General features: G+C 39.5%; 1 protein-coding gene across 2 annotated transcripts; it reads right to left on the bottom strand.

Annotated features, from left to right (window-relative positions):
* Positions 1-22,590: 22,590 nt before the first annotated feature.
* LOC127568484 (diencephalon/mesencephalon homeobox protein 1-like) lies at positions 22,591-69,100 on the bottom strand. Of its 2 annotated transcripts, XM_052012287.1 has the most exons (5): positions 68,840-69,100; positions 38,230-38,395; positions 30,918-31,096; positions 29,710-30,064; positions 22,591-26,019 (listed from the first exon to the last, which is right to left on the bottom strand). In XM_052012287.1, the coding sequence occupies exons 2-5, from the start codon at positions 38,381-38,383 to the stop codon at positions 25,613-25,615; spliced, it is 1,095 nt and encodes a 364-aa protein (XP_051868247.1). In that variant the 5' UTR covers positions 38,384-38,395; positions 68,840-69,100; the 3' UTR covers positions 22,591-25,612. The 2 variants fall into 2 exon arrangements, with proteins under 2 accessions (XP_051868247.1, XP_051868249.1); XM_052012289.1 differs by lacking the exon at positions 68,840-69,100 and having other exon boundaries at positions 25,613-26,019; positions 30,918-31,113; positions 38,232-38,383.
* Between the last annotated feature and the right edge of the window lie 2,989 nt (positions 69,101-72,089).

The raw sequence follows: 72,089 nt of genomic DNA, 5'->3' as shown, positions 1-72,089 counted from the left end.
ATTAGTGCTGCTTCCATACAGCTCTGAGAACCCGATTCAATCCCGATCCCAGTTGCTCTCAATGTTATTTGCTTTATCTCCCTGTGATCATGTGGGTTTCCTTTGGATATGTTGGTTCTCTTACACCTTCCTAAAATGTGCTGTTAGGTTAATTAGCCACTGTAAATTATCCCATAGTATAGGTAAATGGCAAAAGCAATCAAAGGGGAAGAGAGTTGATGGGCATGTGAGAGAGATTAAGTTGCAGGTCTGCAGAGAAATAAGAAAGGCACAATGGGACTTTCGGGATTGCTCTGCTAGGATCTGGCATAAACCTAATCGTCCACATGTTGCAGCAAGAATATATGGTCTGCCATATTATGATCATACTAAACCTAACCCTAATCTTAATGCCATTAACTACGGGATTATTAATTAATCCTTTTTCGTTGTACACTACAAGATCTAAAAGAACATGTTCCCTTGTTGGTTGATCAACATATCGATCATGAAATATTCTCTTATACTATACTTCTGCATTAATACTGCCAATTTGTTCTGCCCACTCTAAGCATAGGTTAAATTCCCTCATGATTATTGCATTTCCCTTGTTACATGTGAATCTAATTTCCTGATTTATACCATGCCATACTTTGGACAGCACAGTTGCACAGCGAGTAGAGCTGCTGGCTCACAGCTCCAGTGACCTGGGTTCAATCCTGACTTTTGGTGCTGTCTGTGTGCATGCCCTCACCATGATCAGGTGCTCCAGTTTCTTCCCACGTCCCAAAGATCTGTGGATTAGTAAGTTAATTAGCCACTGTGACTTGTCTCTAGTGTGCAGGTAAGTGGTAGAATCTGGAGGGTGGTGTTGGGAAAATAAAATGGGATTAGTGTAGCATTAATGTAAATGAGTGCTTGATGGTCAGCACAGTCTTGGTGGGCTGAAGGGCCTGTTTCTGTGCTGTATGTTTCAATACTACCTATAGTCTTTGGAGATCAAAAGACAATTCCTACCAATGTTTTCTCCCCTTTGCTGCTTCTTGGTTCTACCAAATAGATTCTATTCATGATTTTTTGAGTCTTGATCCTTACCCATTATTTATTATGAGGGTTAACTTTACCACTTTACCCCTTTTCTATTTTACCTTTCTCTTATAAAAGTTAAGTATCCTGGAAATTTAATTTGCCATGTTGGTCACCTCGCAACATGTCTCTGTAAAATGAATAAGTGAACACATTTTAAAAATATGTACTTAATTGGCATTGGTATTGGTTTATTATTGTCACTTGTACCGAGGTACAGTGAAAATCTTGTCTTGCATACTGATCGTACAGGTCAATTCATTACACAGTACAGTTAGTTATGTTGGGTTAGTACAGAGTGCATTGATGTAGTATGGGTAAAAACAATAACAGTACAGAGTAAAGTGTCACAGCTACAGAGAAAGTGCAGTGCAATTTGTGTCATTGACTCATCTATTTTGTCACAAATGGTATATGTATTCAGAACATAAAACTTTAGTTTTGTCATTTCACCACCTTTCCATGCTCTGAATCTACTGGAGGCATACTCTTCCCAACAGAATCTGGTAATCATTACCCATTTCATTATCTTGAACTATTGCCTTATCCTTTTGTTTTTAACTCTTTAAATTTGCCCTCATGACAACTCTCCTCATACCTCCCAACTATTTGGTTTAAAATCTTATCTACGTATATATTTATTTGATTTGCTAGTGAAGCCCATTCCAATGAAACTGCTCTTTCCTGGTGTCCCATGAAATGAAACACATACCTCCTACACAAATTCTGGAGCCATGCTTATTTCCCTGCTCTTATTGACCCTGTGCCAATTTATATATGACTCAGATATTAAACTAAATGTTATTACTTTTGTGCTTCAGCTTTTTAATTTGGACCTTACTTCCATAGTAGCACCAGCTTCTTTGTCCTAACAATATCATTGTTTTCCATATGGACCACAACAACTGGGTTCTTTGCCCTCCCTTCTTTGATCTCCTCTCCAGCTCTGAGGAGACGTCCTTGATCTTGACACCATCTGGCAAACAGCTTTTGGAACTCATACTCACAGCTGCAGTGAATAGTATCTATCCCCACCCACCTACATTGTATCCAGTCATTTCCACAAATCTATTCACTCGTTTGAATGGTCCCCAGTAGCACAGTGGTATGGTCAGTTTGTTTATCCTCCCTGCAATCTCTGAAAGAATTGCTTGCCTGGGAGAAAAAGTCCTCAGGCTGAAGCTCCTCCAGTGCTTGCTTCTGAATCCTCTTCTTTGCTCACTTTATTCATACTCACCTGTCCCTCTTAACTGATCAGTTCTGTAGTATTTAATCTGAAGGATGGGACTGCCTTCCGGAACAAAGTGACCAGGTAACTCTTGCCCCCCTGAAGCTTTGCAATGCCTGAGTTTGGGCTCCAGCTCACCAACTCTAAGCCAAAGTTCCTCAAGCTATAGACATTGCAGATACGGTCTCTATGGATTGCTTTGGTTTTCTTCAGCTCCCACATACTACAGCTGTAGCATCTTGTCTGCCAGGCCTGCCTTACTTGAATTAATTTAATATATTTGTTTATTTTTTTGGAATATAAAGTTGCACTGCTGCCAATCCTGGACTGGCTATCTGACAGTTGTGGAAAACGTCAGGGGCCAGTGCACCCAAGGTCAGTGGGCTGGGCTTCATGAGAAAATTAAATAAAATAGCAAAATAACAAGCACCTTCTTACTTTACTAATTTACTATATTTTGTGTGAATTACTTATGATGTTGCTGTGTTACAAAGCCTCACCTTTCAACATTTTCAACTTGGGTTGATGTGCTTTGAATGCTGGGGCCAATTTTTAGTCCCAGTCCATAACTGACTTCAGCCTTACTGTAGTTAAATTCCTTACTCATAACATTCTATAAACACTGCACTCACTCAGCACTGCATGCTGCCTTAGCAGAGCCCACAGACTTGTATCCTCAGATCTCACATCGTCTGCAGCACCTGACCTGTGTTAAACAGTTCTAGTTACTCATCTAATTACCTGGCAGGCTACTTGTTTACCACTTAATACTACTTGTCTACAACTGCAGCTGAAAACTGCAAACTGTAAGAAAACCTGTTAATTGAAATAAGATAAAACAATCTTTAAAATGAAATCTCCCCTTTACTCCCCAAAGTCAATATTCCTTAGACAGTGAACCAAACGCAAAGTGTTTTATTTTCAGGTTGGTAAGTCTAGTGCTGTTGTGCTTTGGTCCAAGCCACTGGATTGTTTTTCAACACGTATTGCACGTATTCTCTCTTTCTTCACTTCAACAAGAAAAGAGAATACAATTTTTAATAGTGCTGTAATCGCTGCCTTAGGGTGTCATGCTTTACTTAATAGCTCAGTGATTCATCACTGGTGCTTACTGGTTTGTCCACTGGTTTAGTTTCATCTCATCTGCCAGATCATTTGATCCCTGTCTCACTGAAGACATGATGATTACTCTTTTCTATCTAGTCTTCTTTCGGTTCTTCATGACCTGCATTTAGCGGTCCAGTAATTACAGGCTAGCTGCTGGTTGTCAGAAAGATACTACCCAGCTAATTTGTCCAGTCTACGCCTCATTATGCTGACACTGACAGCAGGTGATTTGTGTTCTGTAAACCTGCAGGCTGTACCTGATACTTCTTGCAGGCAGAAAGAAGATAAAGAAACAAAAAAAATGCTGTCTCTGGAGGTCCAGTGACTGTAAATAGAAATCACATGGAGCCTTGGGTAAGTTGGCAGAAAGACAATTCCCTTGGCACATATGATAGATAGTAGAAGGGATTGGGTGGCATGGGAAGCTGGAGCCAAGATTAGATCTTATTCTTTTAATTGAGAAAATGAATGATAGTCAAGGTCCATGGGATAAGGGCCCAATAAGATTTAAAAGAACTGTGGAGAAGATGAGGGCAATGTTTAGGTGATGGTCATATTAAAAATCTGAAGACTTCTGGAGGAGGGAGAAGCTGTGGAAGGTAAGGAGGGTCATAGGAAAGAATGAGTTGGAGCAAAAAAACTGTGTAGTAAAACTTGATCGCAGCAAAGTGAACCTTCATATAGCTGGAGGAAGATCACACAGGAAATATTCATGAAAACAAAATTTGCCTTTTGTTTATTCAGGTATATTAGTCAAAATTTTTGCTCTCTCTCTCCTGATGTGCCATTCTAAGGCCAAAAATGCCCAATTATTTGCTCTAGAGTATGGTTGATATGTATGATATGACTTATATGGAGGAGTTGGGTAGGCTAGCATTTTATTCCTTGGAGCATAGGAGACTGAGGGGGTGACCTTATAAAGGTGTATAAAATCATGAGGGTAATAGATAGGGTGAATGCACACAGTCTTTGCCCCAGGGTTAGGGCATCAAAAACTAGAGGGTGCAGGTTTAAAGTGAGAGGGGAAAGATTTAAAAGAGATTGAGGGGCAACTTCTTCATGCAGAGGGTAGTGCGCCAATGGATGGAGCTGCCAGAGGAAGTGGTTGAGGCAGGTACAAAAACAACATTTAAAAGACTTTTGGACAGGTGCATGGATAGGAAAGGTTTAGAGGGCAAAATGCAGGCAACTGGGACTAGCTGAGAAGGGCATCTAGTCAGCAAGGACGAGTTGGGCCTGCTTCCATGCTGTATGACTCTATGACTCTGTGATTGAAACGTAAGACCTTTTCTATTCTGAAGATGAAATTATATTAAAGATGATCAGATGGAGAAGCTTTATTAGCATCATTCCCACCAAGTATTTCAAAGTATTCTAAAGGTTTTCAGTTTCGAGACAATAACAAACTGTCAAGCTATTCCACAGTGTTGCTATAGGGTTCAGTCTAGGGGTACAGCTTCATAGGATTTAAAGTTAGAAGGGCCCAGCTGTAGGTAAGAGTGGGTTGACTGTGTGACCAAGCAGTCAGCTTGGGCAGTGAGCTGCTCAGAAGTAATCTCAGCATGATAGAGATCAGTCTTTAATTTCTTCATCTAAAGTAGGTACACTTGTACTGGAAATGCAATAGGGAGCTAACAGTCTATGTAGCTCTCCAGTATACCAGGTACCACTGTCAGTTATTGAACCATAAGGGGAGATGATATGTAAAAGAATAATGACAGATTATTGTAATTATTACAAGTTCAAATATTATAAAGGGTTTTAAACGATTCATGTGAAAAATAATGGGAAGCCTGAAAGGCAGTTGTACATTCGGCCTAATTGAAGGGTTAACAATTTGTTTCTTGGTATAATAGATACTGAGGAAGTGGTGCAGTGATGCAATAGGGCTGATGTGATTGGTTTTCCACAACTGCACCCACCTTACTTTGTCACCAATGTGCCTCCTGTGCCATGAGGAATGATTGAAATCATCTGAACACTGGCATATCAGGAGGGTGTCAGGAACGATCACCAACTCAGCATTTCTGGATCATTGATGATGGGGATTTTCAATTGAATCTCCTCCTACCGGTTGGATAATATCCCACCACAATTTATGACTGGACAAGACAGGGTGTCATGGTCTGTTGGACACGGGATTGCCTACTTCCATCAAGAGTTTGCTGGTTGAAATGCATGTAATCCTGTGCTATAGAGTCATAGATATAGAGTTACTCAGCACAGAAACAGGCTCTTCGGCCCACCATGGCTTTATTGTGTGGTCGTGATGGTGGAGTGAAGGGTACACCAGGCCCATTACTGCTTTGCAGTGGTACACAACGTTGTAACCCATGATAACCCACACCGGAAGCGTCGGAAGCGTGGCGACACTTGCGGGCTGCCCCCCCAGAGCACTCTACGCAAAAGATGCATTTCACTGTGTGTTTTGATGTACATTGACTAATAAAGATATCCTATTATCTTATCTTACCTCACTAATGTCCAATCCTGCACACTCACTTAGTTGAGGTCGTTTTATTTCGAGGAGATAAAATCAACCTCCTTCAGCCACCTCGCTCTCTGGAACTTGATGCAGAAGCAAATCAGGAAAGTTCCCAGATATGCTTATAGAATTGGTAATGATAAGCAGAGTGGAGCTTCAATGGAGACTCTCACTTTCATATTAATTTCTGCAGCTCCTTCTTTATGCTAGTTCTGTTTAATTTTTATTAACTTATCAAATCAGTGCTGCATATTTGATTGCTATCTTTTTTGTGTACACAATCCAAATCTAACAATGACAACATGCACTTGGAATGACGTGGATAGATAAATTCAAATAGTTTCACAGAAAATTCATGGACCAGTTTTAAACCTAATTGGTACACACTGTATAAGCCACCCTTGTCAGAAAACTAAAGTAAAGTCTTTTTGAGAGGTTTAAGCGTGTTAGAAACTCGCTCATAATAGACTGTGAATACCAAAATTAATGTGGTGCTTATGTTCCAGTGACTTCCAATCTAATGGATACTCATTGACTTCATTATCCATCCTTAATACAGTTTTGTCCATCCTCTAACTGGATGGTTGAATCTTTTGTTTTTCTGAACTTAATGCAGAACTATTTAATGGAACTTGCTGCAGTTGTCATGTCCCTTACCAGAGCCATGTGTGAGTACTTAAGGATGCTGCCAGTTGAACAGTTTGTTAATAGTTCAGAGCTGATACCTGAGGCTTTAGATATTACCTTGAGGAGAGTTAATAACTTAAGTTTTCAGAGAGAGCTTAGACATTAAGAGGAATCTGAAATAAGTTGTGGAATGATCATGGGGCTGTGAAAAAAGCGGATCAGTACAGCTTTCAGGTGGTAGCTAAAACATAGTTATTTTCATCCTCCTAATCCTGACCTTTGCAAATCTCATTCAGACTTGTGGGAGAGGGAAAAAGGAAATTAGCTTCAAGTCATCTGTGGCCGAGGTGCATTGCTCTCCTTGGGCAAACACCTGGACGGTGCCAGCCTCTGTGGAATCAATTTCTGAGCCATGTCTGATTAGCGCTGGGTTGAGAGGCTCATGCATTTTAGAAACTCGCTGCCTCCTAATAGGCTCTGTGCATACCACAGCTAATGTGATGCTTCTTTTCCTATGGCTTCCAATCCACCGGATGTTCACTTGCCTTATTGTTCACCCTTAATGCAATTTAGTCCCGTCTCTGAAGCACTTCTGCCTGAGAAATGATTTAAAACTCAAGCAGGGGAAATTGGAGTATTTAATGTGGCTTTGGAGCTTTTAGCTTGTGGATAAGGATTACATTCTTTCTTGTGGCTCAATTTTTTAAAAAAAGCACAGAGTGTGGGGGTTGGGGCTGATGGTGAAGAGCAGTAGCTATAGTTCTGTGTTAATTTTTCCTGGTCAAGCTGGGGAGAATTGGCAAGTTATAAGAATATCTTCTTGTGAATTGTGACCTGAATTTCCAGTAAAATAACTACCCAAATTAGTGATTCAATCAATTTAACATTCTTTGTATGTGAGTGTAGAAAATGCCCAGTTAGAAAAAGGGCTCAGTCACTATTTAAGCAGATCATTTATTTTTTTGTTACTTTTATGAAAACAACAGCTTGCATTTATGGAAAATGTTTCTAAGGCATTTCACAGCAGTGGGATTAAAAAAAAACTGATCGAAGCCAAAGAAAGGGGACGTAAGTATAAATGAATAAAATTTTGGTTAAAGAGGTAGGTTTCAAGTAGTGTCTTAAAGGAGATTAAAATTAAAATTAAAAGAGAATTAGGAAGGGAATTTTTGGTTCAGAATGGTCACTAGCAGCAGGTGAAGGGCTGGGAGATGCACATGAGGCTTTTTAACACACTCATGGGGAGAAGTTTATGGGACTGAATGTCAGAAGCAAAGTTTGAAGTGCATACATTGTGTGTTGTAAAACTTGAGGATATTATAGAAGTAAGTGGGGCTGAGGAAATGGAGAAATTCGAACATGAGAATGACGATTTTTAACTCAAGGCATTGCTGGACCAAGGATCACTATGAGTCATCAAGCAACGGAGTGATAAGTAGATGATACAGTGCAAGTGAGAGCACTGTGAGGTGTTGTGAGCAACATTTGGGAAAGCAGCTTGTTATTTTTTGACAATTTATACAGGGAATAAAAGGGATAGACATGAATCACCATGGAGGCTGAAAAGCAATCAATGAGGAAGCTTACATTATCGTGACAGTCAAAGGTTTTGCTTTACACAAGATGATCATGGAAGGAGTTGTTCAGTGATAGTTCAGTTGGTGAGAAGAAAACACCCTCCTGCAAATATTGGCTGTTCACTTGATATGTTACCACCCTGTCCATCCCTATGGGCTGGCTCTCCTGCCCTGCTTTCCACAGCAGCGAGCTGGGACCCATCACCATGTCTGCCCACTGACCCAAGGCTAGTACCGTGCCCTGCCCAGCACCCCAGCCGAGCCCCCTGCTGAAGGAAGGCCCTTCAGTGATGGCACATTGGGTGAGGATGGGAGTGGTGGGGGTTGGTTCTCAGGGCAGTCGAGGGAATGTATGGAGAAGATTGGGGGGGACATGGGGCAAGGGAGGGAGAGGGTGAAGGCCAGGGGAAGAGAGGGGTTGGGGTGTGTTGGGCAAGAAAGGGTACAGGGGCTAAGCAGCAAGGTGTAAGAGAGAGAGGGAAGAGTCAGAGCAAGGCTGGCTGGGGTGGAAGCAAAGCAGGAAGTATCCCTGTACTTCACTCATTTGCCCACTCCATATCCCATTGCAGGATCACAGCATCCTTATTACAACATGCCCTTCCACCTATTTTTGTGTCATTGGCAAATTTGGAAACCTTACATACTGTTTCTTCCTGCATGTTGCTAGTGTAAGTGGTGAACAATCGCAGGTCGAGAAGCGATCCCTGTGGTACTCCACTAGCACGGTAGTGTAGCAGTTAGCATAACGCTATTATAGCACCAGTGACCCGGGTCCATTTCCAGCTCTGTCTGTAAGGAGTTTGTACGTTCTCCCCATGTCTCCTCTGGGTGCTCCAGTTTCCTCCCACATCCCAAAGACATACAGGTTAGGAGCTGTGGACATGCTATGTTGGCGTCGGAAGCGTGGTGACACTTGCGGGCTGCCCCCAGAACACTCTGTGCAAAAGATGTGTTTCACTGTGTGTTTCGATGTACATGTGACTATAAAGATAGCTTATCTTATCTTACCTCCTTCCAATCTGAAAAAGACTATTTATTCCAACTCTCTGTTTTCTATGAGACAGCCAGTTTTCAATCCAATATGTTAACATGTTAATGCCCAGACTGGAGACTGGTCTTCGGTCGCCTTTGAACCCTTGTCTCTGGAGCAAGATCTCACTTTGTCAAATACCTACAGTAGCTGGTGTGGACTGAGCAATAAATGTTTAAAGACATCATGCACTGGCAACCTTGATAGGAGGTTCAGAACCTGGAATGACAGGATACACATAGATAGTTACAACAGTCAGAGACCTGAACGCCACTGCGCTACTAGAGATGAGGACCTCCAATGCTTTAACACTGATATTGCCACCTTGGGTGAAACACAATGAATAGGAGAAGTCCAACTTAAAGAACGAGACGCTGGGTGCATCTTCTGGAAGTGCAAACCAGAACAGGAAAGCCATCTTTATTGGTTAAACTTTGCCATCATGAATGAGCTAGTCTCCTAGCAAGTGGGCTAAGGGAATACCACATGGCTCTCTGATACACTCTCATGTAGAGTCAATGTACTATGGTCATCAATGCATATGACTCATCCATGGAAGATACAGATATGGCCAGGTTGTGTACTTATTCCAACCTTGAGAAAACTCTGGCCCGGATTCCGCGTGGAGACAGACTGATCTGCTGAGGTGACTCTACTCTTTTCAATCCTCCTCCTGACAAAATGCTTGGAGCACAGTCTTGTCATATCCAACACCCTGATTCGTCAGAGAGACAAGGACAAGACATAGCAAAGTCCTTAATCCAGGCATTGGCAACTGCCATTGTCCAAGTGAGATGTCTACATCACCCAGAATATGAGAGATACTGCTGACTTCTTAACTCACCACAGCTTAACCTTCTCCATTATCCCTATTATCCATGCCCCAAAACAACATGGCAACAAAACCATTGCCACAAAATAGTCAATGGTGAAGATCTGAAGAGCCTGCAAGAAGAGCTCACAGACAACCTGACAAAGTCCAATGAACAGGAGCTACAGAGTATCCACACCATCCAAACTGCCCAGAAGAACAATATAATTAGCACCTGTGAAGAGACTCTTGGCCTTTCTGCCAGAAAGCCATCAGGACTGCTTTGATGAGAATAACCAGGAGATCCAGGAACTAATTAATTGCAGGTCCTTGGATTGGAACCTCCATCACCCTTTAGGGAAAAGAAGCAGCTCTAAAGACATCTAAAGGTCAAGGTCTAATGCAAAAACTCTGACCAAAGGAACAGATGGTGGATGGAGGAGTGCAGGATATGAAGCAACTCATTGATAACATTGAACTTTCAGCACAATTGAGAATTTCAACAGTCAAGAATGGAAGTGAACATCAAGGACGTGGGGGGTAGGGGAGGGGCATCAGCACCAGTTGGAAGGAACACTTTGAAGAACTCTTCAGTTATGATGCAGTCCTAAACACCAAATCAAGTTATCCAATCATTTCTAAATCCTTAGGAAGAGGAACTTCAGTCACAAATTCACAACCTTATCTCCCATGTCTTGGGACAAGAGGACTTGCCAGGGACCTCAGACACCCATAATCATGACCAATCAAGAAAAGAGACAAATTCGAGTGTGATAACTGCAGAAAAGGTCTCCCTGCCATCTGCTATGGAGAACGTCATCACCAGGATCATCCTCTATTGCAGATACAAAAAACTGCCAATGCTGGAACCTGAAGCAAACCACAAGTTGCTGGAGAAACTCGGCACAGTGGATCGACGTCCAGATGAAGGGTCTTGGCCCAAAATGTCAATAGTCTATTTCCCTCCACCGATGCTGGCTGGCCTGCTGAGGTCCTCCAGCAACTTTTGGTTTGCTTCGTCCTCCATTGCCTCCTCTATTGGCTGAAAAGCTGCTTCCTGAATTACAGTGTAGATTCAATCCGCCTAGAGGCATAATACATACGGTGTTCACCACAGGCCATGACCTTTTCTGACCTCACAAAAGCCTTTGACACTATCAATTGAGAGGAACTGTGGAGCATCCTTCTTGATTTAATTGCCCATCAATATTTCTGTGCATCATATATCTGCTGCATGATGGCATACAAGCTGTGATCTTAATCAATGAGTCCACAACAAACCCAATCTCTGACAGGGTCTGCAGATCTTACATTGGTTTCATCTGTCACCTCAGAACCAGCAGAAATGAGAAACTGCCTGAGAGAAGTGTGTGTGTATGTGTGTGAACGTGTGTGTTTATGTCTGTATGAGTGTGTGTGTGTGTGTGTGTGTGTGTGTTTTGTTTTTCTGTCAAGTCATGTGCATGAAGGAAATTTCCGGCTGAATATTGCAGCAGTGTTAATATCTTCTACATACTTGTCAATACCCATACTAGAGTAAAAACAGCACTTCTTGCTTGTGACGTGAAATGGATATCTGTGCCACTTAAATGGTAGCATTTCAATCTTTCCGAATTATTTCTGAAAAAATTACATTTGGTTAGACAAACTTGGATTTGAGATGATCATTTTATATCACAGTAAAGTGAATATATAAAATAGCAATCATCATCATATTTAATTCAAACACCATACCTTATCCTAGCACAGTAACACAAAATAAAGAAGATCACATTTCCCCATTTACTGTAAATGGATGATCTTTTTTGGATTTAATCTTCTCACAGCCTTTGCTGTCCAGGAGGTCAGTAGCTAACGATGCCTATGCATTTATCGTCCACTGACTGGTTCAGCCTCTCAACACCTCATTAATTCTATTACTATTTCTACCTACTTTTGTTCAAAGAAGTTTAGTTCTAGGCATTTGCATGAAAATGAAGCAATAAGCAATAAATATACAGACCACCAGAAGTCTGCTGATTGAGCTATAGCTTTACTAATGTTACAGAATAAATTGCGTATATTTTGTGAGATACTAAGTGTGGGACACATTCTGATAACTTATTACAATTTGATTTTCAGAGTAATGTGCACTGAACATGCTCAGAGTGTGTTCTTACACACTGCACATCTCCCATCCCACCAAATAAGAAAATCAAAACTAAGGTTGTTAAACTTCAATCCATTCAACCATCTCAGTTACTGTGACCTTATATTAGCATAAACCTGTACTTGTTCGGGACAGATGGTTGAAACTGTCCAATATCAGTGGCAAAAAAACATTGGGCCCATGGCAAAAGTATCTGCAATGGAGCCACACAGCTCTTCTGACTGCTTATCCATTCACTGAGTTAACCAGTACCATTGTTGGCACCAGTGGAAGGATCAATGACTTTGGTGAATGGATATAAGAAGAAGAAGCACGCTAATTATGTTTATGTCATTCTTCAGTCTACACTTTTGATGATGGCATTTCCAAAAGCCTGTCAATAACTTCCTTAAGAGAACTATCACAATAATGTGTTAGTGTGCTAATTACTAATATCAGACTGCATGGTTCCTGCTCCAGTGACAAAGGAAGATGTAAGAATCCCCTCTCATGTTGCTCTGTTATGTGCTCCTAAAGCACTGTTTAAAATTTCAAAATCCTTCTGCAGAGACTTGCTCTTTCTTCACTAAGTGTCTTCCCATCAAGACAATGCTATAGTTAAGGTCAGGGTTTCACATGGTGAGAGGATTTGCTGTGAGTACAGGCTCATACCTCACCATTGTTTTGACACTATTGTGTTGCACAATAATGGCACCTAAGATAAGGTGATGAAATCATTCACTGAAAGAGGTAAAATCTGGTCATCTGTTATGTACTCTAATGCAAAATAATCATCATTGAGCAATGCTATATGGCTGAACAATAGGGGGCCTTTACTCTAGTAGGACATTGGAGAATATGGTCAATAGACTGTAATGTAAAACAATCACCAGTGCACACTCCAATAACAGTCAAACAGTAGGGGTGCTTCACTCCAGTAAGATGGTCTAAAATATTATCTATATAAAAGAGTTATATGATCCTTTTGTGATGTAACTCAGACAAATGAATAGATAATAATTCCAACAAAGACTTCAGTTTGACAGTTAGAGTTTTGTTTTTGTAAGACATGAATCAGTTTTAATAATTGTGACAATATCAACAATGAAGGTATTTTTGTGAGACTAGTTGTGTGGACTCACACCCACTGGGAACTAAATTGACACTGCCTCACCTCATTTCACTATGGATCTTTAACAGATATGGACAGAAAATATTTTCATCCAAAATGTCTGGGCCATATTTGAAATAAAGAATGAGGAGGAAAGAGGTAATGCCCTAACATTCTGTGTTACTTATTTTCTCATCTATAATTGAGGGTTTTACGTTCTCTGCCTTGGGACGGATTCAAGGTCCTATTCCAGTCAAAAAAATGACAGATTCCCGTATTAGTTTGCCAGACCCCTGTCCCTAACTGATCTGTTTGGAAATTGAGCACCCAGAGGTGGATGCAGTGAAATTCCTGAGGTGGAAATTTATTTTTTCACATTCGGCTTTCTGTATGTTGTTGTGCTCCTGAATTAAATGGGAACCTGGCATTTTCTAACGTGCTCTCCATTCTTCATCCTTTGTCTTGAAGAGGGAAGAAACGTCTTTGAAATGAGAACTAGAGAAGAGGAGTTTTGGTGCCATGGTGGTGACATATTTCCTTATGCAGATATAAATATATAAACACTTTCATTTTAAAATTAAATATTTAGGAAAAAGCAAAAGGTTCTGACACAGTTATTGGAGAGTTTGGGTTTGTTTTCCTTGAAGTAGAGGAAGCTGGGGGGGGGTATACAAAATTATGAGGGGCATAGATAAGGTAAATAGTAAGGCACTTTTCCCCATAATAGAGGTGGCAAAAGTTATAAGTTTAAGATAAGGGGGAAGAGGTTTAGAGGAGATGTGAGGAAGAACTTCTGCACCCAGAGGGTGGTTGGAATCTGGAACGCACTGTCTGGGTGGATGGTGGAAGCAGGTTGTCTCACAACATGTAATAAGTATCTAGACAAGCATTTGAACTGACAAGGCATAGAAGGCTATGGACCAAGTGCTGCTAATGGGACAAGTGTAGATAGGTCCTTGATAATCAGCATGGATATGGTGGGCTGACGGGCTATGCTAAATGACTCCATGACTCGACAACAACTTGAAGAAGAACAATGGAGTTTGTCTGGTGTTGCAGACAATATTTATCCCTCAGCCAATATCAATAAAGTGCATTGGCTCAGAGTATGTTGGCAAGGGCCTGCTGCTTGTAAGCACCACACACCTTCAACCTACAACTGAACCTACCTGCCAGAGATGTGGAGGACCTATCTTGCAGCTTAAACCATCCAGCGATGAGGCCTTGAATAGGTGACAATGAAGAAGCCCCACCCCCTGAAATTCCACTAGCTTCTTGACAAATGGTTGGCAAAATGGTTCTGAATGTTGATTTTGAATAATAATGAAATCAACATTTATTTGAAATGCAGTAAAACAAAGGCAACTAAAAGCATTAAAATTAAAGTTATTTAAAATAATTATCGAAACAATTTTGGACAGATGAAAAATAGGTACCAGATTTGTGCTTGAATTGCACTATAAAATGAGACCTACTTGTGTCTCAAAGCGGTGTAATATGCATCTTTGTATGTGTACGTCCGAAGACCCTAGAAGATTTCAGTCACCACCCTCCTGTCAAAAGCAGATGCCTGGAACATTAACCCATTGCTCTCCAAGATGAGGGGCTGCCAACAAGAACTTCCTTTTCTGAGAGAAGGATACTCACCTAAAATAATATTTATCTCTCCACAGATGCTGCCGTAACTGTTCAGTGGTCCCTAAATGTTTTGCTTTTAGAAATATGTTGCCCCATTTTAATAGCTGGACAGCCAGAATATTGGACATCCTGATTAAGATTGTAGTGGGCTGTCTTGATGTTCTTCATCCTCCAACAACATGTATGACCTTTCTCCTAATAACATAAACTTATCTATAGAAGACTATAAATAAAGATCTGGAGTGGAGTATTGAATGACATGCTGATACCTATCTCCATGGGTCACTTATCTGTAATTACACTTCCAATTACAAATCTGTGTGGACCCTACCATAATTATCATATTTTCTGAGGAAAATTGTCTGAGGTAGATAATGGGCAGGATGTTGTTGGATCCAGCCCATGGCCCAAAGTCACCCATGTTTCGTATGATCTTGTTGGCTTTCCACACCCCCAAGTGTGGCAGGGTGGTCTCAGCAGCAACTTGGCCTCAGTCAGTGTAGTGCAAAGGCCTTGTCCCCAGACCACCATTACAGCTAAACTCTGACTGAAAACAAAGTTATGTCAGAGCTTTGCCTTCTGTCAAAATCTAAGTGAATTCAGAGACAATTCAAAGCTGTTAAAATTGAAGTAATTGTTTAAAAATATAATTTTTAAAAGGTCTTGAAAAAAATAAGTAAATTAAAAACGCACAAAACACAGATTTAATGCAATTAAGCTCACTGTAATCTTTTAATCTGGGCCCTATGGGGTTTCTGATCCTATACCAGCTCTGACCAGGCATAAGATTGCAGATGCAATCCCCATTGTAACGTTGTAGAATGGTGGAGCACAGGGACAAATCTGGCACCATATGCCATTTGGTTAGATTCTGATTTCAGTGCTTGGAGTCATGTGTGCGAAGTTTAAGACTGAAGCTTAAGCAGCTGAAATCCAGCAGTTTTGATTGGAACTGCTGACTCTAGCCAACATGATTTGCTATTTAGTACTCAAAACATTCTCAAAAATAGAGGATTCCACTGCTCTTAGGTCTTGCCTGTGGGGATTAACATTGCAATATAGTTAACTGACCCCACTCTAGTGTTTTTATATTGATGTATGGCTGGCTGAACCTCGGTAATGCAGATTGTAATTGTTTAGATAAATAAGTATGAAGTCAATGTTATGCTAATAACTAGCATTATATACCACACAATTGTTACCCTATTGCTGACACTGTGATAGTGAGCTGGAAAAATTTTGGAAAACTAACAATTTAAGTAGATTTTACTACTTTGCATATTTTCTTTACAATAGTCTAGATTGCACTTTTCTGACACAGCTTCTGATGATAGGAGTACATTGGAAAATGTGCGTCAGGAATGAGAATTTTGGGTTTGAATGCCATTATGCGCAATGTCAATGGCAGGAGTTTTCCAAAATCTTCTATTATGATGTGTAGAATTGGTTTGTAAAAATTATAGTTTTTCATTCTCTTTTAGAATTTCCCATTCAAGTCCCTATTTTTCAAGTGTTTTGAAAGAACTTCTACATATTTCACACAATGTTATAGAAGTGTTGAATTAATTTCCTTTTAAAATCCAGGTTGTTTTAAGGATAGAACCATTCCATTTTAATTACCATATTACAGTAAGTGCTATATCCATAAATACAGACATTAACCTGCATTGTTATTGCCATTCTCATTCCCACTCAGCAAGAGAAAATTAAAAATGTGAGTGCTTAATGAATTTACTTGTCAAAAATGTTTCAAGAATTACATGGAAAGCATCCTTGTGTAAGCTGACTACAGTTCATGAAGATTAGCAAATGGTGAGGACGCAATGGGGTATCATGATCATCACCATGAGTAAGCAGCTTAGCAAACTTAATGTATGTTATGTTTGAAGGGCCAAATGGCCTACTTTTGCTCCTATTTCTTATGTTCTTATGTTCATAATGCTCTCAAGTATTGCAAGAATGAACTCTTCGCCAAATTGGATGGGCAGATCAGAAACTTCAGGGAACAATTAGAAGAAAAAATATGCAAGAAATCCATATTTCACTAGAACAAAACCTAATTTAATTCTACCAGGAGCAAGCGGCAATGTATGGTTTTGGAACACAATGCCTCTTCCTGTTCCAGTAAGTGGGCTAGGTGATCATCTTATTCACATTCTAAAAGTAGGCGGGGGGAAAATCTCACAAGATCTAACTTTTAATTATTGGAACTGAAAGATATTCTAGTGCTTGTGCCACGGAAAGCAGCCACTGAAGAGCTGCTTGATCTGGTTGGTCTTGAATGTGGAAGACAAAACCTGAAGAAGGTGGCTTTTCCAAGGTCTGTTAAGAGACTTTCACCTCCTGTATGATTCCCAGTGCAATTTAACTGAGAAATTAATGTAAGAATTATACCTATGTTTTAACCAATCACTGATTATGGATAGCAGTACCTATCTGGAAGTTTTTTTGTAATATACTTGTTTATGCACGTGGACATTATTGGAAATGCCAGCATTTATTGTACAACTCCAGTTACCCCCTGAACTAAGACAGCTAAGAATAAACAATATTGGTGGGTCTGGAAATGGGTAGGGTAGTTAGATTTCCTTCCCCAAAGATTATCAATGAACTTTTAAGACAGTCCAGTGATTTCACAATTAACATTACTGAGACTAGTTTTTATTTACTTCTTGATTTTCTTTATTTTAATTTACCTTAATTTAAATTCCCTTGCTCCCATGAGAGGATTTAAACTTGTGTCTCTGGATTAATGGTTTATGGCTGCTAGTCCAGTACTTAACCACAATGCTACTGAACAGAAATAATAGCCTGAAACTATCAAATATTTAGGCTCCTTTAAACAGAACAAAACAGATATGCCAAAGTCCATTGCATTGATGAATAATGCACCATATCACGCCACATTATCAGGGCTTTAGTTATCTGGAGAGATGGATAGGCTAGGTCTGTTTGTTCTGGGATGAAGGAGGCTCAGAGCTGACATGATAGAGGTATGTAAAATTATGAGACATAGATAAGGTAGATAACCAGATTTTTACCCATGGCAGGGCTGTCTAAAACTAGAGGGCATAGTTTTAAGGTAAAAGGGAGGAGGATTAAAGGGGATCTGAGGGATAAAATTTTCAAATAAAGAGCAGTCGGTATCTGGAATGATCTGCCAGAGGAGGTGGTGGAGGCAGGAACAATAACAACACAAGAGGTATTTGGACAGGTACTTTAATGAGCAGGGCAGAGGGATATGGAAGTAATGCAAGCAAGTAGGATTGGTAATAGATAGGCATAATGGTGAGCATAGAAATGGTGGGCCAAAGGGCCTGTTTCTATGCCGTACAACTCTATGACTCATACCTAAAGGCATAACTGTGTATGGGTGCCATGGGAAAGCCACAAAGCATATAAAAATAACTTGCCCATTTCCCACTGTTACCTATATTACTGGATAGGCACAGGCAATGCCGCACTAATGGAATTAGTTACTAAAATTACAAGAAAAGAAAGTAGACTGTTCAATAATTGGAAACTGTAACCAATAATTGCAACACACAAACCTGTTACACAGGGCCAGTTCATCAGAACCATTATTCCTTTCAATTTGAGAAGTTTCCTTCAAGTTAAGTGCATGGCAGGAAGATTTTTCTAAATCCCACATTCATATAGATTGTGGTGACAATAACCAATATAGAAGAAAGTGCATTCTCTGTTTTAGGCGAACAATTTAATTATTAGTGGGAATTATGGGCAGCAATTCTGTAGATTTTTCAATTGACAGAAACTGCAGAGTGGTCTACTTAACTCCTTCATTCACACACTTTTTAAATAATATTTTCTAAACCAAAATCTAAGATCAGGAATATGGCCTGGAAGCTCAACATCTGGAAATGAGATGCAGGTTGGAACATATAGCTCTCGTGATCCTCAAATACAGAAACTTGCACTATGATTTCATTGCAAGTGAACATTCTGTACACAAGTAAGGTCACCCTCTGGTCAGCAGTTCTGAAAGGAAAAAAGGAAGACTGAGAGACACCATAAGGTACAGACACCTTGCTTTATATACATCCAGAATTATGTGGCTATTCAGATAAATACAGTTCCCCCATTAAAAATCATCAAAATAAACATTTATAGTGCCTACGGTAAAACATGTCCACAAAATTTCTCAACATTTGAGTATTTTTACATTCGGTGTGTGTTTTTTATATAACAAGCAAATGCACAAATGGTCTTGTAGACCTTACTATGGTGACTGAGGCTTTCACAGACATCACCTCTGGAAACATGAGCCTATGAATAAACATCTGCCAATGAACTGCTGGAGTTCAGCCCTTGACTGCCTTATTTATACATTACATACACAAAAACAAAATTGTCCTTTTTTAAAAAATATTTTTAAGTGACCTTCACAAAGTGCAGGTTATCTAATTAGCTGCAAAAGCTCTTTATAATGAAACATTTTACAAGGCCACGTAGCACAATACAATTAATGGAATTCACTCACTTTTATTTTTTATTTAAATAATTGCTTTGCACTTTCCCTTTTTGTAAGAGGCAAGCTTCTCAGTGGCAATACATACTACAGTTCATTTACTAACTTAGTTATTTACAAAAATCAAACAATCCACAATTAGTGTTTTGAAAAGTACCCAGAGTCATTGGCATTTTTGAATTTCAGCATGATAGCCCAATTGAGACTTATTAATGTTATTATCAATGTTATTTTTTCATTCTTCCTTCTGATGCATTGGCAAGAAAGGATATTGGGGAAGTTTCTTCTTTCTAAGCATTAATACTGAACTATTTAGTAGGTTTAATTTGAACTGTTGTTCTAGAGTCTCTAATTCAGTGCACCATTACAGCTCCTCATTAAAAAAGATGTCTCTATTGCTTGCTAGATTCAGTTCTCATTTTGCAACAAAACAAATTAATTTTAACATCAATAGATTGGTTGTGAAGTGCTTTGGAGCATTCAAAAAATGTGAGAGGTGCGGTGTTATGCAAGCTTTTTTTTAAGAGACAAGTTATAACCAAATATGCCCTTATGTTGTCTGCAGATCAAAAGAAGTTAAGTTTCTTTTTCTGGATTAAATTTAAAAGTTCAGGAAGTAAATAGATAGTGTCCTAACCTTATATTACCCGATATTTTATTAAATGGTAGACACTTTGATATATTTAGTTTTGCTGGTACAGGTATTGGTGTGTCTAGGAGTTGGATTAGTATTAAAGTCATGTAATTCCAGAGAGATGTTGTCAAAGTCTAATTGATATTTAGCAGAGTATGAAATAGTCAAACACATTGCATGCAAAACTGCTCCATTTCTGCATAAACAAGCATCTACACTGAAATTAACAGAGAAGCAGAAATTGCTTAATTTAGTTGAAAATAGTGACATTTTAAATTTAATGATTACCCTGGACCTATATGTTTTTTTAAACACTGAACTGATAATGCCTTTATCATTTCCCCAAAACCACATATTGCCTTGAAGAGTTCAATGTTAATTGGTAATTTTAATTGTTTAGCCACCACTCATTGAATCAGTGATCAATTTTCATGTCTCCATGATGACAGTGTTTTGAAGTGAGAAAGAATTTCTACCATCATATTAATCTTTTTGGATTAAACTCTTTGGCTGTTATTATTATCTATCTCCTTTCTTACACAGATAAATCAGAACATGTTCAAAATTGTCATTATTCAATTGCAGCTGTGTGAACAATTTTATTTAACAAGCTCCCAGGATGCAAGTTGGCCTGCCTCTTATTGTGTGCCAAATGGAAAATTGTTGACATTGGAATCTTATTAAACATATCCTCCTGACTTGAACAAATCTCTTGTGTTTATTTTCCAAAGATTTAAAGGTATGATAATGGTGTTGGGTATATAAATATATGTTGTTTTATTATATATACAGTAGTGGGGAATATATTTTTTTTATCTCTGTGCTTGTCATCATTTCTCATGCAAATCCACCTTGTTACCTAAATTATTTGAATATATAAATTGTACACTGCTAAATGAGTATCAAGCCCTTAAAAAACCTTTAAGGTGGATTGATAGTGTACTCTCCCTCAAAAGCAAGAAAGGGGACTTATTTAAGAAGATTTACTACTTATGTAGGCTAGATCATTTTAATGTAATAAAACATTCTACTGCTAAGGACTCTGAGTTCTTTGAATTATATGTTTTCAAACATTCTACAGAACTGTGGCAATTACCGAGGAGCAAAAAAAAATACAAGAAAACTGTTCTCACCATCTGGGTAAGGCAACACTGACTTAACACACTGCTCATCAACACAACAGACATTATTTACATTTCAGAGACAAAAATGGCTATCCTTTTTGATATTCTATCATGGGTCAAGCTCACACCTTACTAACCTTCTGTAAAATGTAAATAAAAATGATTTAGTCTGTACAGCAATTATCTTACAAAGAATTTTTCACTAATTGATTCACATTTCTATCACTGTAGCAATTGATTACATACAGGTGTGGTTATCAACACACTCTTCCTCCAAATAGATTGACTTAGGCACCAAACCCCAGAGAATAAGGAGGAAGAGGATACATTTGAAGACTCTGTGCTGTCTCTCACTGACTGTTTTGTGTAGAATGGAGCTCAGTGAAAGATTTGGACCAACCACAGTCAGAAAAACACTAACCTCATCAACACAACCACATTCAGGATATGCTTATGTGTAATTATAACTTAGTGCTGACATTACCATGAGTATAGGTTATTTATTCTTGCTTACTTTCTATCTAGGTTGTTTAGATAAAAGATGAGTTTGGATTTTGAGCTGTAGTGAACTACTTTCATAGTGAAATCATCCCAGTGTTTAAAACAGCAGTACTGGGAAGCTGAATATATGTGGAGTAAAGTCAGTGATGTTGATGCTGGGATTGAATTCCTTGGAGTAGAAGTTTGTTTTGGGTCACAGAGCTAAATGGATGATATTGGATCAACTACCTCTCTCAATCTCATACAATCTCAATTTCAGTGTGGTGAATGGAATTGAATATTCAGCTTTGAGCACAAGGTTTTGGCTAGTCCGATAACTGCCTGTTTTGTGATACCTTCCAAAACAAATCTCTACCCTTATATTTTACTCTGAATTCAATGTTATTATTGGGCACTTCTAGAACAGGTACAACATGGATTAAATACAGTCTAAAATTCCCTCCCTACTGCCCTCTCTATTGTGGCTTATCCACATTAGTACTCTTACACTATTCATTCTTACCAGGTTCGTGTTATCAGTGTTTATGATTAATGAAAACTCAGAACCAAAAAAAACATTTTGAGCTGGGTTCCAATTCTGATGTTAGAGCTGAAAGGGCAATGTTTAACTTCATTAATTTCACCCAGTCCTCCAGTCCTTGTGGAGGAAACAGTTTTAGAAGCTCATGGTTGTCAGTGAGAAACTCAACAAGATGTTAGTGCCATATCTCCCCTAGTTTTCACTAATGTAATATCTAGATTTTACCTTTTGCCTGGAGATAATTTTGCTAGTTGATTTAGTAAATGCTCTGCAACACAATGATTTTGAAGTATGCTAGGTACTTCCAATAACAGATAATTGGCTGCAGTAGTGAATTGATAGATAATATATTCAAGTATAATTAAGTTCATTTTACTTGGTTTAATACCTCCACTAAAAGAGCAGACAGGCTTCATTCAAAGGTGATAAGTATTTGTCTGCCAATTAGCAACTCTAGTTTTTAGGCAAATATGAACAAAGTGATTTTGATATAAACAAGAACAAAACAGCCAGATAATGGTATATGTAGATTTTAATTAATAAAAACTGCAAATGGAAACTGAAAATCAAAAGTAAAATTGCTGATGCTGATAGTGTTGCATTTTGACATCACTGTGCACGGAGCCTTGCTGTTGTAAATATGGAGCTGAACCTTAGGCTTCTCTCATGTACAGGATTATGGATCGTCATCATATTGTCATGACAGGGAAAGAGGCACGACAGTAAAGAAGTGAGTTGTTATAAACTACAGAGTGGGCATTTTGAGTAATACCAGCACTTTCGGCCAGAGAATGACATAATGGGCAAAGGGAAGCTGCAGAAGATGATAAAACCAATTAAAGATATCTTTATGGGGCAGAATAATTAGAAAATTTTTGTTGGTATAACCTGCAAATTTGGTGATGCCACTAAAACTTTTCTGTGATATATAAGTAACTGTGAGAACCTTGATTTTGATACATTGATTTTAAGCATAATGTTACGACAAGAACTATTTTTACCAGTGACTTTGCATGTATTACCTAATTTGTTTTGCTCCTGGTGAAAATCAAAGGATCTTCAATTTATAGTTATTGATACCGAGCTTATGTGAAAACATTCTATCATTTCATATTGAAATTGCAATTACAGATCCATTAACAGTTATCTGAAAGCATAAACAATACTTCTGATCAAAGTGACTTACCAGGAGAGAAAATAAATCATTTGTTATTAACAGCCATATCCACCTCAATCCCAAACCATCTGTAAAGTGGATCTGCCACGTTGCGCCAAATTATAGGTGTTTTAGTAATCACATCTGGACTCACGATTCTTAAATTTTACACAGGAAACTAATCTCTGATGGTTACGGTAGCAAATGGGCAAGATAACAATAGACCTTTTTCCATTCCACACCCTCCTTGACCACTGTCTCACACCAAATCAATTAGCAAATCTCCATTTTAATACAGAGGTGACTTCCAATTTCATTTTTCCTTCACCGAGACCATCTAATGCTACCTCTGTTATTTGAATGTCTGCAAATGGTGCTGAAACACTCATTCATGTGTTTAATATTTCCTGACTCAGTTACTCCAAAGTATCCTGGCTGGCATCTCATCTTCCACTCTCAATACACATCCCCACATTCTAACTGGCACCATCTCATTCACCCATCACCCCTGCATTCTCTGGCCTATACTGATGCCCAAGGCAACCCTTTCTCAGATTTTAAACTTTAATCCTTGTGCTCCTAGCCAGCCAAGGTTAAGGTTTGGAAATTGTCACTCTGGCCTTAGGCTTCCAGTTCAGTCTGAAACCTTTGCCACAATCTCCTACCTTGGCCTAAATCTATGTGAGAAAACTGTGTTTTATAGACTAGGAAGAGAGGGTTGTGTTCTCTTTCCCAGGGGGGAGCCAGGAATGTCTCATTGACCGCTCCTACCACCCAGCTCCAAAAAACACTGCAGTGTGGAGGGATTCTGAGGTGCCAGCGACAATCTGTTGCAATGCATGTTCCCACTGCACGTGCTTTTATATTGCTATCAAGAAACTTATATCTTAATAGATCCAAATGGTTAAGCCGCGATTCAATAGCGGCATTTCACTACCTCGGTTTAAATTTGTGGAATAGTGCGTTGCAAGATCCATTGTCACAGCAAGGCTCCGCTGTTAAAGAAGGGGAATGCTCTTTTGGAAAGTTATACGATAACCTGGGGTGTGATATTGATTCAATGACACCACAGTTTTCAAATACGTTATTTAAGCAGGTGATTGCAATCATCTCTTTTCGCTTTATAAATGTGCACAAAGTGTTCCCCACCTGTCTCGCAATAATTGTCAGGTTTCCGTTCGTGCTGTTAATATAGACTTTGATCCAGAAACAGCAGAATGCAGTCACAATTAACGGTGACTTGTTTTATGTGGTAAAGAGCTTGACTTTGAACATTTAAACATGACATGTCGGAATGCAGGAGATTTTTTTAAAATCAGGAACGATTTGTAGTTTACACTGACCGAGAAAGCTAAAGAATTTGTTATTTGAAATCGGCCTTCCTTTCTAGTGCATAAATTACATCAGTTGATCTTCTACCTCTGCTTGCCGTTCTGGTGGTCTACAGTTTGGTTAGAGGTCGTAACCTTACTCCTAGAGCACACCTTATATACCGCTTTTAAAGACAATTAATACTTGCAGTGGCCGTAACTATGAAGTTCACTATGAAACTTTAACACATGTTAGCAGGTTTCAGATCTAGTTTTGTTTTGTCAGTAAGTTCGAGAATAAATTTTCTGATGAACTTAAACCATAACCCAACCTCTACTGGAGCAGAGCCAACCTCTGCTGTTTGCTGATTGCTTCTGTAATCAATGCAAGAAGGGGGTGAGATGACGGGCGGCTGGAAAGGCATCACTGGCAACCGCCTTCCAAGTGCTGTCTTTCAAACTTGGCTACATTTTTAAACTGACTTTAACGCGGAATTTTAGAAGTCTTATTGTCAGTGCCTTGTAAAAGTCAAAAACTTGCACATGGTTGTACTTAACTCCCTTTTGCTTCCCCTGCCTACCGTTGATTTACTTCTAGTAAACAGCTACCGATTACTTCATCAGGAGATCTTTCCACCATCTTCCCAATTCAAATGTCTGCGCGCTAAGTTAATTTAGTCGGGCTGTTAGGATATTAATTTTCTTCTGAAAGGACACTTATTAAAACTCATTGTTTAATTGTTTTAACTATAGCCTGGCACTCAGTCTTTAAATGCAAAGTACCGAATATTTAAAAGTACGACTTGTAACTGATTGGTAATGGGTTATTTTTAACTTGAAGCTGGGCTAATGGGATCTTTTTCAGAAGAACGTTGGTTTTAGCTTTCCCGTACAGTTATTTGATAATTCCTACTGATTATAGGAAATTGATATGCAATTAAGTTTCTCTTTTGCATGTGCTTTTAAAGCATCTTGCCAGAGCTAGCAACATCTAGCTAGTCTTAGATTCAATTATATCTTGCGTTGTGGTTAAGTCTTCATTCCGAAGTATATATATTTCTCGTTCTATTGTCAGTTCGGTAAGCTGTCAAGCCCCAGAGAGGCTGCGTGCTGCTTAGCTCGAAGCCGGAGGTTTTCAATGCTTGTGGTTTTGCTGTTGAGATTGGGCAGAGCGCTCGATGCCTGCAGAATCGGACTAGACCACACTTGCTGGGCGTGCGACAGCGACTGGTAGTAGGACTGGCAGTGGAGAGAGCTGATGGGGGCGACGTTCATATTCATGCCCAGGTAGGGCATGGCCGGTGGGCTCCCCATGTCAAAGGAGGAGTAATGAACAAGGTTGTTGGTCGCTGCCATGTGCTGACGGAACTGCTCTTGCAGTCGGAACAAGCTCAGGGGAGATGAGGAGTATGAGTGGGTCTGTACCACGTTACCTCCACTGCTGGACGCGGACGTCCCTGTCGTGTTGATTGGTGAATCTAATAAAAAAACAATGAACACAGCGCAGGTTTAGTTGGAGTACAGCTTTCCCTTATGTGTGCAAAACAGAAGGTTGGATTATTGTATGTAACACAGCACCTATGCAATTGCGCCCAACTACAACTGTTGTTCCGCAGTAACATTGAAATACAATGAAAATACAGAATATTTTCTAACGTTTAATCAGACTTGCCTGCTACGGGGCTACAGATTTAGCGCATAACCTGACCACAATGGGCACAGGGGCTACTCCAACACAATGGTATTGGTATATTACTGTCACTTGTATTTTTTCCCAGGGCGACAATGGTTAACACGAGGGGACATAATTTTAAGGTGATTGGAGGAAGGTATAAGGCGGATGTCAGGGGTAAGTTTCTTTTACACAGAGAATGGTGGGTGCGTGGAACGCACTGCCTGTAGAGGTTGTGGGGGCAGATATATTAGGGACTTTTAAGAGACTCCTAGACACATGAATGATAGAAAAATAGGGGGCTATGTGGGAGGGAAGGGTTAGATAGATCTTAGAGCAGGGTAAAATGTCGGCACAACATTGTGGGCCGAAGGGCCTGTACTGTGCTGTAGTGTTCTATGTTCTACGTACCGAGGTACAGTGAAAAAATAGCGCACGTATAGGTCAATTCATTACACAGTGCAGTTACATTGAGTTAGTACGGAGTGCATTGAGGTAGTACAGGTAAAATGGGTAATAAATGCAGCCTTTTAAAGGTGGCTCCCGTCCGTATAACAAAAGGTAAACCCGTGTGTTCGGAAACATTCGCATAACCCCCGCAACATATGTAATTGACTGGGAACTACCAGACAGACGGACTGCTTTGGAGACACTTGTTGGCTTTGCATTCTTCATGTGCGGGCCTATGGGGTTGCCGTGGAATGGATATTGTTGGCTATGTCCCACGCAACTAAAATTCACCCACAGGGCCTGGTTGACTCTAAGCCTCCTGGTGCAACCAGGCTCTCGACTCCTGAGTCTGGACGCCCATACTCTGCTGTTTGGAGGACTGAAGTGGGAAGATGCCTCTTCCATAAAACAACAGCACTTCTTCCTAGTCAGTTGACTGGATTCACCCTCGCCCTGTCGTGTAATGCCAGGAAGTTCTATGTCGGCCAACGGTTTGGGGCGGGGGTGGGCGGGGAATGTGGGGGCGGGGGGGGGGGGGAAGATGGTGGAGAGGAAAGTGTCTCATTCCTTTGCAATTGTCACCTTACCGTGGAAGGTCAAGGTCTGCGTGAGTCCATGTGTGTGTTTGTGTCGGGAGCGTGTTGGTAGCATTTTCCAGTCCTTTGAGATACCTAATGTATAAAGTGTAGGAGCGCCGGGATTACTATATCCCGGTAGACCGTGAGTTTAGCACTGGGTCTAAGGTTTTGCGATTCAGATACCCCTTTCCTTGTCGACCAAAGACTGTGCTCTCCAAATCCTTCACATTTACTGGAAGGGTAAGTGAACCAACGTGACTGTCCTCTCCCAGAGCAACGTTTCCAGTACTGAGGCCCCAGTTACACTCGGTTGGCTCCGGCGGGCGGGCCACGTCCTTCTTGTGCCTGACACCAGACTCCTGAACAAGCACTTTATTACGAGTTCTGGTAAGAGAAGACATTACTAAACAGACAGAGGGAAACTGTCAAGGATGTGCTCCAAATCTCCCTGATGAAATGTAACATTCCCACTAAATCCTGTGAAGCCCTGGTCCATGACTGCTCAAAGTGGAGTAGATGCACTGGGAATGATATTGAGAATCTCGCGTTCGTGCATCGGGCGCATACAGAAGTCCTGAGCGAACAATGGAAGGCTCACAACATATCACAAACTACCCATTCGCCTCCTTACCCACCTCCTGCCCCATCCGTAAAAACCTCTGTAGTTCCTACAGCGACATCAGTCAGCGGCGAACCCCTAAAACCGGAGTAGGAGCAATAGGAGCAAGTCGTCCTTGATCCCGAAGGACTGCCTAAGAAGGTGTGTGTGTGTCTGTGTGTGCATGTGTCTGTATGTATCTGTGTATGGTGGGGATTATTGATTGGGGATTGAGAATCGTGATATTGGAGGCTGCAGTATTGGCATGTGCGGGCTAAATCGTGGTTGTCAGTAAAGATTGCCACTCAGACCTATATCAAAGATTGCCCAAGTCAGAGGGCTTTAACTTGTTCCACTTTCAGGTCTGCGGTGATGTGCAATTAATTCAAACACTGCACTGCTAAACACACCTAGAAACCACAAAAATCACATCAGCTTGTAGTCAAACAAAGAACTCATCAGTACTGACAGCCCCTGGTTTCATTCCTCTGCATTTGAAACCTGACGAGCTGTCAGAAAACTAATCATTGGAAATAAGATCTTTATCTGATCAAAACCAATGTGACACCGACGCCAGGAGGTTGAGCAGAAAATCCCATCCAAACTTTTCAGCCCCACTTCATTAACAGGGATTTTGAACTATTAAAGTGCCGAGCTCTTCAAACTCGAGGGCCGCGAGAGGCCAATGGAGGCTGCGGGTTGGAATCGCAGACCGCAGACGACAAGAGAGGTATTGATTCAAGCAAGGCTAACGGGGTCACACCGAAGCAGGACAGTCATCAAAAATGTTTTTTTTATGATTCCCAGTGCAAATAAATCTGGTCGTGTTCAATCTCTGGTCACGACATCCATTTCTCAAGAAGTTCATGCTACCCTAACTTACATGTTCACACTAGTAGTTTACTAAAACATTTTTTTCCCTCACTGCTCTTCCAACTGACCTCTGCTAATCTACACGAGGTACCGGTGGATCAGTGGAAACGTTTTCCTTCCTCGCTACCAAGCTCAAGAAGTGTCCTTTTCCGACTTCTAATCCTTGCCAAAGTGTTGGACGATGGGCAAGTTATCGTACAAGTTGTGCGTGTACACCCGTTCTGCAGGAGACAATTGACTTTTGCCCAAGTTATATTTGACTGAACAACATAGAAACACCCGCAGAGATATAACCCTGCCCATAGTTCGTTTGTTCGAACAGTTAAGCTATTGAACCAACCGGGTTGTGCTGGGGTTGGGCTCCGACTTCGATCGGAGAAATGGCTTTGGCTTCTCGAATCCGGAAGAGTTTTGTTTTAAAAAGTTTGGAGGAATTTGGCATTTTGAAGGAATGTGCAACATCGAGAATACAATTTGGGTAAATTCCAGTGTCTGGCAACACCGTGTCTTGCACTCTGGTGGCTTCAAATGACAGACAGTTTTGGAATCGGGATGTAGTCAGATGTTAAACCACGGGTGGGGAATGTTATCTCACTTTTGAACAGATTAGGTCCAACCAGGAGAATGAGAATTGTTTAAAAGATAGTCCATCTCTGAGCAGGTCGAAGGAATAAGCGAACTCTGGACTGGAATCCGAACGGATCTGAATAACCAGCGGACATCAGTTGCAGGTTGGGAGACTTTGAGAGGCAACACAGCGAGTGGGATAAGGAGGCAGATTCATTTCAAACCAAAGCAATTCACAGTTCGCCTAATCCAGATCCTTCAACTCAATTGTCATACCCTCAACTCTAAATGGAGACAACAGTTTTGACTAATTGAGAAGCTTTGACTAGGAAATGGATTGGAACGATGAGGACACAGAGGCATCTCCTTCTCAACCTCCACCCCCACCCCACCCCGCGGTTCTTAATCAGGATTAGGCAGCTTCTATTACCTGATTTGGGGCTCCCCCGTTTACAGGCCGTTGCCTTGCTCTCGGGACTGCAGCCCTTGTCTTGCTTGAGTTCCTCTGTCGGGGATTTAAACTCTCGGTCTCTTTCCATTTGCTCCTCTGCCGATGATTCACTGTCTGACTGCTCGGCCGAGGTGACATTTAGCTCGATGTTAATCGGCTCGCCGCTAGCACTGTGTGGCTCGCTGACTTCTGAGCAGCTCTGAGTCTCTGTAGCTGGTTTCTCGGATTTTGTTCCATCCTGGCTCAGCTCGGCCTCTTTCTGTTTTTGCAGCTGCTCCTTCTGCAGACTGCGTTGCTTCTTTCGAAATTTGGCACGCCTGTTTTTAAACCACACCTAAAAAGATACAGAAATGATAAAAAAAATTGACTGTTCAGCTGTACTTTTAACCAGAGACACAGGTGGAAATTGCGTCTAAATGAGAGAGATAGGAGCGGGAATGCAATGGGGCTCGGGGGGGAAGCGTGCCCATTAAGAAGTCGAATGACTCCCTTACTACACCACCGATTTCCATACCCCATGTCGGAAAGCCTGAAAGCACATACCACCAGGCTCAAGGACAGCTTCTATCCTGCTGTCATAAAACTATTGAATGGTCCCGTAGTAGGATAAAATGGTCTTTTGACCTCACAATCTACCTTGTTATGACCTTGTACCTATTGTCTACCTGCACTGCACTTTCTCTGTAACACTTTACTCTGCATTCTGTTATTGTTTTACCTTGCACTACCTCAATGCACTGTTGTAATGAAATGATCTGCATGGACAGTATGCAAGACAAGTTTTTCACTGTACCTCAGTACATGTGACAATAATAAACCAATTTACCAAATAACTCGACATAAAGACATATTTTAACGTTTTAAAAAAAGGGCTAGATAATTGTGAACTGAAACGAGGAGAAATTTCTTCACTCACTGGGAGGTGAACCTTTGAAATTCTCCACCCCGGAGACCTATCATTGATTGCATTCAAAACAGAACTGGATAGATTACGGGATAGTAAAAGGGACCAGGGAATGTTTGGATAGAGCAGCCACAATGATGTTGAATGACTTGACGAGAGGCCGAATGGTCTTCTCCTGATCCTATTTCTTATGTTCCTAAGTTTAAAGACAGTGAAAGTGAAAAGACTGTAACCAAGTTTACAAAGAACACGAGCCAGCTCAATAGGAATGGAACGGCTTTACCTGCACTCTCGCTTCGGGCAGGTTGGTGCACATGGCCAACCGCTCCCTCATCACCACGTCCGGATAGTGGGTTTTCTGGAAGGTCTTCTCCAGCGCCTCCAGTTGCTGGGCAGTGAAGGCCGTCCGACTGCGACGCTGCTTACGGTGCTGGGAGCCGTACCTTGCCTCGAGGATAATATCTTGAAATGCACAGCCGTTGGAAAAGAAAAACACAAATAGTTTAATTATTGGGAGAGGCACGATTTTAACTAATGTTCGCATTATTGACATCCCTTTACTAAATCATTTGCCTTCCTCTCTTCATGTCAAGTGAAGCCCATGGCATTCCGCGCCTTCCCAGATGGACTGATGTAAGATTCATTTTGTGCCCAGTCCTCAAATATCCCCTGTAACCTTGCCAGGGCCCGCATAAGCGGCCGGTGTCTTCTTCCAAACTCGCCAGAATTGTCCGGTGACTCACACTCAATCTGTTGATGGTGTTGTGTGGTCATTGACATGAGCTGGATTTGACGCCCCAACAGCAGAAGATGTTTCCATGGAACACTCCAGCCACTAACTCCATTCGACAACAATCCTTTGAGAAAAGTTTACCTCGTCAGAGGTTGAAGCTTTTCAATGTAGTAAGTGGTGTCTGTATGTCATATCGACAGATTATTCTAGTAATGGAATTAATGCAGGCAAGTGGGATTAGTATAGATCGTCATGATGGCTGGCATAGACATGGTGGGCCGAAGGGCCTGTTTCTATGCTATACAACTCTATGATTCTAAGAAACTGGGCAGGGTGAGAATGTACACGCAGTAGTCACTTTCCCTGCGGGAACGAAGCATTTGTGGAATGTAGATTTCCCACGCCTCTCAGCTTCATTGTTATCCAATAGTGTATGTAGCAGTGGGTATCTTTTTAAATGTACAATCATCATGCGTGACAAACATCTTTGCCTTCCGGGATGATCTGCAACAAGGTGACCAGGCCTGTTGTTCACCTTTTTGGGGAATGTTGTTAATGGAAAAACAAGGCCAGAACACGGGAAGAAATTCTTACTTTTCTTTGGATGATGCCATGGGTTGTTTTGCATCCAGCAGCAGCAAGACAAATGGGATCCTGGCTGAAAAATCGTGTTCAAACTCATCTGTACAACCTCAGTGTTGCTTTTTTGTGTGTGTGGTATGATTGCTCCTTAATAAACACTACACATCTGCTGCCAATGGAGCCCTTGGCCTATTTTTTCATATTCATATTTTATAATATCTAAATAGGTCACACTGTTGGGAAATGGTATTCCTAGCTTCCCTGAACACCACACCTTCCCTCTCTTTGCTCATCTCCAGTAATCTGTAAGGAACAGGTGGGTTTTTTGTTATCATGATACAATCCATTGACATGAAATGCATTATTTCCTGTCTTCCTCCTTGACCTCTTTATTCATTATGCCTGTAGCTGTAAACTTCTCCCTATTAGGGAGAGGGTTGACTGTACATTGTTACAGTTGAATACTGGCTATTTATTATACATAAGACTATAGAGAGACAAGCAGGTCTCCCAATATGCTGTGCTATATCTAGTCTCCACCTGATTTGCTTACTAATCAAAAAAGAATGACATCACTGCTAGCAAAGTACCGTGTTCTTGATAGCTGAAGAAACAGACATACATAATAATTTCTCTCCAGCTTTCAGCAATGCTGACTACACCATCGTCCTCTGATACAACGTATTCATTGCCCAGCTGTGAGATTTCTCCTGCTTGGTCCTATTCATACCTTTTTCATTATGGCCAAAGCAGCTCTTCCTCCCTCCACCTCAGTCCAGAGTTGTCCTAGGTCACACCTTGGCTGCCTCCTAATATTGGCTACTTCATGGTACTATCAGTATGTTGATGACAGTTTTGTCCTCACTTTTTTGCACTTTTACAGTCTAGCCATGTAAGTGCAAATGTTTATTTATGTCGGTCGGAATCAGATCACAATCCTGTCAAACTCTGGGCATTTGGTAACCTCTCTGTCAAAGGATCACCCATTTCCACCTCTATTGACATTCTATCTCAACCCATCTGCCAATGAAGCCATCGTGTAGGATTTTGCCTACTCCAAACTCAAAGTCACTGAAAGGAAAATCAGGTGATCTTCTCTGATCCATTTGCAAACAGCTCTGAAAATTAAAATTAGCCCTTTTGTTTCACAGCCTCAAAGCAATCAACTGAAACAGCAATTCACAAAAAGCACAACATAATAATGGCTGGGAAGGCATATCGGCACAGCTTCAGGATATGTAGATTACAACAGGATATTGATAGAATGCAGAGCTGGGCTGAGAAGTGGCAGATGGGGTTCAACCTGGATAAGTGTGAAGTGATACATTTTGGGAGATTGAATCTGAAGGCAGAATACAAGGTTAATGGCAGGACTCTTAGCAGTGTGGAGGAACAGAGGGATCTTGGAGTACACGTCCATAGATCCCTCAAGGTTGCCACGCAGGTTCATAGTGTTGTTAAGAAGGCGTATGATGTGTTGGCCTTCATTAGTTGGGGTATTGAGTTCAAGAGCCGTGAGGTAATGTTGCAGCTCTATAGAACTCTGGTCAGACCACACTTGGAGTATTGTGTTCAGTTCTGGTCACCTCATTATAGAAAGGATGTGGAAGCTTTAGAGAAGGCACAGAGGAGATTTACCAGGATGTTGCCTGGATTGGAGAGCATGTCTTATGAGGATAGGTTGAGCGAGCTAGGGCTTTTCTCCTTGGAGAGGAGGATGACAGGGGACTTGATAGAGGTGTACAAGATGATAAGAGGCATAGATCGAGTAGACGGTCAGAGACTTTTTCCCAGTGCGACAATGGCTAACATGAGGGGACATCATTTTAAGGTGATGGGAGGAAGGTATAAGGGGGATGTCAGGGGTAAATTTTTTTAAACACAGAGTGGTGGGTGCATGGAACGCACTGCCTGCAGAGGTGTGGGGGCAGATACATTAGGGACATTTAAGAGTCTCTTAGATAGACACACGAATGATAAAAAAATAGGGGGCTATGTGGGAGAGAAGGGTTAGATAGATCTTAGAACAGGATAAAATGTCGGCACAACATTAATGTTGTATAATGTGGGGGTACAGTAGCATAGCGGTTAGCGCGACGCTATTATAGCACCAGCGATCGGGGTTCGATTCCCGCCGCTGTCTGTAAGGAGTTTGTACATCCTCCCGTGTCTGCGTGGGTTTCCTTCAGGTGCTCCGGTTTCCTCCCACATTCCAAAGACGTACGGGTAGGTTAATTTGGGTTTAAAAAATGGGCAGCACAGACTCATTGGGCCGGAAGGGCCTGTTACCACACTGTAAATAAAATCTAAAAAAATTTTTTTTAATTTAAAAAAACATTGTGGGCCGAAGGGCCTGTACTGTGCTATAGTGCTCTACGTTCTATGTTCATTCATGTATTTCTATGGTTGTTTTTGTTCTCATTGCTGGATAACAACGCAATATTATTACCTTTTCCATTATGAATCTGCATAATTGATAGAATGGTAAACACCAGCTAGTCCATTAACCCTACTCCGTATAATCAACGTGCAAAAGGGCATCATATCTGAAATGCATTCTACCCAACAGGAATAGACAAATGAAAACAGGCCAAGCATTCCAGGCCAATTTGGAAGGTTAAAAAAAAGAAAACCATCTCTGACCTGCCAATTTGGAGAATTAAGGAAGGAAACCATCTCTGACTTTCAAAGTGAATCAAAACAGAGAGAAGAAACTGAAATATTAACTCTTTCTCTTTCCTGACCTGCTGAGTGTTTTTAGTTTTTAGGCTTCCAATGAAAATAAATATTAGGAGACCACAGTGAGGCACATCATTCAACACCTGACTGTATTGTGAGATCCGCTACTGCCAGGAACACACACGCACCCTTTTGGAAACCTTGTGATGAATTTGCACTCACTGCATCAGTTAGCAATTTGCTTCCAATGTCAATGGCCGTCAGTGCAAGGAACCCTCCATCCTCACCACCACGCACAAAGTCAAAACTAGTTTCTTTTCCTTATTGTCACTAAATGACACAAACATTTGAGAAAGTACTGGAATTTTGAATGATAAGAAATAATCCAGGTTGCCTGCTTCTCCCCAATCTTTCTAATCCAAGTAATTCACATGAGCAAAATCTAGTCCCTTTAATCTTACCAGACTTCCACCCATTCCATATCACTTCGAAATGTGATTGTTTCTTTTCATTCAAAGTTCCAGTACTTTCTCAAATTTTTTGTGTCATTTGTAAAGTTACAAATTCTCCAATATTTTAATCAAATCATTAAGAAAGATTATGAACATCAATTGGTCTGACTTAATTCCTACTGCTCTCCATGCAGAATTTTTACCTCAGAAAATAATCAGCTGTCCTGGGAATGCAACTGACTTCTTATTTAAATCAGGGTCCTTCTGCCAGTCGTACTGCTCTCTATAATTGTGGGTAGTTTTTTCTTGCGGCACCTTGTCATATAACAATCCAACCACATAATCTGAATCTGTCCATGTTCAATCCACCAATATAGTAACTTCCTCAAAAATCACAACCACTTGGTAATCATGAGCAATACATACAAAATGCTGGAGGAACTCGGCAGGTCAGGCAGCATCTATGTAGAGAAATAAACAGTCGATGTTTCGGGTCGAGACCTTTCATCAGGACTAGAAAGGAAGAGGGCAGAAGCCAGAATAAGAAGTTCAAAGGAGGGGGAAGAGTACATGTAGGCAGGTGATAGGTGATCTCTTTTTTCTGGAAGTCATGTAGATAGCCTCTGATATCTCCTGCTATCTGCAGGTGATCATACAGTGGGGCCACAGCCTGATCCATTTTCAGACTTCCCTTTTTCAAAACTATATCCACATACACTTTGACATTTCCAACTTTAGAGTCAACTTTCCCTTGCATTATCAGATAATCTTCTATTGTGTTTGGAGAAAAATTGTCCATGGCACTGCTGGAATCCAATTCGAGGACTAAAGAGGTACTGACAAGAATGTGAAGCATTTGTAGAACCAGTACAATATGAAAGGAGGCCACCGAGCTCACCAAGTCTCTTGGACAGAATATCAAACAATTCAATTCCCCTGATTTCTCAGAGCCCTGCAATTGTTTTAAACCTCATATTTATGAGACCTCTTTTTGGAACCTCCAATTGAATCCATCAAACTTTCAGGCTGCATGTTCTAGATAATAACAATTCACTGCACAGAAAGATCACTCCAAATTTATCCAAGAAATCTTCTCCAATGACATTTTGGCTGCCATGATAGCATTTACTTTCGTGAAACTTGATACCTACCTATGTTGTTTGGAGAATTGTTTTCCTTTAGCCTACAAAAGTTTTTTTGTTTAAGCCTGATTTGATTTTGCACTTGATTGGTTAGACATTTTGACTTTGCTTTACCAAATGCCTTTCATTTGATTCTGGAGATATACATGGCTTCCTTTTTGTATTAAAGTGGTTTAAAAGACATTCCATTTCTCAGCTATGTTGATAATGTCTCTGACCCATAGTTTGAAAAATTCTCTCAATTATATTTGATATCTCCATAAGATCATCTTTCAGATGCCTCTTCGTCTGTAAAGATTTATTTCCTCCATTCACTCTTCAGAAGGCAGATAAATTCAGAAGCATCAGGCTATGCCTATGCTCTGAACTGCATCAAGAGCTTTAATATTTCCAGAAGATCCTATTACTCTTAACTGAACAAAGACTGTCTGACCAGAACTCTGCTCAACTTTCTTACAACTTCTTCTGACCAGTATTCTGCTGCTTTGGTGTTTTCAGCATTCTGTATTCCGTGCCTGCAGATTTTGTTGATTGCTGGGCTATGTTCATTTGGCGTGTTGACTGCATCAAAACTATTGGTTTCCTTTTGGCTTTGTCCTTGGCTATTACAGTAAGTTGTTAATTTTTTTTGCCACACACAATATTTTATGTTCATCTGTATTAAGTTTCCCTTGCTTTTTGTCTGTATTTTTTTTATCATTGATGCATCATAGAGTCATACAGATCAGGTACAGACTCTTAGACCCACCAATCCATGCTGAACATTAAGAACCTACCTTTAATAATCTTTGATATTTAGCAGTACTTGGCCTTTAGCATTCTATGCCCAGGGGATTCATGTGCTTCTGTAAAGTATTGTGAGAGCACCCGCCTCCACCACTCACTGAATCAGTGCATTCCAAGTTGCAACCACCCTCTAGGTGAAAAAGTTCTTCAGATACCTTCTAAATCTCTTACCCCTTACCTTAAGCCATATTCTCTGATGTTAGACACTGCTGCTATGGTGAAAAGTTTCCTACTATCTAACCAATCTATGCCTCCCATAGTTTTTCATACTTCTGTCAGATCCTCCTTAACTTCCTCCATTACAGGGAAAACAAAACTAGCCTATCCAATATCTCCTCAAATTTGAATTAACAGGCATCATCCTGGTGAATCTTCTCTGCACCCTCTTCAGTGCAATCATGTCCTTCCTATGGCGTGCTGACCAGAACTGTAGACAATACTCAGCTGTGGCTTAACCAATATTTTATAAGATGAGATATCTTTATTAGTCACATGTACTGTACATCGAAACACACAATGAAATGCATCTTTTGCACAGAGTGTTCTGGGGGCAGCCTGCAAATGTTGCCACACTTCCAGCGCCAACATAGCATGCCCACAACTTCCTAACCCGTACGTCTTTGGAATGTGGGAGGAAAATCGGAGCACCCGGAGGAAACCCATGTAGACACGGGAAGAACGTACAAACTCCTTGCAGACACATTGGCTCCTTTGCTAGGAGATATTTCCTTGGGAGCAATTCAACTTCTGCTATTGTTGGCAAGCATATGGAGTCACCGAGAGATAGACTCCTATGCCCACCATCCACATTGACCATCAAGTACCCATTTACATTAATCCTATACTAATTCCATTTCATTCTCCCCATATTCTCATCAACTTCCCCCAGATTTTACCACTCATTTCCATACAAGGGGCAATTTACAGTGGCCAAGTAGCCACTAAACTGCATGTCTTTGGAATATGGGAAGAAACCCACGCAGTCACAGGGAGAATGTGCAAACTCTACACAGACAGCACTGGAGATCAGGATTGAACACAAGTCACTGGAGATATAAGCAGCTTTACTAGCTATGTCATTGTGCTGCCCCTCTTATGCTACTACTTCAGATCCTGCTGCCAGCCAGTGTTCATATACAACCATTTTGCACTGAGCTTTTGAATATTTAGAAGTATCAAGAGAAACTTAAAAGCTTAAAGGAACTGACATAAGTATCTTACCAGCCAGCCTCTCTGCCAGAGTCAGTGCATGGACAGATGGTCTGTAGTCAGGAGCATGCTGTGCTTGTTGTGCTGCCTGCTGGTGGAGGTTATACATTGCACTCAGAGAGTTCATGGCATGAAGGGAATAACCATTGACCCCATAGTGCTGCATGGCTGCCAGTCTCTGGGAGAAACAGCAAACAAACAATTACATTAGTGAATGGTTAGAATTTTAAACCTTATTTAGTGTACTAATGTATCAATATTGCTTGGTTTGTGTGGTATAACATCTGTGATGTGCTGTGATGTAATGGAATGTGATTTGCAAGATATTTTTGTGCTTATGATGGGACTGATATCACACTGTTCAACATTACTAACAAATGCAAGAGGGAGGAAATTGACACAAATGAAAGCGGTTACAAATCAGCAATAGAGAGACACATGAGATTGCAGATCCTGGAATCTGGAGCAAAAAATAAACTGCTGGAAGAACTCAGTGGGTCAAACAGCATCTGTGGAGGCAAAGGGATGGTCAATGTTTTGGGTCGAGACCATGCATTAGGACTTAGGGCAGCAATGTCTTTTGATGTGATTTCAATTTACATAACACTTGAATCATTTTGAGGAGATGTCTATGCTTAGCAATCTAAAATTTAAGAAATTAGGTATTTGCTAATGAGCACTGAATTGCAGTCAAAACTTGCCAAGTCAGCATTATTGTATTTCACATGACACGGACTGAGTCCCATCATTAGTGGGTAACTAAAACAATGTGTTTGAATATTTTACTGCTCTTCCTTAATCAAATTTCTGGTTACAGTCTAATAAGTGAACTTGGACATGGTAACCAGTTGAACACATCCTAATAATCTAGTAAAAAGACAAGAATATTCATTTCATACTTTATTCTTAGTAATTACTTAATGCTTTATTTTTGAAAAGTGCTTCTGTTCTTCAATATATGGATTGCTGGGAGCATTTCTGGAACATGCCTTCCTTTTTTGCTTTCCTAAACACGCTGGAACAATGATGGCTAAGGCAGTGACTGTCTCCTTTCCTGCCTGAACAGTTACACCAACATCCACTATCAGATGGCACCCTTTACTCAACCAGTGTTAACTTTCATTTCCCACAAGAACCATTCTTAAAAATTCTGTGTGATGATAATTTATATTAAATTATTTGATCTGATAGCTCATGTCCACTTGAAACTGCAAAAGATTGCCAAGAAGTATTTTTACTAACAAGTCTTAATTATTAAAAGAGGAGGGGAATTTCAATTAATTACTTTGGCCAGCTTTCCAGCTTAAGATTGAGGAGCGAAATTCCAATAAGCAGTACCAGGAGTCCTTTGTCAAACCTGACATTGGTTAACAATTCTTAAAATATTCAACTAATTGTATTTTGCATCAAATTTGTGCCATCACTTCCCATTGAACCCTTTTCTGATTTTTCAATTTAACTATCAAATTAGTGATTCCAGGAATACCCTACCTTATCTTTTCAACCTTTCTGTTGCAGAATCCATAGCAACAGAGAGGCTGCTTATAAAGTTCAAGTCCATATTCTCAGCTGGCTACCTATAATACAGATCTTGAGCACATGAACCCTTTTCAAATTCCAAATAGGACAAATAGCGAGCTGGTATGTGATCATGTTAGGGTATTACTTTGAAGTAAATGGCAAACTGAGTGATCACAGATTTTTCCAAACTATTGTGAAACTTGCCTTTCTTTTAACCTTGATTATTTGGCTTGAATTATCAAATATTGCTCAGATATTATATATAGGTAATTATTGTTGTTGTTAGAATACTGTCTGTTCTCTATTCCAGGCTTTTTTATAGAATCAGTGTATCATCAAGTCAAAAATCAGTGATACCACAAATAGGCTGTGTTCCCTGGACATTATGTCTGCGCAAAAATAATGTTAGTGGAGGAGTAAAACAGAAGCAAATTCTTCACATGATGTGAGAGGACATAGATACCTTTTGGCCCTCAATGATAAATATTTGTTCACGAGAACAAGGGATTGACTCAGCACCTCTCATCATTTCAACATCTATAACATTTGGACTTTAATAATAATTCAAAAAGATACTTTTGGTTTTATGAACAATAGCTTTAAAAACAATTAGCTTCTCCACTTGTTTAAAAGAACCTTCACAGTTAATAAGGTTAGCTCAATGAACAGCACAATATCTACCTGTCCCGAACAGCATACTTACATACTCGCAGACAAAGAACATCACAGGTTTCCTGTTTAGTAGCTGCCACACGTGAAAAATCTTTTCCATCATCTGAAGTATAAATAACCAGAAGCTAAACTGGAAAATGATTTCTAGTCCCATTTACTGATCTAATTTTAACAATTTACATTCATCTTATCTGAATTATCTGGGTGTAGCAAGGACAAGTTTAGGATAGTCCTTGGTCCTGGTGACATGGCACTGTGGAATCTAATTTTAGGACCAAAGAGTTGCTGACAAGAATGTGAAATATTCATAGAATCATTATAATATGAAAGGAGACCACCTAGCTCAACAAGTCTCTTGGACAACAATCCAATAAGTTCAATTCCTCTGCTTTCCTCATAGCCCTGCAATTGTTTTAAACTTCATCTATTTATCCAGTTCCCTTTTGAAATCTACAGTTGAATCCAACAAACTTTCAGGCTGCATGTTCTAGATAATAACAACTCACTGCATAAAGAGATCACTCCAAATTCATGCCTTTATCCTTGAGGGTCTGCTAATGGCAATAGTTTCTCTCTTTCTTTTACCTATCTGAATTGATCATGATCTTGTGCACCACTTTTTCACCTTCTCCAAAGAAAACAATTCTAATCCTCCAAAAATATATGTAGATGGTCTTACCAGAGAAGGGGCTGCAGTTGACTTCCTCTTAGGAAATAAGGCTGGCTAGTGCTTGATGTGTCAACCGGGGAGCACTTTGGGACCAGTGACCATAATTCTTTTAGTTTCAAGATAGTCATGGAAAGAGATAGGACAGGTCCTCAAGCTAAAGTCCTAAATTGGGGGAAGGCTAATTTTGATGGCATCAGTCAGGAAGTCTCAAAAGTTGATTGGGAGATGCTGTTTGCAGGTAAAGGGACATCTGGCAAGTGGGAAGCTTTTAAAAGTGAAATAGGAAGAGTTCAGGGCCAGCATGTTTGTGTGTGGGTGAAGGGCAAGGCCAGCAAGATTCAGGAACCCTGGCGTAACACTATTACAGCAGCTGGGATCAAGTGAGACCCTTGAGGAGCATAATGGATGTAGGAGTACACTTAAGAAAAAATTAGGAGAGTAAAAAGGAACCAGGAGACAACCCTGGCAGGCAAGATAAAGGAGACTCCTAAAATATTCTATGTTAAGAGTAAAAGGGTAGCTAGGAAGAGAATAGGTCCCCTTAAGTATCAGTGTGGTAATCTATGTGTGGAACCTTGGATAATAAGTGGGGTCTTAAATGAACTCTTTTCATTTTTTTTACTGTGGAGAAGGACTTGGAAGTTAGTGTGTCCAGGGGAGGGATCAGTGATAGCCTGGAGCATATTAACATTACAAGAGAGGAGGTGTTAGAGGTCTTGAAAAGCATGATGGTGGATAATTCCCTGGGGTCTAACCAGGTGTATCCTAGGATGTTAAAGGAAGCAAGAGAGAAGAGATTTTTGTATCTCTGTTAACCACAGGTGAGGTACCAGAAGACTGGAGGGTAGATAATATTGTGTCTTTATTTAAGCAGAGCAGCTGGGATAAGGAAACTACAAGCCAGTGAGTCTTACATCAACAGTGGGAAAGCTATTGGAAGGGATTCTGAGAGACAGGATTTATTGCATTTGGAAAGGCAAGGACTGATTAGGGATAGTCAGCATGGCTTTGTGCATGGGAAATAATGTCTCACAAATTTGATTGAGTTTTTTGAAGAGATGACGAAGAGGGTTGATGAGGGCAGGGTGGTAGACGTTACCTACATGGGCTTCAGCGAGTCCTTTGATGAGGACCCATATGGAAGGCTGGCCCAGAAGATTAAATCACATGGGATCCAGGGCGAGACAGCCAATTGGATACAAAATTGGCTTCATGGAAGGAGTCAGCAGGTAGAAGTGGAGGATTGCTTTTCAGATCGGAGGCCTGTGACCAGCGGTGCGCTGCAGGGATCGATGCTGGTTTCCTGTCGTTGGTCTTAAATATTAATGATTTGGATGAGAATGTAGATGGAATGGTTAGTAAGTTCACAGATGACACCAAAATTGGTGGTGTAGTCGACAGCGAAGGTTGTCTGAGGTTCTAAAACAACTAGGAAAGTGGGTAAGGGGATGGCAGATAGCATTTATCTTGGACAAGTGTGAAGGGATGCATTTTGGGAAGTTAAGCCAGGGCGGTTGAATAGTGAATGGCAGTGCACTTGTTGAACAGAATGACTTTACAGAATACATAATCACCTACAAGTACATAATTCTCTGAAAGGGGTAGCATAGGTGGACCGGGTAGTAAAGAAGGCATAAGGCATACTTGCCTTCACTGGCTGATGCAACAAGTTGGTATGTCATGCTTTGGTTGCACAAAATGTTAGTTGGACCAGACTTGAAGTATTCTTTGCAGTTTTGGTTGCCACACTACAGAAAAGATATGATTAACCTAGAGAGGGTGCAGAAAAGATTCAGCAGGATATTGCCTGGATTGGAGGGCTTGAGTTATAAAGAGAGATTGGATAGGCTGGGTCTGTTTTCCCTGGAGCAAAGGAGGCTGAGAAGTGACATGATAGAGGTATATGAAATCGTAAGGGGGCATAGATAAGGTAAATAGTCAGAATATGTTTTCCATGTTAGGGGTGTCTTAAACCAGATTTAATGTGAGAGGTTTAAAGGGGATCTGAGGGTACGTTTTTCTCCCCCCACAGAGTAATTGATATCTGGAATGAGCTGCCAGAGGAAGTGGTGGAGGAACAGTAACAATACTTAAGAGACAACTAGACAGGTACTTAAATGAGCAAGACATAGAGGGATATGGAATTAATGCAGGCAGGTATGATTAGTAGAGATGGGCATGATGGTTGGCATAGACACAGTGGTCGAAGGGCCTGTTTCCAAGCTGTACAACTCTATGGCTCCATATAAGATACTAAAAGGGATGCAGGGACAGAATGATTTACAGGTGCACACACACAAACCTTTGGCATGATAAATTGAGACTTCTGTTAAAAAACCTGCAAGATTCCTAGGTTTAAAAATTGAGCCATTCAACTCAAAAGCAAGCAAGTTATATTAAGCCCTAGTATTGCAACCATCAGATATCAGAACTTGGAACTTGACGTTAAAACTTGAGGAAAGTGATGAAGAAGATTTTCTAGAATAGTACAACTTGACAGGACTACTGTTATGCTGGAGAGATTGGTAAAGCTTTAACTGTACTGGTTAGAGCAGTAACTACTAAGGGGAAATTTTTAAAAAATGTTCGGAATCGTGAAAGATTTATTTACACAATTTCTAGTATCAAAGGGTCAGTGAGCAGAAGACAAAAAATTAAGGCAGAGGAACCAGAGGCAAGATGAAGAAAACTTTAATGTATCATGTTCTAATTGTCTGTAATGCATACTCTGAAAGGGTGATGGAAGCAGATTTAAAGGTAGCTTTCAAAAAGGAATTGGATAAATGCACGAATGGAAATGTTTGCAGGGCTGTGGAGACAGAGCAGGAGAATGGAGCTAAACGGATTGACATTCCAAAGGATGGGCTGATAAGTGGCAAGTAACATTCACACTATAGAAGAGCCAGGCAATGAGCATCTCCAACAAGGGAGAGTCTAACCAACTATCCTTGACACTCAATGGCATTATCATGACCAAAACCCCCTTAATCAGCATCCTGGAGGTCACTATTGACCAGAAATTCAATTGGACTAGCCATATAAATACCGTGGTTACACGAAAAAAATATCAGAGACTGGGTATCCTGTAGCATGCGACTTACCTCCTGACACCCCAAAGCCTTTCCACTATCGACAAGACATAATTTACACATGTGATGAAACATTCTTCATTTGTCTAGATAAATGTCACTCCAGCAACACTTGAGAAAAAGTAGCCCACTTGATTAGAATTCCATCTACCACTCTAAATATTCCTTCTCTCTGCCACCAATTTCCAGTCACTGCAGTGTGTACCTTTTATAAAATTCACCTCTGTTTCCTTGCCCAACAAATATAACAGCACCTTCCAAACCTGCAATACCCATCACCAAGAAGGGCAAGCGCTTTAGGTATATAGGAATGCCATTACTTGCATGTTCACTTCTAAGCTGCCCACCTACCTGACTTGGAACTCTATCCCCATTCCTTCAGGGTTGCAAGTTCTAAATAAGGGGAACTTCTACCATGACTGCAAATTGGGAATATCTTCACTCGAGGGATTGCAGCAGTTCAACAAAGTGGCTTATCACAATTTTCTCAAAGGCAGTTAAGGGTGGGCAATAAGTGGTGGTCATGCCAAAGATTGGGTTGATCCTGCAAAGTGAATAAGTATAAAAAGTCTCCTAATGTGCTGTATCTTTCGATGGTTCTCTGAGGGGGCAATGAATCTGGTTTAAAATGCTCCTCCCATGCAAAACAAAAAAAAGCGTAGAATCAGTTATTGAAGCCATGGCTCTTGACTTATGCAGTCAATGTTAACTCAGTAATAATCAATGTTTAAAATTCTGCCAGATTTGCACTGCATTATCTGTAATAAGAAGTTATTAATGCCTTCTTCATTATAAATTCCTTCATTGCCATGAACAGATGTAATAGATTAAAGTTTTGCATTATTTGCTGTTAGGCAACATTTCAGAGAGAGCTCTAGTGTTCAGCATCAATGATGTGTTCAAGCTGGTTGAATACTCGATACACCAGGAAGTAAAAAGCACAATTTTAACAACATACTAGATTTTCTACATAGTGCAAGTTTGGAAAACACATATGAAATTAAAGTAGAAATGGCAATACATTAAATCTTAAAAAATTATTATTTTAAATATTACTTATTTGAGAGAAATTGCAATTCACATGTGCAATTTTTTTTACCAGGAGTTTGTTAAGTAGCATTTATAGTTTACCATGCAATGAAAAGTTCACTTACACACGCAGCAGAGTGTAACATTTTCAGGGTATTTACACTGAGAATAGTTTAGGAATACCTGAAGTTCTCATCAGTGCATGTTTCTGTAGCCTTCCCTGGGAAGGCTGTAAAACAGTACGCCATAAGGAGCAGCAATCACTGACAGCAACATCTGAATTTCTATGTTTGGATGTAACTTCTGGCAAATGGATGCGTCAGTTAGATTCCCACTTAATAAAAGCGACGCTGACAGTTTCATGAGTACAAACTAAAATCTGGCCAATATAGAGTTATGATGTGAAACTCGTTAAGAAGCGATGGGATAGATATTATGGAGAAAATATAGGAGTTTTGGTAATTAATTGCATAGAACAGTTGTGTTATGTAGGGGTCCTGTGTTGAATAATGGACAGTTTTATCAGAACATGAGTAAATGAGGTAAAGTCCTTCTCTTCGCAGTCACAGAGTAATACAACTTTCCAGTAAGTATTTGATTCTATCAGCTAACACCAAGCTTCCTAACCAGTTATCTGATTGATTCAACATCCATTGCTTTGGCAGTGGATCATCTGGTTCCTAATCTATTCTTTCACGGAAAAAGATAACATTGCTCTGCAACTTATCCATCATAAATTAGAGCTGTGCTTATTTGCTTATTGAACACTTCCAAGTTCAGGAATTTCTGTTTGAAGATAAAATGCTTAAAACTGCTTGCAGTTAATTCAGATATATCTTTACCAATTACCTCCACAAGACTTTACAAACTGATTCAACTTATAACAATGCCCTCAGCCAAAAGTTTGAAAGTGACTAGAGATCTCCCTGAGAACATCTTATGATTATTTTTCACTGATGAGAGACTATGTCAAACTTGGTTTAAGAAAAAAAACTATTAAGTGATAGTTATGTTCATTTTCTTGCATCAACATTCTGTGTATTAAGTTGGTGGGATTCAGCTGCGGTTTTGTTAGTACTGTACATGTGAGATCATGCATTGACTATCTGATCAAAGCAGTCAGCAAAATATCCCAGGTGCTTCTTCATGTACCTGTTCATGGCCACTTACAAAACATTGCAGGAGAAGTGCCTGAAGTAGCTGGCCAGATTTCCCATCCAAGGAAATGTTTGTTACCCAAATAAAACTTAACAAGAGGAAGAAAGAATTTTAAGCAGGAGTAGAAGCCATCTAGGTCACTAAAACAGGCAATAATGAGAAAAGACCATCATGCTGATTTAGCTTATTCCACTATCGTGCACTGGAATGCACAATATACAAATGAGGCATGAACAACTTTAATGGAAAATAGAAATATGTTTGTTGAACAAATTGCTAATGCATCACTAATTCAAACTAGTGCTCCATCTTAGCTGGGAGTCCAGCACTCTCATGCTTAAGCTGGCGGCTGTCTCCAATTTACAATAAATTGGCTAATGTGGTGGGAAATAAATCTCCTTGAAAAGAGTTGCAATGTTGGACATCAGAAAGCTTTGCTGTGACTGTAGCTTCAGGGTTTAGTAGTATTTGTTACAATGTTCACTGATACTGAGCAGTTCTTGCTCATGTTTAAGTTGCTTTTTAAGAAATACATAAATCAATTATAGAAAAGAACCTATACAGCATTTTTTAAATTACAAATGCATTTGTCAAGTGGAGGCTCTGTTTTTCAGGCTGTCGAATTCTGCTTACAGTGCTTAAAATAATCTTTATATTTCATTAAGCAGCCAAATATGTTGCACTCGCCCAGTGGCAGTATTGATGGGTTTCAGTTGAGGCCAGCGGGAAACATGACTCTCCTGTTGTTGTTCAGTTGCCATAGCATAATATCCAGTGGCACTCCATGAGCAAGGAGATCAGAGAGGATTTTATTGGCTCAGCTAAATGCAGTGTGGCATTGATCCTGTTTGCAAAAAGTTCCATGTGAGACTTTCTGCTTTGTATTAAATTGTTGCTGCCTTAGCTTGACCTCTTAAGTTTGATGCTGCTTTAAATTCCACTAATATTTTTACTTCTGACAAAAAAAATGTTGTTAATCCTTTGTGGACAATCCACCCTTACTGAAATGTTAAGTGAATAAAACATCCCGATCCTCAGTCCGATGTACTTAACGCCAAAGGCAAGGCTGGATTGTTTCCAACCATCTTCAGCGACAAGTGCCATCTATCTTGGCCTCCTTCTGAGATCCCCACCATCACCACCACCATAGCCAGTCACTAGTTGATTTAACTTCACATGATATCAGGAAGCAACTGAGAGCAACAGTTACAGAAAAGTCCAGAAGACCTAAAAACATCTCAACTGCCATGGTGAAGATTTGTGCTTCAGACCTGGCTGTGCCTCTAGCCAAGTTGTCCCTGTGTGGTTACAGAACTGGCATACACCCATTAATGTGGAAAATTCCACACGTGTCCAATCTGTGAAAAGCACAGCAAATCCAATCTAGCTAATTACTTCTCATCAGCCATGTGCTGGAAAATGTTGTCAAAATGCCGATAGGGTGACAACTTTGCAGAATAGGAGACAGAAGAGACTGCAGGTGCTGGAATCTGGAGCAAAAATCAAACTGCTGGAGGAATTCAGCAGGCCAGGCAGCATCTGTAGAGGGAAATAGACAGTCGACATTTTGGGTCAAGATCCTTCACCTGAACTTTGCAGAGCACCTTCACTGAGTCTGCAAGGGTGACCCTGAGCTTCCATTTGCTTCTCATTTTAATTCTGCATCTCTCTCTAACTTTACCGTCTTTGGTCTCTTCCATCACTCCCATGAAACCCAAAGTAACATCAAGAAGCAACAACTCATTGAGTAATTATTTTAGTAATTGTTCTTAATTATCAGTCTTATGTGCTTTTATGACATTCATTATACTGTGGAGGTGTGGTTACCATATCAAATGATTTTTGTGTATTTTTCAACTTACGAACCAAATTGACTTGTGCTAATCTGTAAAAATGGAACCCGTTCATTACCTGGGGATGGCCTGGATCCTGCTGTAGCCTTAAATAACCTAACTGGCTATCCACAACACCACTAACTTTTGTGTCATCCATAAACTTACAAATTATTCCTTCTACATTCACATCCGAGTCAGTAATATATATCACAAACAACAAGGGTCCCCGATAAGACCTGGGCTATATTCAGCCGTGAGCTGCTAAATGGCATGTAATATTCACATTACTCTAGTACCAATGATTTCATAAATTTGCAACCAAAAAGTCAAGGTTTTATGGACAGTACTGTGTGCTGCTGTTTTTTTTGATACAAAGTAGATAATAACCATCCTGAACAAATGAAAGTCTACCCACCTCCCAATGATATTACAGTCACGAACTACCTGAACTTCAACATGCTAGGTTTCATGATTAACCAATAACAACTGGACCCCCAGCCATGTAAATATTCTTGCCTTAAGCGAAGGTCGGAGTCTGGACATTCTGAAGCTCAGCTCCTCCCTTTCCACTGCCTGGAAGGCACAAATCAGAAGCTGATGGAATACTCTTCACCTGCTTGGATGACAGCAACTTCAACAATACTTAGAGTCAACAAATTCAGGATTCAGCAGCCAACATGATTAGCATCTGATCTTCCACCAATGTACCCACAGCTGCAATAAGTATGATCTAAAATACAGTGCAGCATTTCACCAAGACTTCCTTTACAACACTTCCCAAATTTAAATTGGTAAAGTGCTTTATTATTGTCACATGTACTGAGGTACAGTGAAAAGCTGGTCTTGCATACTGTTCAAACAGATCAATTCATTACACAGTCCCTGCAAATTCTCCAACATGACATGTAATCCTTACCTGAGAACATATCACTTCCTTGATCATCACTGGGTTTAAATATACTCAAGACCAAAGAGCTGAATTCAAAATGAGATGAGAATTACATCAAGGCAGCATTTGACTGAGAATGGCCTCAAGGGGGCCCTGGTAAAACTAAAGTCAAGCCAGGGCATCAAGGGAAAAACACTCCAGTGGTTGGAGTCATCATTTGTACAAAGGATCATGGTTATGGTTATTCATTACAGTCCCAGGACATCATTTCAGGAGTTCCTCAGGGCAGTGTCCTAGGCCCAAGCATCATTAGCTGCTTCAGGCCTGGACTGAAATGCGGCAAGTAACATTTATACCACAAAAGTGCCTGCAATGACCATTTCCAATGAGACCCTTGGCATTACAAATCACTGAAACCCCAATAACAATATCCTAGAGGTCACCAATAACCAGAAACTCAACTGGTCCAGCCACATAAATACCGTGGCTACGAGAGCAGATCAGAGGCTGAGTATCCTGCAGTTAACAACTTCCCGCCTGTCACTCCTAGGTATTTCCACTATCTAGAAGGCATAAGTCAGAAATGTGGTGGAATACTTTCCATCTGCCTGGATAACAGCAGTGCCAACAACTCACAAAAACTTGACACCATTCAGGATAAAGCACCCCACTTGATCGACATCCATGAACCTCCCTAAGCATTCACTCCCTCCGCTGCGTACAGTGGCTGCAATGTGTGTTATCAACAAAATGAGCTTCAATTACCCAGGCTGCTCTCACAGCGCTTCCCGAACCCATGACCTCTATTGTCAAGTAGGACAAGGACAACAGGTGCATGGCAACACCACAGCTGTAGATTTGCCTCCAAGTTGTACACAATCCTGACTTGGTCCTTCATCATCACTGGATTTAAATCCTGAACTCTCTGTCCAATAGCACTGTGCGGGTATTTTCACTACAAGGATTGCCATGATTCAAGATAACGACTCAAGGGCATCCGAGAATGGGCAATAAATGTTCACCTTGTCAGTGGCACCTAGAACATGCAAGTGAACCTAAACAAAGTAGTTGCACTTTTCATCACACAAACTGCAACAGTTCATGAAAATGGTTCATCACTGCCTCCTCAGAGACAATTAGGAATGGGCAATGGATATAGATTTTGCCAGTTTAATGCCAATTTGCTTTAGATTTTGTGGATAGTATGCAGAAATTTCTTCTCTCAGAGGGAGTGAATCTCTGAAATTCTCGGCCTCTGAAAGTGGTGGAGGCCAGATCATTAAATATATTTAAGATAGATACAGATAAATATTTGAAAGATTGAGAAATGGAGGATTATGGGGACAGGCACAGGAGAGGAGCTGAGGCAAGCATAGATCACCCGTGATCCTACTGAGTGGCAGGGCAGGCTTGAGGGACCTGATGGTCAACTCCTGCTGCTATTTTCTTGCGTTATTGTATTCTTGTGGATATGGAATGTCATTTAGATGCCAGGTTAACACAACTCCAAATGTATTTCACTATAATCAATAAGGAGGAAAAACAGCATCCCATTAGAATGGATGGGGATTAAATCTGCATCCCACAGATGAAAATAAACAATGTTTTAACAGATCATAACACTGCAATTTGTAAGATATACTGTGAAAGAAATGTGCAAGTCATTTATTTATGCCCATATCTATTTGTTATTAAATACTAGCTGATTTCCCACAGTTCTCCACATGAAGAATCAAATCAGATACATTCTTCAGGCTATTATGACTTGTAGCTAAATAGCAAAACTTATATTTTGAAAGCAGAAAAATAACGATGTTTAATGTGTGCAGTTTTCAATCTGAACAGGCTAAGAAGTTGGACGTTATAAAAGCAAAACATTATAGCTCCAACACTGGTGGGAGGATATAATTACCATGGGACATTTACGTGGAAATTTCTTTTATAAATTTGCAACAAAAAAATGTAATTAAACTTAGATATTTTATGGACAGGACTGAATGCTGATGTTTTTGCCATATATTATGGACAATAGATTTTCCATTTCCTGTCTTTATTTCCTACAAGTTTAAGGTGAACATTGTTTCTGATTTTCAAGATCTGAACAGTTCTAACCATTTCATCAGAAAGTACATAAACTTTTATATGGAGTATAATTGATACAAAATAACCCCAGATCCGTATTAATCAAAGTCCGAGACAAATATAGTTCAATGAACAGAAGCTTTCCTGTTTATGCTTATGTATAATTTCATTGGAAAAAATTTACTTGAGATTTACTCCTATTCTATAATTTCAACAGAGCGACCCATTTGCTATCCTTCCAGAAATATTACTTTAATGGATCAAAACATTTTCCATTTGTTACCATTCCAGTGGACAGTCATTCCCATTCTTCTGAAAGTATGTGACATTCTTTGAAAAAGGATGAAATTGAATCTAAGGTATTGAAAGAACTAAAAACAATTCTCCGTGAATCAGTTTGGAGCATGTCAAATATAACAGACCGGTAAGTGAATTTCACTCCAAGGAAGGCACATTTTACCAACTCCATATGAAGAACATTTGAAACTGCTTATGGATGCATAACAAGCTGTAATATAAAGTGAAGGGCTTAGGTGGCTTATACATCGCATGATGGAGTCAAGGGAATTGTTATCCCTGGAATTTAATTGAAGTTTATTTGGTTCAGTACTAAAATAATAAATTAACTGCATTAAATATAAGACTGTAGGAATTATGAGGTTGAGGAGGCTCACATAAAGAATAATGAATAACTGCAATTGATCACAAGATAATAATCACATTAATGCACTAATCTGATAGCATGGACAGTTTGAGTGATTGAAAACTGTCTGAAATACGGAGCTTTGAAAAAACTGCAGGCTATTATAATTCATACTGGTGTGTATGTGAACTGATTCGTTCATTTCTTTTTAAGTCTTTTTTTATAGGGAGGTGACAAGAGGGTGGTCGAGGGTTATATTAAACAGTGATGCTATATGAGGCCAATATAAATGATTTGTGAGGAACCCACACAGAACAATTCATGATTATGATACAACCAATGCAAGTTGTTCAGGTAGTAAGTTGTTTATAAGTTAGTAATTTGGCTCAGGAGTTTAGATAGTGTGTATGTTCTTTGAGATTAAGTTATAGTAGTGTGAAGTTTTCTTTCAATAAAACATTAGGGGAATTTATAAAAAACAGTAATTGATCATCTGATGGTCAGGATCAGACAATTTTGGTGTTTGTTATCTTATTTGTGATTTATTAGTTCTACAGAAATCAGCCATTGACCCATTTTATTGTTGGAAGTGTATCCCTTCTGCTTTGACATCATTAGTTATTGATCGTATTAATTTCATGAGCTTTATTCAAATTGATTCTATTTTGGTCCTATCATTACAGTGTCTACTAAAAGCTTGTTCCATACCTTGATGCCCTTTGCCATTCATGCAAGAAAATTCTTCATTATAATATCATTATTGCATATCTATCCAAAAATAATATGCCTGGTTAATGGTAATATCTGTGCAACCGATATTAAATATTGCTTAGCTTAAGTAGCTATGCCACAAAATAAGCTGTTGTGGACTGCGTTTTAAGCTGATCTAATTTGTAGAAGTCTCTGAACTGAAGCATTCTTGATCACATTTCAAATGTTGTTGGCAACTTAACCACCTAAGGTGACCAGGCATCCAAGTAAGACTAAGATTCCAGTTTCAATTTATCTCATTGCTTGTTGAAATTATGTCCTAACATAATGGTTGTCTTACATCCATTTTGCAGTGATATTCAGTTAAAAATGACTTTTAAATCAGTAAATAGAATGGTTTCTTCAACTTAATTTGCCTGTACACCTTTGTTAGCCTTGACGGAAAAATCTGATTCTATGCAGAATGATATCTTCAATAAAATATAACTGAATCAGCATTTAAAGGGTGATGATCAAATATTCCACTGGATACCTCAATCTGTTTCCGGGGATGATGATTTCTCTTTTTAATTTTTCTTTTGTTGACCTTTTAGGATGCTATTTCTTCAAATAATATTCTTCCTGTCAGGAACCACTCCAACTACTGTGAAGACCATATTTTTGTTGTAATTCAAATTTGAACCTAAAATATATATTTTAAAAAAGCAAGAAGTGGACCATTTGGTTTGAATAATCTGTTTGGATACTGTGCATTCTCTCTATGAAAACGTTAATAAACAGCAGTTAAGGCAATCTTTGTTTCCATTTAAACATTTATCTATATTGACATTAATTTTTCATTACATTTTGACTCCATATGGATTAAATAGGTGGCAATCACAGCCAGCTAAGCTTTGATCAAATCAGTGCAAGTGAATCATTTTATTAACTCAGCACATATACAAATTCAAACATGAGGCTCCAAGGTATACTAATGGACGCAGGTATCACTACTTCAAGCACAATATTGAAATGTACAACTACAAAATACTCAAATGTATAGAGGTATGTTATGTTAATCCACACCTACGCGGTTCAACACAAAACCCAATGTAAACACATACATCATGAAGTTAAACTGTACAGTACTATGCTCAGAACATTTTGATACACTGCAAATATGTGTAATGATGCATTCCAACAAAGTATCCACAGTTCATTGACTAACCAGTATATGATGCCCTATTACAAAATAAGTTGAAAACTTGTGAGTGGGCAACATCCTGGGAATACTAGTAAACAAGATCACAAAACAATGTCCTGAAGTACGATTGCAATGTACTCCTACACAGCATCACACCTATGATTATGCCATAGAAACAGAAAAAGCTGGAAATACTCAGTAGGTGAGTCAGAATTAGTGGAGAGGGAAACAGCATTAACACTTCATGTCTTTAACCTTTCAACAGAACTGGAATAAGTTTTCCTCTCTATAGATACTTTATGAACTGCCATCTGTCTCCAATGTTTCCTATTTATAATTCAGAGTTCCAGCAATTTCAAAATTTGACACAATATCAATTTTTTAAATACAATCCTTTAATTGCTGTGGACAGTATTCCTCTGACTTTTCTTGTTTTATCCTTCCTGTTCTATTCTTCCTGGAACTTTGCTGATTTGAAACCAAGATCCATTATAAAATCTTTAAACTCCTTATTCTAGTTCATTCTGGATCACAAAATAATGGAATTATTATTTCCAATGTCATTTCTCAATTTTATAATCATCAAACTTTTCAGGCCCAAACTGGCATAAAATTTATCTCTAGCTTTTTCTTTCTTTTCTACCTTGTCATATTGTCCATTTTGGGTATTCATTCCACTTTAATTTCTCACATTTGTTGCACAATATCTCAATGTATACAACACTCCAATGCAAATCAAATCTAATATCACAAACCTTGAAATTATATCCCAAGATATCTTTGGAGCACTGTGCAATAGAATCAACTATTAGACCTAGGTTTTCAAATGGGCATGGTCGGTGAGGGGTAATGATAAGGTAAAGTTAGAAGGGAGTTGCAATTAGAAAAATAGTTTTGGTTGAATGTTTATAATTAGAGTGGAAAATGGTATGGATGAGGGGCATACAAAAACCTCTCTTTAGTGAGGTTGCAGCAAAGAAGGGTTTGGAGAACAGCCTCCTCATCACAATGTCATGGAGTCTCAAAATTGAATTTTTGGAGTTGAATCAATAAAAACAGTTCCTGTACTAGTTTCCAAATTACAACAATCCCATTGTGTAGTTACATTAATCCCTTTTTAGATCTTCACTTAAGTTAAAGCTGTAAATCCTCCAACGATCAATTTTTTTACCATTAAAAAATGGGAAGACTTTTACAATCTGTTATAAACGAACCCAGAAGGTTGTATGTTAAAAAAAATTAATAAGACGAACAATCAGATCCTTACATTGGGGCCTGGTAAAATCTAGCAGAGGACCACTTATATTTTTACAGAAAGTATTCAGAATTATTATACCATTAGACTGGAATTTAGTGTTTAACTACTATGTTCTAAAAGCATATTCTGTAACAGGATAAATAAGGCTGGTTTGATACATTGGAATCGTAAAAAGGGAGTGGTAATGTAGTGTAGACAGTGGATATTCATCTCAGGCGTCTGTATTTAAATCCACCTCAGACTGATTTTGGATGTCTCTAGCTTCACTCTTGTTCTGAGTAGCTACATAGAAAACTGCCCAAATACTATACTGGCAAACTGACAAAAAAAAGGGCAGGTAGAATGATTGGTCTGTTAAATTAAGAATGGTACATTGGGTGGGTGTGTGTTGGGGGTGGCGGGGGGAGTTGAGGGTGATCTTTCAGAGTTGAGCCATGTTGGTAGAGTAGAGGGATCTTTTCTCTTCATCCATCAGTGTTGCATCTGACCTTGGTGTGCTTGATAATGACACTGAATGGTGTTTGAAAATGGAATCTTTTCAAATGGAAAATGGCACTAATATCCCTTAACATGAGCACAAGAGGAAAGTCAGGAAATTACATCTGGATCAGTTGGGTAATTATTGGCAGCTATATGTATTGAACTGTATAAGGATGCAATTGCTTTCCTGCAGAATTTGGCTAAATATTTGAACAAGTTTTGGCCAATAAATGGTAGATTGTTCTAATGGCTACATAATCTCCATTAAATTAGTTTATATATTAAAATTAGGATAATGCAATCATTGAGAACTGGAGCATATCACAGACTAGAACAGAAATTTGTTTGCTTTTACATGGATTTGAATGAAGTCTATCAAGAGATGGTTATTCCAATATACAGGTAATTACGCAAATGTTGCAACTGATGAATATTGAAATGCTAAACATTGAAATAAAATGCTTAATGGGGAGTTATTTTTATATTTATGTGTAGATCATCTGTAGTTTCATGTTTGCCTTCTATGCAATGGGATTTTATTTTTCCATCAGCTTAAATCTGGATTGAAGATCTGACCTGCCTCTAGAGGAAAGCAGAGTGAGACTCCCTGGAGGGGCCACCTTATTACTTATGGTTTGGAGCTTTTTTGAGTATAAATCCAGTGCAATGTCAAGCCTAGTTTACAATATGCACAGTGGGTCTGTGGTGCCCCATGGACAGTTTGTAAACCTAGCCAAACAGCTTTCATTTAAATATTTAGAGGCCAGACTTCCATTTCCCAAAATAGAAACATTTACCATTTTAGAAACAGCTCTGATGTAGCTGTATTCAGGAAAATACCAGCCAGGCTGAAGCTGAGCAGCATAAACAGGATTCTGCCTGGATGCAGCACTGGAACTACTGGTCTGAGACCTTGCAACCTGTCTGTCAGGGTATTCATTGAGGTTGGAGAGGGTGGAGAAGATGGAGGTGCAAGGGACTAGACAAGGAGCTGTGGGTTAGTGTTTTTATTTGTTTTTGCTTTTTTAATGATTTCACTTTATTTTCCTTGTAATAGTTTGTAAATCTACAACACATGAGTGATTTGCAGAAGTGACAGGAAAAGTCTTTGAGAGTATTATTATTGGAAAGTTGGGTGACTGTGACAAGTAAAAGTCAAGTTCTTTTGCCTCATTTCTTCATTGCAAGGCCATAGAATAATTTGCCCTTTTTAATGTTTATCAGACTGGAGAAGTGGCCAGATCCAAATAAATAAATTCTAATAATGGTTCTTTTTCAAAGTTGTGATATTCATTGCTCATTTTCCTGAACTGATCCATTACTCAATTATATAAGTGTATGTGCTTCATGATATGTTTCTTTTAGCCTGCAGAAGCTGCAGCTGACATTCACAGAATTGTGCATTTTTTTTTACAATAACATGATCCTGTTCGTGATGAAAAGATCAGTTCCAGTGCCTGCAGAATAATATTCTAATTTCTACCAAATGAAATTAATTTGTCATTATTGTTCAACTAGGCAATGGCATGACTGGTGTAGGAAGCTGAAAAGTTTTACTGGCAGCAGAACCAGACTATGTTCTTCTGAACTGTAGGTTGACACATGTCATTGAGGTTGAGGTTTACGTGCACATAAACAGGATGAACCTAACCAGAGAATGCCTGACACAGCTCTAGGATGCAAAACAAATTGAAAAATTGCTTCAATTTAAAGCACTGGCAACTATATCTCAATGAATACAAAATGAAAAGTGGTGATCAGGAAAAATATATTCCAAATGTCCTTTTTACAGAGAGAAAAAATTTACATTATATTGTTTCTGGCACCACAAAATAACATAAGAATGCGAGAACATGAGAAAATAGAGGCAGAAGGAGGCTACCAGGACCCTCAAGTCTGCCTTGCCATTCAATATGATCATGGCCAATCTATACTGGCCTCAACTCTTCTATGCCAATTCTCCATAAACCTCAATTTAAGCATAAGGATTTTTTTAAAATGACAACTTCAGAAACATGCCATTGATTTCCATGCCATAAAATGAACAACATGTCTTAAGTAAAGGCAGTTATTCTGGTGCAAGATAACCATTTGCAATCAAGGAATGTTGCACACAGTCTTAAACAGCATAATTCCAAATGGTGCAAAGACAACTTTCTAAACTTCAGTTTTAAAGTTTTGTGTGCCCAGTCAGTCCATTGGCACATTCTTGAAATAAAGTTGTTAGTAGGGAAACAAGAGGTTAGATGCAGATTTACATATCATACAATATTTCACAGTTTGTCTCCACACTAAGTAGTTTTGGCTTTGCATTGACATGAACAATGTGGTGTATGAAATTAATTCAATTGTATTCTGGAAACCTGACTGAAGTCACTTTGTGGAGATAATCTCCCACCATTTTTATGATCACCCTAAAATTTTTTTGACCTTCATTTTAAAACAATTCAAAAGAGCTGGCTATTCCCTTGACATTAAAAATTGAAATATTGTTCCAATGCTATAGGACACAGCCCCACACGTTAATCCAGTTTGCCCTGCAGCAGAGCAGTGCAGAGGCAGAATAACTCAAAGTGGAGCTTTACAGTAACAGTGCCATTACCAACCTCAACACTTCACTGTCAGTCAAGGGCTATGCAATAATAGATTTATACAGTGCCATTTTTCCCTGATTTTTGGTTAGACTTACTGTTTCCATAACACTGGGGTGAGGAGGCTTCACTTTTTATCAACTGTAAATTTTTTGTGTTAATCTGGAGTCAGTCTGGCCTGACTTCAGACCATGTAAAGTGAAGATTCATGGAGGAAAGAATCAGATTGTTTCTCACCCCAGATACACATCAGACCATGATTCTGATCCACAAAGCCATTGTTAATTGTCTGTGAAAGGGAATTTGTATTTAACAACCACATTAGAATTCTCTGAAGATGTAATGAACCAGGATAGATAAGGGGTGCTGGTGGATGCAGTGGAGCTGAATTTCTAAAAGGCACAGGTGTTACCGCAGATTATACAGGCTCATGGGTTGATGGTAACATATTAACCCAGAAGGAAGATTGGTTGATAGAAAACAAAGAGTAGGTGTTATAGGGTAATTTCAAGTTGGCAGATCTTAATTAGTGGGGTTTTCCAGAGGTTGGTATTGGGCATCAGCTATTCAGAGTCTATGTGAATAACTAAAAAGTAGGGAGTGAATGTAATAATCCAGTTTTAATGACAATACAAGAGAGTCATGGGGTCATAGAGTTATACAGCATAGAAACAGGCCCTTCAGCCCAACTTGTCCAAGCTGATCAAAGTATCTTCCTGAACTGGTCCTACTTTCCCGCATTTGGCCCATATCCCTCCAAACCTTTAGACTCCCCTACACTGGGAAGAATATTGTGACCATCCATCTTGTCTATGCCCCTCACGATCTTATTAAACTCTGTAAGGTGACCCTTCAGTTTCCTTTGCTACAGGGAAAACAGTCCCAACCTAACCAGTCTTTCCTTATAACTCAAGCCCTCCAAGCCCAGTAACGTCCTTATAATTTTTTTCTGAACTCTCTCACATCCTTCCTATCATATGGCAACCAGAACTGCACGCAATATTACTGGCATGGTCTCACCAACCTCCTATACAGCCGTAACATTACAGTACTCAATGACCTGTCCAATGAAGGCAAACATGCCATTCACCTTCTTCACCACCTTGCCTGCCTGTGTTGTTACTTTCAGGGAACAATATACTTGTATAACTGGGTCTCTCTGGTCTACAACATTCCCCAGGGCCCTGTCACTTACTGTGTACGCCCTGCTGGGTTTAACTTCCAAAAGTGCATCATTTCCTCTTGTCTGAGTTAAGTTCCATCTGCTATTCCTGTGTCCACTTTCCCAGTTGATCTAGATCCTATTGTAAGCTTAGACAAGCTTCTTCACTGTCCACCATACCATCAGTTTTGGTGTCATATGCAACCTTACTAATCATGCCACCTACATTCTCATCCATATCGTTAATATTTAGTACAGAGGTGGGAAAGTAAATTATGAGGAGGACACAAACAGTTTGCAGAGGAAAATAGGTTAAGTGAGTGGGTACGAAGCCAGAAGATGGAATAAAATGTGGGGGAACCATGCAGGTAGAACAACAAATTACCAGTATCATTTGTAAGACAATGGAATGTTATTGATTAGAAGTAGTGTCCTTGTAGAAGATACACAAATCTAGCGTACAGTTAACACAAGCAATCAAGAAATTAAGAGTTTGAATGTGGACCTTTATTGCAAGAGGGAGATGTACTACTAAAATAATGAAGTCTTACTAAGCACTTCAAGGCTTTCATGAATTTGTAGCTGGAGAATACAAGTTTGTAAAATGAACAGAAAAAATAATGGAAAGAAGTATTAATTGACACCAACAAAAGCAGCAAACTACCATATTGCCATATGTACATCTCCATATAATGACATAAAGCTACCTCATTTATTATCAATGGACATCACTGGAGAATTGTCATTATCGTCAGGACTTGCTACATGTGCTCTGAACAATATATTTATTACAACGAAACAATGTCATTAAATTGACCTATTCCACAGACTCTTCTGTGCAAATGCACTTTGCTCTGAGGGATATTATACAGACAAACAAACAAGAAACCCATTATTTCTATAAACTTCTTACCATTTACTTTTGGGTCTGTTTGTCCTATCATTCAGTTTTACTAGTCCTTCCTTCAATAATATGTACTCATTGGTCACTGGTCACTAAAAGTGCTGGTTTTATTGATGTAGTTTTGAAAGTGAATATATATTGATAATGGTTCAATTCACTGTACTTTTCTTTAAATTTATGAATCCTGAGAAGTGCCACTATTTACCTGAATTATACTCACTGTTCTTTTTGAATGGCATTTTTTTTGTAATTGAGAGTAAGGGTTATAAATGTCTCACCTACATGGTTGAACTTCTGTCAAGTGTTAAGTGAACTGGAGGTTAAAACGCTGAAATGAAAATTTAGCAAGGCCTGTTGACAAGGACCACTGCTTTCTAATTGGACAGGCAGACTTTGTGCTTGAGAGGGTACAACTATTGCGGTACACAAAATAAGTGGTACAAAGATTATGCAAGTATCCTGATAGATGAGTTGGTTTCCCACTATTTCAGCTTCTGTTGGTTGCAAACAAATTAAAATCAGTGGACAATCAATTTTTAAAAGATTTCAGAAGGTCCAATGGCCTTTGAAGAATTAATTCACTGCATGGATTCATTCTAAATCACTACATGTTTGATTTTGCACTTGTTTAATAGATCAATTATATTACTACTCATCTTTGCTGTACTTTCTAAGCAATAGGAAAGATGTTATGAGTTGTATAGTGTCACTATTTTATTCATGAGAATATTCTACAGGTTTATTGAAATTTATATAAAATGCAATTCTCAGCAATTGGATTCTGTGGAGAAAAGAAAAATCTTTAAGCAAAAGAACAAACTGCTGGAGGGACTCAGCAGGTCATGCAGCAACTCTGGAGGTGGATGGAAGGTCAATGTTTCAGGTTGAGAACGTGCATCAGGACTGAGAGTGTAGAGGAGTGATAGCCAGTGTAAAGAGGTGAGGGAGAGGGGTGTAGCAGGGACTGGCAGGCTGGGTGAGGATGATGGGCAGATTGCACTAGTCTTACTGTAAAAACCCTTAGTAAGGGTAGCTCTGTTGAATATAGTGTCCTTGGCCATAATTACTATTGAATAAATTGTTGAACAAACTAATTTTAAGTGAGTATTAATTCTATAAGAATAATTCTTCCAAAATTCCTTGCCTTTAATTAAACAGTGAATTTTTAAAAGGAAGAATACTGACAGTGAAAAGAAAAAAGATCCAATCTTCAGTACATCAGTGCAAATGAACTTCTGGTTAACAGGTGCTGAATGTCCCTATGATGAGGAATGCACAAAAGTAGAGGGATGAAGGGAAGGCCATCATGTGAAATTTTGGTCACCCCATTACAGGAAAGATGTGGAGGCTTTGGAAAAGATGCAGGAGAGGTTTACCAGGATGCTGGCTGGATTAGAGGGGATGAGCTATAGGGAGAGGTTGGACGGACTTGGATTGTTTTCTCTGGAGCATTGGAGGCTAAGGGGAGACCTGATAGAAGTTTATAAAATTATGAGAGGCATAGAGAGGTAGACAGCCAGAATCTTTTTTCTAGAATAGATATGTCAAATACTAGAGGACATGCATTTAAGGTGAGAGAGGGAAAGTTTAAAGGAGATGTGTGGGCAGAGAGTGGTAGGCGTCCGGAATGGGCTGCCAGGGGTTGTGGTGAACGCAGATACAATAGTGGCGTTTAAAAGCCTTTAGATAGGCACATGAATATGCAGGGAGGGAGGGATATGGATCATGTGTAGGCAGAAGAGATTTAGTCTACTTTGACGTCATGTTCAGCACAGATATCGTGGGCCAAAGGGTCTGTTCCTGTGCTGTACTTTTCTATGTTCTATTAGTGCTTGACCCGATTCCCTTTATTAGAAAACCATGAATATGCACACTGCAGCAGGACAACTGGTGACGGTAACTTTGGCTAACCTTTTTCCCTTCTCTGGCTCAAGGTTTTCAGAGGACAACTAGCAAACCACGTCTTGTAACCACGGAATGAATCTGCATCCTTATTCCCCATTTTCCCATGTAGCAGCAGATTAATAATTGAGCCATTAGAAGTGTTTGGTATCAGCAATGTATTTGTGCTATTAGTTATAATGACTTTGTAGCTATTATGTAAACCTTTTGAGTAGAAGTGGAAAGTCAGCATTAAGGATGGTATCAGATTTACAACAAAAAATAATGTACTCTTACATTCCTGTGGTAACACTGATCATTATAGACTATCAATAGGCAGTTACTACTATAAATTGATATGTGATCAGCATATGCATTTCACTTTATTGTTGATGAGTTTTAATCATTGCATTGTATAGAATGACTTGTGACCAAATTGTTTATTATGTTTAGTTTTAACTATAGCTTGGCATGCCCAAGATCTATAATATGTGTATCTAATTGTAAACTTCCGTGACCAGCTAACCTCAGTGGAAATTAGCACTAGACTTACCTCATTGTATGGAGCACCCAATACAGACTGACTATAAAGCATATTTGGAAATTCATATTCAAAGAACACGCAGGAAAGAGATTTGTGCAATACAGTTGTAGGCCTTGTTCTACTCTTTACATAGAATCTGCAATTCAAATGATTACTTCCAGTGTTTAAATTCAACCTGAGTCTCCTCTTACTCTAATTAACTTTTTCACACTGTACCCACATCCCTTGCTTCCCCTCTGCTTCATGTATTCACCAAGCTTTCCCTTATAAGTATCAGTTCTCTCTGCTTCAACAGCATTGTGTGGGTACAAGATCCAAATTATCCACATTCTGTGTAAAGAAATCTCACATAAATTCTCTATCTCACCTGTTAACCAAAATCTTTTTTATTTGGGCCCCCAGCTCACCCAAAAGTGGAAATGCTTTTTTTTCCCCATTCCTAACCAAAGCACTTTGTTACTTTAATAACCTCCATAAACTCTTCTCTGAATCTAATCTACCAAAGGGCATAGACCTGATAAGTTACTCCCAGAAAATGTGTGCATTCTTGTGCACTTTCCTCACTGCTTTTTTTTAGCAGAGATCAGAACTGCACACAGTTCTCTGTGTGCAATCTATTCAAGGCTGTATTTAACATTAGGAATGACCCATTATTTGCAATGGTCTTAACAGCTTCTGCTGCCACTTTTTAGCCTTTTTGTGTGTTCAGATTACTATTTTATCCCATTTAGCTTCCATGGAGTAAATGATCCATTTTGCCTGCAGTTCTATCGGGTGATTGGTGAATTTACCCTAGTACTCCCATTATTTCTGTCACTTTGTTCACTGCAAAGTGGAATGGGTATCAAGGTGTAGGAAACTAGTAAGCATATTATATGCTAAATGGGATAAAATAGAAACATGGATAGGAAGACTAAAAACTAGCAGCAGAATCTGTTAAGACCATAGCAAATAATGGACCATTCCTAAAGTTAAATGCCCTTAAGTGCAGGACCTCTTATACACCAGGCTATTCAAGATTGCTTCAATTGTCAAAATGGTGTAGTATAATTCCAATCTGATATGCAAAGATTCAGTACAGGCTGGCACATAGTGGGAAGAAAAACTTTCTGGATTTATCCTGATTCAATTTATTTTCCTTTTTCTATCTAAATGGAGAGTGACCCACAGGGTGACAAAATGTTTCAGCAACAGTGTTATCTATTATTATCAAATTATCTATTGGGGGAAAAGCCATTAATTATGAACCACGCGATTACAAAGAGGTAATTGGTATAATTACCGCCATCCCCTTTAATGTAGTGTGACTGATGCGTTTTTTTTTGTCGAATTTAATCAGGCGATTTGTTTCGTGTTAAGAGACATAAATCCGGTTAAACTCAAACTTTAATTGCATAATTACTGAAGGATATCTCTGTCTCCTCCATTGATATTGATTCTTTCTACCCATCCAACTAGTAATCTCGTTCATGTACTCCGCATGCACAGATTCTAGATATCAAAATGTATTTCTCTATATTTAGTCAGCGACGATATATGAATCTATATTTAATATAGAAATAGGTATATATTCAGATTGCCCCAAATAAACATAACACCCCTTAAGATTATGCCGTGTATACGTGTGTCTTAAACTGTCTTTTATTGATTCAGTAAATCTGCATATAAATGGGTGCCTTTGCTGTGGCTCCCCAAGGGACTCAGGGGAGTGAACAAATTTACTGCAATCTTGGGTACTGAAATGTGGAACATCAGTAATGTCAAATAACCCTAATAGATTGTTAAAATGTCTCAGCACTTGTACTGCATATTCAAGGTGAAGCAATAATTTAGTCTGAGATTTCTCATGAACTTCGATTTTGCTATGCTAAATTAAAGGACATTTGGGTCTCAGCAACGGAGCTCCGCATTTCTCTGGGTTAAGAGTTGTGCAAAGTTCTTAAACTGAATGCACATTCCAGTGTAAGATAATGTTGAAGAAAAAAGGTGATAAAAGAAAGACGGGGCAGAGGCGGGTTGACAGAAACAGAGACTGAATGTCAAAAGATGACGTGTGGACAAATAATAAGGGAAAAGACACGGAGAGTCAGAGTGGGGAGAGGTGGTTAGGATGGGGGAGGGTGGTGGGATGTGGCGGGAGCACTGGTGGGGTAGAGATTATCAAAACAAGAAAGATGATGAAGCTTTGCACTCGTTAACGCATAAAGGTATTGTTTTGACAATTGCTATCCCGGGAATTGTCTTATACAGAATTGGCCGTGGAAGGGGCCGGGCCCCGAGCGACTTCAGTACTAGAAAGACAGCGTCCTTAAATCCATTAGTAATTAGTACCACCGCAACTAATCCGAAATATCTACAGATAATCAGCAGATACCCCAAAAGAGACATCGAGTTTAGAGCTAACGTGAACACAGTAGATTCGGCAAAACTGAGAATTAGTGTAATAAATATTTCAAATACATTGAACATGGAAATGGTCAAATATTTTTACAACCCGCCTATATATTTTAAAGTGATAATATACTTGGCATATGGAATTTGTGTGGCTATTTTATTCCTTCATTATGTCCCCAAGTCAATTGTCTTCCGCACAGACTAAGCGGGCTTCAATATGTATTTTCCGAGTTTTGTTCCCATAACAAATGAAAAAGAAACAAAAGTTACGATTATCCGCATTTTCATTTTTAAGATGATCATCTGCTGGTTTGTGCAGTGTTAAAAGTTTGGCATGGCGGAGCTGCCGGAAGGGATCCTTGCTCCGGGACATGATTATATATTTATTACTGTCATCTACATCGGCAAAGGCAAATCTAACGGCAGCGACGATCTGGAACCAAATATACAGTAATCCTAATCGAACTGCATAAATCAAAGCAAGAGAAAGATGGAGAGTAGGAGGGTGAGAGATGACACCGAAGCAGGAGGAATGTAAGTCTCTTTTTCAGATAAGACACCCGACTTTTGGCAGCTAAGGGAGGTATTTCTAAAATGTTTGTAATCGTTTATTATTTCGGGCAGTAATAGGAATATATTCATACGCTACATATTGTCCTTCACTCAATTCGAGAAACTCGGGTACAGGCTTATACAACATATATTTTAACAGCGTGTTTACAATTATTTTTGCATTATTAAAATCACAGCAAATTAGGTAAGTGCTTATTAATATTTCACAATAGAAAATAATAAAAAGACATCAAAAACCTACAAATACAGTTAAACAGTTGCTTTACATTCCAAAGGGGTTTGTACTTATAATTGGAACATTGGCAACTTTAGTTTAAATAATTAAGTTGTGATAATTAAATATTTTAGGGTGTAGCTTTAGGGCAAACAATATTCAAATGTGCTAATTATACTTAATTGAGATGTTTTCTCGCTGTCAAAGTGCGCTAAAGAGTATGTAATTGTGGGCCGTCACTCCAAGTGAAATTGAACGCAATTATATTCAGACGCAAAATTAAAAACATGCAACAGAATTAATTGTTTCTTAATTGTTGTTAATTATTAAATAAAGTCAAATGGGCCTTGGTCACATACTAAACAAACATGAGCGCTACTTGTGCGTTTTAAAGTCATGATTTATAGAACTGCACTTGAATTAGATTAAATTCAGAACGCTGGGATTTCCCGCTTACACCGGTCCACTCTGTTCCTTAAGTCTTTGTACATTGGGACGAAAGTAATTATTTATGGACACTTGCTAAACAGTTTAAAAAATTCATTGAAATGAGATTTACAGCAGCGCCCAGGAATGTTGATTACTTCGACAGAGGCGATTCCTAAACATTTACTTTGCTACAAAGTAGGCCAGCATTCAGCAGTCACCTCTGCATCGGGATCATCGCCGTAGGGGCGAGTTTGGCAAGATTTATTAGATATTCCTTAAAATATGCATCCTGATCCCCATTTGGCTCAGGACCTAATAGAAGTGGAAATAGCTTTCGACTGCAGTGCGGTTCATTCATCATCCTCTCTGACACCAGGTTGATTCCACAACCACCTCCCCCCAACCCCCCACAAACCCTAGCACCCCCCCCCCCCACACACACAATGTGTATCTCACACACACACACACACACACACACACACACACACACACAATGTACTAAGAAGATGCACCAGAGTTTATACAGTTTCCAGAAAATCTGCCTCTTTCTCATCATTTGCGCCGCACACTCCTCTCCTTACTTTGTCTGGCTTCCTGTCTTTATTTCGCTTTCATTTTCCCTATTCCATTTTTGATGCTTGCTTATTCAACTATTCCTTTCTCCAAGACTGTGACGAACATTCCTGGTTTTGCGTACGCTGTCCGATACGTGTTCGTATAACGCATCATTTATGCATCTATCTGCATATGTTCAGGCATTGTAAATATTGGACCCATGAAGGCATATAGCTAATACCATAAATATTTAATGTTGGTAAAAATGTTTATTAAAATTATTCAGGTAAATTTTGCATGCGTACATAATATATTTAAACACAGAGATGTCACTACCTTTATCCTCTCTTTTTCTGTGCGAATAAAATTGTCTTAGGAATGCAGCTTATTTAATTTATAATTCGTTTCAGATGCGTTTGGAACTTTCTTTATCTATTTCAGAAATTACCGCAACAGTCTAGTTCTCAGTCGCGTCCTCATTTCTTGGTATCTTATCCCATGAACTAAATTTGCATTTGCCGGACCTATAAAATATACTCCGCTGCTTTATTGAGTTGATGGCCACAATTACAGTCATCTTTCTCCATTACATTTAGTTTGTCTGTGTGCGCGTTTGTGTGAAACAGAAGGAGAGAGGGGAGAGAGTCGGGGTGGGGAGATGCAAGTGGCTAATTATTTGATCATCCGGAAAGTAAACCCCAGGTACATGACCAACCAGCGCAGAGTTAATAAATTGGCAACAATGCAGCTACAGCTGTACTGAATAACGGTGAGAGTACTTTAAAGTGGACCATGCTGTCTTCAATTATAACTTCATCATGCATTCATGGCCAAATAATCTGATGTATTCATTTTTTGCAACAGTAATGCCTGTTCACATTAATTCCAATTTTTAAAATCTGTTTATCATCTATTCATCTAGCCAAACAAGTTGTTAAAGTTAATAATTCAGAATCGCAAAAGTAATCAATTTCTTCGAAATTCCGGGAAGAAAATTGGAACCGACCCACAGGGGTTTGCTGAGATATCTAGCTGGAATGTCCCATTTAATTATAATTCCGAAACAACTTATCGTAAAGGCATAGCGACGTTGGAGGTAAGTATATCCCATCCAGAAAGACCCTTCAAAATCCAGCTGAATTTACTCGTCATTATTCTGAAAGTTAGCCGAAATTTTCCCTCCACATCATTAGGGTTGCGGTAACCCTCCGCTTTTCATTGCAGTCTTTTTTCCTCAAACGATCAGAACAAAGTATTGAAAGCCTTCGCAATAATTTTATGGGGAAGAGTGAATCGGGAGCCAAATATTTTTCCATCACACCCGCGATTCCCCTTTCTGTCAAAAGCATTTCAATAGAACATAGGATTGAGGGTTCACGGGTGTATTACAGAACTAGCATCAGAAAATAAAGCATGTTGCGCTGTTATTGACATTTAATCAACACGTATAGGCTATCAAGTTTAAAACTAACACGCGCATCAGTATTTTTTAAAATCTTAAAATCCTGATAGTTACCAGAAATGTCGGAAAGCTTGGGGAGGGAAATACCATTCAAGGCTTTTTTTCTGAATGGAAAGTTTTTTTCAGAACTTGTCAGTTGACATGAAGGTAGGTTCTGCATTTACAGAGCAGTGTAACTAGTTGGAATTTATTCCAGTTTATTTTTGGATGTCAGGTGGGAAATGTTTTGACGAGGTTGCTCTCAACTTGCTTTTGTCTTTACGGAGATTTGATGGGGGCGGGATGGTGGGGAAGATGGTGTACGAAGAGTGATACTCATTCCGAGATATTTGAAACCATCCGACATGTAGTGTTTAAAATGCTCAGGATCAGCTTCCTTCTCGCTCTTCCTATTTTGTGTACTGGCCGCGTGATATAAACAGGAAAGAAAATAAAAGAAAGAGCGAGGAGTCAAATGTTGGGACCCACCAGCAACCAAATTATCACCATCGGGCGAGCACAAATTAAACTTGTCATGGAGGCAAACAAATCCGAGCTAGCAGCCTGTAAGTGTACCAAAGAGCAGGGTTTCATTAGTGTGTACACACGTATACGCAGGTTAAACGTACTGCTTCAACTAGTTGCATATTCAAGGACAGTGAGAAACAGAATAGTTTTGTTTAGTATCAATTTAAGACTAAATTCTACACTTACCTTTCTAAACCTGAATCTTTCCTCTAGCTCACGGAAGATAGACTCCTTTCAAGGGTTCTTGAGTAAAAAGGCAGGCAGAATATCTAACACTTAGAATTGTGAGTTGTTCAGTAAGACGGTTCTGTCGTTTTACTTCTGTCTGCAGACACCTCTTGTCTCTCTTTTGGTATCGCTCTGCCTCTCTCTCGATCTCTCTCAGACTCCGTTCCTGCAGTTTACATTAGAAAGTTGCAGCCAATGATAGGGTATGTTGCCATCTGCTGGGAAGTAGGCTGATGCAGGAGTTTAAAACAGAACCACTGGCGTGCTTCAGGAGCGAAGAGCAAGGCTGCAGGATTTCAATGGTCCTTCAACATGTCAATCAAAGCATGGTCTCTCCGTCTTCCTCTTACTTCTGCTCAAACTTCTTATAAAACAACCTGCGTCACGTTCCTATCTGCACAGATCAAATCAGCTTCACACATTAAAACACAATAAAGAATTCCTGATATATTTTCGACAAGAAGGACCAACTTTTCCCCTCCCCACAGAACAAAAAAATTGCTCAGTATTTAAGCGGGGACTGTCTACTGTACACGGATATCATTTTCCTGTTAGTAGGGGGCTGTACAGTTTTTGGTACAGGATTGACGAACTCAACCGTTGATTTTATTTGCTTTTCAGATTTGTCATGCTTTTTCGCAGCAGAATGGACGGCTCTAACCCTCTGGATATTGCTAATAGAGCCCCGGGTCCTTCCCATACAATCTCTCCCAGCCCTGACGGCTTAAACTGGGATTGGGGCAACACGACGCCATTCCACACACCAAAAAGCTGCCTTAAAATGACTACTGGTAAGAGGATTAAAGCAATAATGCCCGTCTCTTCTTGATGTGTGCTCGATAGCGTCTCCTTCCCATAGTGCAGAAGAAAACTTTGCTCTAATATAGGGGCGGTAATACCTTTATTGAGTAATAGTTGAGACATTTCTCGTAAAAGGTTGCTCTGTGAGGTTTGTGTCTAGTTATTTAAACTACTTGCGTAGCTTTCTTTTACCATTGGATTCTACTTTTCTATTTTATTGCAGCGTTAAGCTCTGCTTTCCTGATATTGACTAACAGATCTGCAGTCTTTTTATTTATTTTGCATATTTCACCAATCCTCCTTTCATCTCGCCTTTATTTCTCTCACACCTTTTTTTTCCACAGAGTTCTCTTGTTTCCACGCTGCTGTCGCTGCCGTTGTTTGGAAACACCCGCTAAAACACTGGCTGCTTATATGTTTAAGTTTCTGTCTAGCAGGCTCCCTTGTCTCAAGCCAACTGCGGGTCTGCAGAATGAAAGGGGATTAACTTGTGAACTGCTGAAAGTAGGGACTTAAATGGGCGCAAAATCTCTCAAATGAGTCATTGTGGGAGCCGTTCTAAAGCAATTAAACCGAGAATAAATTCCTCTCAGCTTTTCCTTAAAGCCAGCTTTCAGTGGGGCTTAATGCAGACTAGCGTCTAGTCCATCAGAAGATTTGAAGTAAAATATTAAGAAGGTTGATTTCTCTGGAACATGCCCCCACTCCCTCTACCTTTTCGCAATGTTTAATTTGAAGCGCTCACGAGAAGAGAACTTGCCCGATTCGTTTTCCAAACTCGCCCCTTTTCTACCTTTTGCCTTTTCTACCTTCACGCTCAGAGTTCCCCCACCTCTTTCTTCCCTAAGTAACAAATAGAATAACGTTGTTAGTGGCCCCAGAATAAGAGCTTTAATATCGCCAACTTTCTTTTTCTGAATTATGTAATAATATTTGAAACAGATAGAGAAAAAAGGCCAACAAAAAGCTTCGGAATGACTCCGAGACGTCTCAGAATCGTAGTCACGCCAACACACTGCTAACCGTCTCCCCATCCCCTCCCCCTTAAAACAACTTAACATCTGAAAGTAGAAAAGAGAATCTATTGGCGGCTGTCAACTAATTAATAGATCTAATCACTTTTACTTTATGAATACATTATGTTTTTCAGCCCTTTGCGCTTTCCTGTCTCCCGCCCACACCCCCCCCCCCAACTTTGCAACCAACCCGACCAAGGGTACCCAACAGATGCTCATTTAAAGGCAATTAATCATTTTGATGTATCGTTTAAAATTGACTGGTTCCTAGGGACCTCTTCTGACAAGAATAACAAAGCAATTTGCCAGCAGCCATCTCCACGACATGTTATTAGCGCTGGCTTCGTCTGAGCGGGGCTGTGGGAGAATTAGGCAGCAGGCTGTGTGAATAGACCTACCTGTTAGCGAAGATCTCCTCTCCTACACCTGTACTTCACACACCGACCAAAAGAAAATCGTTTTATTGATGACAAGAGCCGCCAATTCTCCTTCTAATCTCGTTTAAGAAAGTTTTAGGTGACTGGAATGTCATTTTCTTTCATTTTTTTTAAACAACTGCCCAAAGAAGGAGTTTAAGGTGATTTGAATGTCACTAAAGGCAGCGGTGTTCTACATTACCGAGTTCATTCACTTGCACTATCCGAGTAATTAATTCCTTTTAATGTCGTTTTATTGTCAAGTTTAAAACCAAATTATTTCAATCCAAAGTAATGATCTACAAACAACAAAATGTATTTATCAGATACTTTATCACATATCAACTTAGAGCTTTGATTTACGACTGAAATTCCCGTTCTTTAAGTCCAGTGGTGTAATCGGAGAAAATATGTCACAGTCCGTCCTACTTTGACTCGACACTTTCGATGATATTTGCAATAAAGAAGAAAAATAATTTTCAATTCCAGTCGAAAAAAATAGACGTCCACCTAGCGCCATATACTCAAATTAGTGAATAGATTTGTTTAGATTGTATTTAATAAATAAATGATCTAATCAGTACCGTTTCACAATTCGCTGCATTAGGCAAAGCATTACTAAAGGCACGTTTTTCCCACATTAACATTTTATGTATACTAAATTATTAATTATGTCTGCACCTAAAATGCTTGGCGTTTATTTGATGTCTAAAAGCGACGGGGTTGCTTATTTAGGCAGTGAAACTTTTCTTTCTTTTCTAACCAGAGTTTGATCTTAACTCGTGCTGATCTGAAACTTCTTCATTTGAAACTTGACTTTTCCAGTGAAAACAGAACTTTGAAACAACTTACCGACATTATTTCTCATTTAAACACAATCTAAATTCAGCTCTTGAACAACCTGCCCCACAGTTTACGCTCTACAATTGAATGAGAAGGATGTTGTGGCAGAACCTTTGCCTCCTCCATAAAAGG

Source organism: Pristis pectinata, chromosome 3 (assembly GCF_009764475.1).
Source record: "Pristis pectinata isolate sPriPec2 chromosome 3, sPriPec2.1.pri, whole genome shotgun sequence".
Taxonomy (NCBI): domain Eukaryota; kingdom Metazoa; phylum Chordata; class Chondrichthyes; order Rhinopristiformes; family Pristidae; genus Pristis; species Pristis pectinata.
This window is presented reverse-complemented; position numbering and strand designations above follow the sequence as displayed.

Excerpts from the sequence above, each read along its gene's own strand:
- LOC127568484 (XM_052012289.1), bottom strand. The coding sequence starts at position 38,383 with ATGCAGCACTATGGGGTCAATGGTTATTCCCTTCATGCCATGAACTCT. Across the intron at positions 30,065-30,917 it reads TGCCCGAAGCGAGAGTGCAG|GTGTGGTTTAAAAACAGGCG; the intron begins GTAAAGCCGTTC and ends GTATCTTTTTAG. Across the intron at positions 26,020-29,709 it reads ACGGGGGAGCCCCAAATCAG|ATTCACCAATCAACACGACA; the intron begins GTAATAGAAGCT and ends TTTTTTTATTAG.